Below are 70,151 nucleotides of genomic sequence, written 5' to 3'. Positions count from 1 at the left end.
TCATGTCCGACTCTTAGCAGCCTCATGGACTGTAGCCTGCCAGGCTCCTCTGTCCATGGGGATTCTCCAGGCAAGAATACTGGAGTGGGTTGCCATGCCCTCCTCTGGGGAATCTTCCCAACCCAGGGATCAAACCCAGGACTCCCCCCATTGCAGGCAGATTCTTTACAGTCTGAGCCACCAGAGAGACCCAAAGAAGATGTAGTACATATATATACACGTACTTTATATGTACATGTATCTATTTGTACTTTATATACACGTATATACATATATAGTACATATATATAATGAAATATTGCTCAGCCATTAAAAAAATAACAAAATAATGCCATTTGCATCAACAAATGCTGCAAATGGACAAATGGACGGATCTAGAGGGTATCATACCTAGTGAAGTAAGTCAGAGAAAGACAAATTTCATATGATATCACTCATATCTGGAATCTAAGTTTTAAAAAATGATACATGGGTATCATACCTAGTGAAGTAAGTCAGAGAAAGACAAATTTCATATGATATCACTCATATCTGGAATCTAAGTTTTAAAAAATGATACAAATGGACTTATTTATAAAACAGAAACCAACACAGATTTCGAAAACAGACTTCTGGTTACCAAAGGGGAAACATGAGGGGGAGGGAAAAATTAGCAGTTTGGGATTAACATACACACACTATTATATATAAAATAACCAACAGGGACCTACTGTATAGCGCAGGGAATTCTTCTCAGTATTCTATCATAACCTATATTGGAAAAGAATCTGAAGAAGAATGAATTATGTGTATGTATAACTGAGTCACTTTGCTGTACACCTTAACTAACACAACATTGTAAATCAACTATACTGCAATTTAAAAAAAAAAAAAAAGGGCATGCCAATCACTTTCTTGAGGGCTGACCCCAGGAAGGACTGATAGGAAAATGGAAAAGTGACACAGAGAAGGGGAGGAGCCAATAGAGGGGGGTTAACAAGCCCCTCCCACCAGTGCCCTTCGGGAGACCACAAGGACCATACCTTCCTAAGGGAGAAGAGCTATGGTTTTAATCATCCAGGTCTCATCTGTCACTGCTGAGGATGCTCCTGGGGACACTCCTGGCCTGTCTCTCATACAGGCCAGGCCCGCTTCTGCTGCAGAGAAAGCCATCTGGAAGAGCTACAGGGTTGCAGTGCCAAGGGGATATGGACAGGGCACTGACTGTTTCTGCCAAAATCAACCTGTACCGCTTCCAGAGCATTCTGTGGTCCCTTAACTCATCTGCATTTGACTTAGAGTGATGACCTCAAAATCTCCCCAGTTTTAACTTTTCCTCTGGCCTCCAAACCTTTATATCAACCAACCATTACCCAGATGTCTCCCTTTGGATGTCCTACAAGCCCCTCAAATCATCCGATCCTAAACTTAATTCATGTGACTCTCCATCCCCACCTGGAAACCTGCACCTCCAGTTTCCCTACTAAGATGAATGGAATCCCAGTCACCCAAGCCAGAAACCAACTCCCCCACCACCAACTGCCCACAACCAGCCCCTCAATCCTATCACTTCTTGGTCCTCTCCATCCCTCCCAGCCTGAGGATGCCTCACCCCTTTCACCCAGATCCCCACATTGGCGCCCTGGCTACCTTTCACAACCCATTGGGTCATCCTTAATGCAGCCCAGGCCAACTTTCCAAAACACAGATCTGGCTGGGTCTGTCCCAGATGGAAATCCTTGCTGCCTCCCCCACTGCCCTGAGGATGAAGTCAAACACCTCTGTGAGGTATAAAGGCTTTCACATCCCTCCTAGTCAGTCTCAAGTCCCACACCACCATGACTGCTACCCCAACTCATATGCTCCAACTATTCTAAATTATTCCTAATTCCCTTGACACATATCCATTCCTTTGCACTCACTAAACCAACTCTCTAAACTCAACATCCTTTGCTTTGTCCATCTGGGCTAATAATCCTTTCAGTCTCAGCTCAACTCTGCCTCCTCCAGAAAGCCCACCCTGGTTTCCCCCACAATCCCACTGCAACTTACACATCCTCCTTCAGAGCAAGAACATCATGAAACAGTGAAATCATCATTGTTAACCGCAGACCTGCTTCCCCCGTGAGCTCCTTGAGGGCAGGGAAATAAAATTTCATCTTTGTTTTCTCCAACTCTTAGCACGCAGACTGCTCTCAGAAAATCCCCCGTAACTATTGGTCTGCTGCTGCTGCTAAGTCGCTTCCGTCGTGTCTGACTCTGTGCGACCCCATAGACAGCAGCCCACCAGGCCCCGCCGTCCCTGGGATTCTCCAGGCTGGAACACTGGAGTGGGTTGCCATTTCCTCCTCCAATGCATGAAAGTGAAAAGTGAAAGTGAAGTCGCTCAGTTGTGTCTGACTCTTAGCAACCCCATGGACTGCAGCCTACCAGGCTCCTCCGTCCACGGGATTTTCCAGGCAAGAGTACTGGAGTGGGGTGCCATTGCCTTCTCCCAAATATTGGTCAGCCAATTAAATGACCAAGCTCAGGTGACATTGCTGAACAGAAACTGGACTCTCTCCCGCCCTTGTGTCAATCCAGATGACACAGACCTGTTAAGATGAAACAGCATAAAGTGGCCCTTCATCTCCCTACACAGGGCTGAACCTTGTCAGCAGGACCCAGACTTGGCACAGCAGTGGGGACAGGGTGCACTGAGCCAGCCACACTCTCTCAGTACCAGAGGCAGGATCAGACCAACAGACAGGCTTTGAACCTAGGCAGAGCAAGGAGTTTCTGTCCCACCAGACACTACAAACAGTCTTGGCTTCAGGGCCTCTGAGCTCTACCCACGTGGGCCAAATGGCCACTGAGCATTGGAGGATAGCTCTGCCTTCTGGTGGGTGACTCAGGACAAGTTACCTCCCCTCCCTGGGCCTCAATTTGCCCATCTGTAAAGTGGCAGCTTGAAACAGGTCCGCACATGCCATGTACCAAGCCCCTTCAGTCGTGGCTGACTCTTTGCAACCCCATGGACTGTAGCCCACCAGGCTCCTCTGTCCCCGGTATTCTCCAGGCAGGAATACTGGAGGGAGTTGCCATGCCCTTCTCCAGAGGATCTTCCTGACCCAGGGATCAAATCCATGTCTCCTGCGGCTCCTGCACTGCAGGTGGGTTCTTTACCGCTGAGCCACTGTGGGAGGCCTGAGGCAGGTCCATCCCAACTCAAAAACACTGTGATTTAGGAAATTCCCTGGTGGTCCAGTGGTCAGGATGTTGCACTTTAACTGCCGAGGGTACAAGTTCAATTCTTGGTCAGAGAACTAAGACCTCACACGCTGTCCAGCCAAAAAAAAAAATTCAAAAAATATATATATACTATAATTTGGACTATCATCCCCTCAAGAAACAAGTCTGAGGGCCAAGAAAGGGACCAGTGACATGATGTGGAAAGCACACAGAGTTCAGGGAGGGCTGCCCTCTGCCCAGCCTCTGCCCTTAGTCCCTGTGGCCCTAGGCGAGTCTCTTTGCCTTCCCCAGTTTCCTTATCTGTAAAAGAGAGGAAAGGCAGACACTCCCCGAGGTTGCTGAGAGGAGAAATGTCGTGAAGGATATAAAGTGTCTGCCACACCGCTAGACCCCTAGCTGATGCCATAATAGATGTGGTTCCCTTCCTCTGGTTCTAGAAGGTGCCTGTGGGTGTCGGGTGTCTCCCAGTTCAGCCTGCAGAGCCCAAGACCCGCTCACCTCCTTCCCTCCCTGCCTCGCCCCCAGTCCCATCTGTGGCTTCCCTCACCGCCAAGCTCAGCTCCTTGCCCACAGCTGGCAGAGGCCCTGAGTGGCCAGGTGAGCATGGTCAGCCACAGACATGACCACCCAAGAGCCCAGACCAGAGTGGCAGGGCCTGGATCCACACTGAGGTCCTGGGCCTCCAAGCCCAGTATGCCTGTCACAGAACAGCAGACCCCTGCATGACACAGGCTCACTGGCTCATTGCCCACCCATTATCTAGCCAACTTCCCTCTGTCCCCAGGTGACCCCAGCACATTCCTGTGGTTTGGGGTTTGCTGGCGGTGGCAACCAAAGTCTTGGCCCCCTCCCATCAGCAAATGGGGAGGGGTCTCCAGGGGCCAAATTCTTTTCCAAATGAGATTCTCGTGGTTTCCTCAGCTGAGGCGTCTGTGGAGCAGAGAACAAACAATGTGGAATTAAATTTCTCTGGAAAATAGGCCCCGCAAGTGAAGATCTAAGCGTCTCCTTGGGCACGGGGCCGAATTCGCCTGGTGCCAGTCTGGACTCCCACTGCCTTCCAGGCCCCAGGGTTGAGCAACCCCAGCTCCGAAGGCCATGTGCTCCTGCCCCCACCAGCAGCCGCCCCACCCTGTGTGACTTCAGAACTGTCACCAGAGAAGGGCTCTGGCTTCTGCTGGGTTCAGCTGGGGACCCCTGACCAGAGACAACTGGAAACCCCGAAACAGGAGCATCCTCCCCAGATAGGGCCACACCAGCTGTGTCTGCTGCCGGCACCACCATGGGGCGGAATTTTGGGATCAGGTTGCAAAGACAAGGGGAGGTGGTGAGACTGGCTGTCTCCCTGGGTCCCCAGGCCCCAACAGCATATTCTAGAGTGACAGTCCCCAAGAGTCACAAAGGAGAAATAAACAAAGAGGCAGAACGACCAGCTGACTTGCCCCAACCACCAGCCCATTACCATCTTGGATCCTGGCAGAAAGACCCTTGTACATGTGGTCTATCCAATGCAATGGGATATTATTCGGCCATAGAAAGGCGTGAAGTGCTGACTCCTGCAACCGCATGGATGAACCTTGAAATCATTATGCTAATTGAAAGAAACCAGTCACAAAAGACCATGTAGTGTATGATTCCATTTATAACAAATATCCAAAATAGGTAAATCCATAGAGACAGAGGACAGTTTAGTGGTTGCCAGATCCTGGGGGAGGGAGGAATAGGGAGTAGCTGCTTAATTGGTCTGGAAGTTTCCTTTTGGGGTAATGAGAGTGTTCTGGAAATAGAGGGTGTGACTGCACAACATTGTGAATATATCAAATGTCATTCATGGTGTACTTTATATGTATTTTAACACACTAAAAGGAGACAAGAAAGGCCCTTGCCCTGGGTCCCCAGCTATAGAGCAGGCCTGCTCTGGCCACCCCGGGGGAAGGAGGAGTCAGAAGGTCCCAGTGATGTTCCCACCAGAACCACGGCCTCCCTTCTAGACCACACTTGGCACACCGAGGGCAATCACATTTTCTTCCTAAACTGCTCTGAGATTTCTCCAGGTTCCCTTTCCCAAAGGCAAACCACACCCTGGGCTCCAGGGACAGGCAAGGGACAGCTGTTTGCAAGGGAGTTAATGGAATTTAGCTCATCCAGCCAAGGCTCCCCACCCCTCCTGGTGCTGGATGGAGCCAGGAATGACAAGAGAAGAGGGCTCAGACCACAGACCAGGGGCTGGAACCCAGGGGCCAGCCCTCTAAGGACAGCTACCTGCTGGCACAGAATTCCAAGTCATCAGAGAATTACAAGTTTGACCCTGGCCTTTAAGGTCATTATGAAGGTATATATGTCAAGACAGATGGGTAGACAGTATTTGATTAACAGTCTGTAAGCTTGACTTTTGGCTTTGGAATATTTAGATTGTGGTAATTCATCGTCTGTATTTGTCTTCTGTTGCTGTTTAACAATTGACCGCAGACTGAGTGGCAAAAACACCCATTTATTAACTCACAGCTCAGCGGCCAGAAGTCTGTGTGGATTCGACTGGGTTCTCTGCCTCCACAAAGCCAAAATCATCATGAGCTCTTATCGGGAGATTCTGGGGAAGAATCCACTCCCAGACTTGTTCCGATTGTCGGCAGAATCCAGTCCCATGGTTGTAGGACTGAGGTTCCCATTTCCCTGCTGGCTGTCAGCCAAGAGATGCTCTTGAGTGAAATCCTTCATGTGCTTTGAATCTCCCTAACTTCCTATCTGCTACCAGAAAGGAAAAAGACTCTCTTTATAAACGACTCATCTAATTTGGTCAGACCCATCTAATTAATTCTCTGTATTTTAATTGACTTGGGAATTTATATCTGCACAATTCCTTCATAGGAGACCTAGATTGGTATTTGACTGAGTAACCATGGGATATTAAAAAGCAGAGACATTACTTGGCCAGCAAAGGTCTGTCTAGTCAAAGCTATGGTTTTTCCAGTAGTCATGGATGAATGTGAGAACTGGTCTATAAAGAAAGCTGAGCGCCAAAGAATTGATTCTTTTGAACTGTGGTGTTGGAGAAGACTCTGGAGAGTCCCTTGGACTGCAAGGAGATCAAACAAGTCAATCCTAAAGGAAATCAGTCCTGAATATTCATTGGAAGGACTGATGCTAAAGCTGAAACTACAATACTTTGGCCACCTGACGGGAAGAACTGACTCATTGGAAAAGACTCTGATGCTGGGAAAGAGTGAAGGCAGGAGGAGAAGGGGAAGACAGAGGATGAGATGGTTGGATGTCATCACCGACTCGATAGACATGAGTTTGGGCAAACTCCAGGAGTTGGTGATGAATAGAGAGGCCTGGCATGTGGCAGTCCATGGGGTCACAAAGAGTTGGACATGACTGAGTGACTGAACTGAACAGAACCGAACCAGGGGATGGGGTCTTGGGATAGCGGCATGTTCAGAATTCTGCCTACCACTGCCTCCGTTTGAAATCTTCCCCCAGGCCTTGAAAATGTTAGAGGTGCCGATTCCAGCCACACATGTCCAGCTCTTTCTACCTCAGGATTTAACTCACCAGAACTTTGCTTAACCTAGAGCAAGCATGGCCCACATCTGTGGTCTGAATATGATCCTTTCTCCTTCAAGGGCCTGATGAAATGCTACCTCCCCCATGAAATCTTCAACTAGAGCCTCAGGCAGAATTAATGTCCCCCCAGAGAGCCCTTTAGGGCTTCCCTGATTGCTCAGCGCATAATCCACATGCAATGCAGGAGATACAGGTTCAATCCTGGAGTCAGGAAGATCTCCTGAAGAGGAAGTGGCAACCCCCTCCCATAGACAGAGGACTCTGGTGGGCTACAGTCAAAGGAACACAAAGAGTCGGACGCAACTGAGCGACTAAGTATGTTTGCAGAGAGCACTTTGCTAGTACCTCTCTTCTGTGGCACATCTCAGTCTGCCTAGGGCTCTCAGCTGAGAGCTCTAGTCCTCTGGTCACCCATAAGACCAGGAGCCACCTGGGCAGGGCCCATCAGACATTGCCACTGTGCCAGGCCCAGCAGGGACCCAGAGAGATGAATCAAATGCCAACCCTCACAACACAGCAGGGCCCACAAACCTGGTGTGTCTATCACTGCCCATACCTCCCACATACCCTGCAGTGTGCACACACTCACAGGTGAGGAAACGGGCACAGGGACATCCGTGAATTTTCCCAGAATCTCATGGCCCATCCATGGGAGAAACTGGGGGTCCACCTCCAGAGACTAAACTTGTAACTCCCACGGTAAAAAAATCTTAAAGAATTCAAGGGACCTCCCTGGTGGTCTAGTGGTTAAGATTCCATGCTGCCAATGCAAGGGGTACAGGTTTGATTCCTAATCAGGGAACGAAGTTCCCACATGCCAGATGACACAGTCAAAAGATTTTTTTCTTTTTTTAAGTTAAAAAAAAATCTTAATAAATTTGGGAATTCTTTAAGTGGTTATGACTCTGCATTTTCACTGCCCCGGGCCCATGTGTGCAATGGGCGTAGGTTCTGCTCCTTGTAGTTCTGCAGGGACTCAAGCCTCTTCCAGCCCACTGTAGGGAGGGCCTTGCCATCCTCCCCTGGGTCCTCCACACCTGGCCACGGGACAGGGAAGAAAGTGAGCTCAGACCAGGACGCGGCGTGGTTTACATTTCTTCAGCTACATTCCACTGACCAGAGCTCAGCCCGTGGCTCTGACTGCCTGCAGGGGAGATTGGGAACTGTAGTGTCACTATGTACCCAGGAAGGAAAGGAATTGAATTTGAAGGACACAGGGGTGTTGCCCTGAATGCCACGCCGTTTGGCCGCACATGGCTCCAAAGCTGCTGTATGTCAAAGGCTGCCTGGTGCTGTCAGTGACAGCAGAGCTAAGCTCAAGAAGTAAAGACAGAGGGGGCACGCAGTAGGAACCGGCGGGTTAGGAGAGCACAGAGCGTCCTCTTAGTCACCGCCCCCCCCCCCGCCCCCCCCGCCCCGCCCCCCCCCCCCCCCCCCCCCCGCTAGGCTCAGCAGGAGGCCTTGCTCATCTGATGAGCTCACCTTGGGCCTAGGGCTATGTAGGATCACCAGCTGCAGCCCCCTCCTCCCCGAGCTGGCCAGGGCCCCCTTCTCCAGGCCAGGCCCTGGACAGATGGTCCAGAAGCTTGGTCATTGCTACCCTGGCCAGGAGTGGGACACAGGCACTGATGTCCCCAGGAGTAACCCTGCTCTGCCCCCCTCCCCAGGAAGATGGGCAGGCCTGAGGTTGGCGAGCCCCCGGACTGTCTGGGTTTGGATACTGATGGCACTAGTGGTAAACAATCCACCTGCAGTGTAGGAGACACAGGAGATGCGGGTTCAAACCCTGGTTCGGGAAGATCCCATGGAGGAGAGCATGGCAACCCACTCCCGTATTCTTGCCTGGAGAATCCCATGGACAGAGGAGCCTGGCAGGCTATAGTCCATGGGGTTGCCAAGAGTTGGACACAACTGAGGGACTAAGCATGCACGCCTGCTTTAACCCTAAGGTGTAAGAATCACCAAATTGTGTCCCAAAGTCAAGGACAAAATATTTGGTCTAGAGAAGACGCATGACTTAGCTCTGGTCAGACTGATGCAGACTCTGTCGCAAGAGAGGAAAGGGTAGGAAAGGAAAAGGGTGTTATGATCAGAAGCTTGTTCACACCTACTCTGGGGCCCACCCAGTGTGCTTCCCAGAGAGCAATGTAGAGCAGATGCCAAGGTCCCAGCCCCAGGCCCCAGGAAGACAGGTATTCCTGAGACCGCAGGACCCGGCGCAATGGGGCTGGGGCTGCAGAAACCACTCTGCCTCTGTGGGCATTGGAAGGAGGCCCAGGAAAGCAAGGACCTAAGTGTCTTACTAGCCACTCTGACTCTCTTATTACCCGCTCCCAGCCCAAGCCTCAGCTGATCTGACCACCTACCCCACAGGGTAACAGACTGATCCACGGGTATGTGGGAAGAAAATCTTAGAATTCAACATACATGCTTCCACATGTATTTCTATCTAAAAAGAAATAAAAGAATTCAGCTCAGCTAATATTTAACATAAAAATTGGCCCAGGCACCCCCACTCAGTCTATTTTGGCTGATCATGTCCCCCACATTAGTCAATGTCTGGTAGGAGACATGTCCATCAGGCAGAGAACTTGAGGACGGCACCCTCACTCGATTGCTCAACTTCTGACCTATTGTGACATGTTGCCATTCACATAAGCTCAGTTCAGTGGAATGCACAGATTGTAACGTCTGATTCAAACTAAACTGGGACTTCTCTGGCGGTCCAGTGGAAGGGCTTCTCACTTCCACTGCAGGGGGCACAGGTTCAGTCCTTGGTTAGGGAACTAGATCCCCGAAGCTGCAACTAGAATACTGCATGCAGCAGGCAACAAAGACTGAAGATCCCACGTGCGGCAACTGAGACCTGGTGTAGCCAAATAAAAATTTCAAAACAGAATTTTTTTTAAAAAAAGGACAAGTGGCCTAAAAAGATTTCTGCGAAGAAACAGCAAGAAACCAGGAGCACTTCCCGCTGATCCCAGGACATGATTTCATTTGACATTTCAGGAAGGAGGGACAAGGGTTGTGCGTTGAGTGCTCCAGTGATGATTTCCAAAAGTGAAATCTCTTTTCATGAGGACAAAGGTGAAGTTTAAACAGTTGTTAAGGAAGTAATTTTTTTTTGGAAGGACTATAGTATGAGAGAACATTTAGAAATAAAGTTGGAAAGTGTTCCCATTGTTCCTTGATTTTATTGCCGAAAACCTCATGTGTTCCCAAGATCTTTCACATCCACCCATCAAAGAAAACAAAAAAGGAATTTTTAACTTGCTTTAAAATGAGTTTGAGTGGGTTTAAAATCCATTTGTGAAAGTATTAAAATGCAACATATTCCAATTTCTTTGCACGAAGAACTGATTGACATGAGAGAGAGGATGGAAATTTGAAAGTCAATTTTGAACAAAACCTTTGCATAATTGGTGGATGGCATTGAAAACTGAAAAATGAATGTCACGGTTTAATGAGCACAGCCCACAATGCACCTCGTCCATCTGGATCTAGGTATCTTCATGAAGCCTTCTTTTCAGCTGTGACAGCCTTTAAAACTGAATATTGAAATAAACTGAATTTAGTACCAGACATTCAAGTCACTGTCCTGCAGAGTGTGAAACTAGGATTTTCAAAAATAAAGAAGGATATTCAATGGCGTCGCTCTCATTATGGAGAGCAAAAAGGGATTTTAGGCCATTATGAAATGAAATGCCATAAAAATTATTTTAAAGCTGTTTGTATTTATTACCTCTTTCATTTCTAGTTATGTGGCTTTATAATGTGCATATAATAATATGCATAATGTCTAGCTTATTCATATATGTATAGTGTACATATTTCATAATATATATTTTATAATGTATATGCTAATGTATTTTATGCATATACTTTATGTTTATAATTTATTTAGTTCTATGAAAATAATTTATAAACAGATATAAGGGAGGCCTGCTCAACATTTTTTACTGATGACATACGAATAATAAAGTTTGAGTTCAGGGTGATGGCAGCGCCCAAGGGGCCCATCTAGCTCTGACATCACAGCTAATTGGCCACAGAGACTGAGTGTAAATTCGAGCATCCAGAGTGCCAGGTACGGCCTTTTTCTTGCTCTGCTCTTTCTGGCCCTTCACACAGAGCCTGGTTTAGCTAATTTAGTTACCAAAATCTCACTATTGTCTCTGTTGAGAAGCCCTTCCTGCTATTTCAGTCTTGCCTGCTGCAAATAAAGCTTGGAAAGTTCCGGAGGCTAGGTCACTTTTCTGTCCCCATTGTAGCAAAGAACAGCCCTCTTAAATCTTTGGCACCTGTCTTGACCCCAGAGAAAAGACAGTCCCAGAGAAAAGTAAGGCCTGCTCCTCAGCTACCCTCTCAAGGGGTTCAGCACCTCCCTGAAGCAAGGAGATCTTTCTCGGGCACAAAGATGTTCACGGCTTTTCCTCCCTGTTCCTGTTCTGCTTTAAAGCATTTCCTGTATCTCCAACGTCTGCAACAGAAAAGTCAGATTGCTTAGGGCGACTGCCATGCCCTTGACCCCCTGGACCAACCCACCTGCATCACTCAGCAGCAAGAAACAGAAACCACACTAGCTAAATTAAGCAGAAAGGAATGTCATGCAGGTAATGCCATGCTGATAAACTCATCAGAAGGGCTAAAGGAACAGGCTGCACCTGCAGGAATGACTCCAAAGACAAACTTGGGACCCACCCTAAGAAGCAAGCACCTCCTCTGACACCATCAAAAAGGTAAGGAATCCGGAACCACCCAAGAAGGTCTGTTGGTTTCAAGAACCATCACCTAACTGATTGAGGGGTCAGGAGGCCATTTGAACAACAACTTCTCTGCACCCACAAAGCTGGACACTGGATGCTAGAAGGCAACTGCCCCCTAAATCAGTGCCTCCATAACCATGCTGAGTGACGAGTCATGTTTCCAAGTCTGTTTGATTGACAGACCTGTTTCCTAAATAAAACTCTAGCAGCAACAGAGTCTGAGGAACACAGTGGTCAGTGTCCAGCCTCTCCAGCTAAGCAAGGCTCACTAGGAGAAAAGTGGGCAAAAGTGATGCTGTATACACATCGTCTCTCCAGATTTTTCTCCCAGCGTTCTTCACACCCTCACCCTGAGTTCTAGCTACAGAGAACACCCCAAAAGTCTAGGAGTATCCCAGGCTTTCTCACCTCTCCTACCTCGCCCAGGTTACTCACCATCCCCCTCCACTTTGAATGTCCTTTTGAGTCTGAGATGTTTTCTCTGGCACCAGGAGTCAGGAGTTACTATAGCCTGCAACTGTCAGAAATATAATCAAGTCACATATGTAACTCTAAACTTTCTAGCAGGCACACATAGAGATTGAATAATGGCCACCCTCAAAATATCAAGTCTTAACTCCTGGAACTTTCCAGTGTTACCTTATTTGGAAAAAGGATCTTTGCCAATGTAATTAAGGATTTCACAGACAGATTACCCTGGATTATCTAGGGGGGTCCCTAAATGCTATCGTAAGGGTCTTTATAAAACAGAGGCAAAAGATAACACAGATACAGACTTCCCTCGTGGTCCAGTGGTTAAGAATCCACCTGCCTAGTCAAGGAAGATCCCACATGTCTCAGAGCAACTAAGCCCATGAGCCACATTTACTGCGCGTGCGCTCTAGGGCCCACGAGTCACAACTACTGAAGCCCACACACCCTAGGGCTGGTGCCAGCACAGACAAAAGAAGCCACCACACTGAGAAACCCTGCACCACAACTAGAGAAGAGCCCTTCCTTGCTCTGCAACCAGAGAAAGCCCATGTGCAGCAATGAAGACCCAGTGCAGCCCCCCCAAAAGATAACACAGCCAGAGAAGAAAGCAAAGACAAGACAAGGCAGAGATTGAAGAACATGACCATAGCCCAGGAATTCCAGGGCAGCCACTAGAAGTTGCAAGAGGCAAGGAACCAGTTCTTCCCAACGACCCAAAATCCAGCCTCTAGTCTCCAGACCTTGAATGACTCCATTTTGATGTTTTAAGCCACTCGGTTTGTGGAAATTTGTTACAACAGTCTTTGGAAACTAATAAGTGAAGTGAAGTGAAAGTTGCTCAGTCATGTCCGACTCTTTGCGACCCCGTGGACTATACAATCCATAGAATTCTCTAGGCCAGAATACTGGAGTGGGTAGCCTTTCCCTTTCCCAGGGGATCTTCTCAACCTAGGGATCGAACTCAGGTCTCCCACATTGCAAGCGGATTCTTTACCAGCTGAGCCAAGGAAGCCCTGGAAGCTAATAAAGTACATCTCAAAAAGTGAAAAGAAACAGGTCAAATTAACTTTGCTGGTTTATTTTATTTACCCCAACATCTACAAAATATTATCATGTTATCAAGAGAAAAAGCACCAATGAGATATTTACGTTCTTCAAACTAAGTCTTTGAAATCTAAATTGTATTTCCCATCTACGTATGTGTGTTCAATCATGTCTGACTCTTTGAGACCCCATGGATTGTAGCCCACCAGGGCTCCTCTGTCCATGGAATTTTTTCTAGGCAAGAATACTGGAGTGGGTTGCCATTACCTACTCCAGGGGATCTTCCCAACCCAGGAAAACCACATCTCTTGCATCTCCTGCATTGGCAGGTGAATTCTTTACCACTAGTACCACCTGGGAAGCTCTTCACACTGATGACATGTCTCAGTATAGACCGGGCACGTTCTTCCTCCACACGTGACTAATGGTTACCATAGAGGATGGTGCATTTCCCTCCTTCGTAGGGCTCTAGGCAAGCAGCAGCCTGGAGTTTGGGGCCTTATTTGCCTATGAGTCTCCCTTTCCTTGGACTGCAAGGAGATCCAACCAGTCCATCCTAAAGGAAATCAGTGCTGAATGTTCACTGAAAGGACTGATGCTGAAGCTGAAACTCCAGTACTTTGGCCACCTGATGCGAAGAACTAACTCATTGGAAAAGACCCTGATGCTGGGAAAAATTGAGGGCAGGAGGAGAAGGGGAAGACAGAGGATGAGATGGTTGGATGGAATCACTGATTTGTGGACATGAGTTTGAGCAAGCTCCGGGAGTTGGTGATGGACAGGGAGGCCTGGTGTGCAGCAGTCCATGGGGTCGCAAAGAATCAGACATGACTGAGCAACTGAACAGAACTTCCATGCTTCTACAGAGCATGCATAGACTGTATGCTCCGTGGGGACAGGAATCTTGTCCCATTCATCTTGGTATCCCAGTGCCTAACATCAAAGCAGTCAATAAATGGATTTTGAATGAATGTGTATTTTGAATGGATTCTTGACAAGAAAAAAAAAAAAACACCCTGTAGGAAACTACATTTTTTGTTTGATTGGTTTTCCATCTTCTTTAGTGAGCAGAGTTCAGGATCCATCAAAATACTTGGAATCCCTTGTCTCGGAAGTGCAGATATAGACCAAGTTCCCCCCAGCAGCCAGGAAAATGCTGTATGTTGAGGTTGGAAAGAAATGTTGTAAATAGGCCTGTGTCTACTAATAATCTTCCAAAACTGAAAGCATCAGGCCCAGGTGGGTTTACTGGTGAATTCTACCAAACATTTAAGGAAGAAATTATACCAATTCTCTACAGTCTCCTTCAGAAGCTAGAAGCAAAGAGTATATGAGCTAATTGGGAGGCCAACATCACCCGAATACCAAAACCAGACCGAGACTTTACAAGAAAACCACAAATCAATATCTTTCACAAGCATCGATGCAAACATCCTCAATAAAATACTAGCACATTGAGTCCTACAATGTATAAAGAATTATACAGCACAACCAAGTAGGATGTATCCCAGGTATACAAGGTTTGTTCAGTATTCAAAAATCAGTTACTATACTCCATCACATCAACAAGTTAGAGAGGGGGAAAAAATCACATGGTCATATCCATCGATGCAGAAAGGCTGATGATTTCAGAGGAGCATGGTGGTAGCAGAGTGAGGTGGGGGATTAGGCAGAGGCAGGAAGGTATGGTGCACAAGGTCTGTGAGGATGCTGAGGCTGGAATCAGTGTTCCTGAGACTGGCTTAAGGTAAAGGGAACAGCCAAATGTGAACCAAGAAGGTCAAATCTGCCAAGAAAGATTGTAACGCTCAGGCACAGGGGCACAAGCCTAGGGCTCCCAGGCCTGAAGAACCACTGCTAAAACTGCCCTTGGTTCCAGCTCCCAGGAACACAGCCAGGGCCAATGTCAGGACCACTCCAATCCCGGCCTGATGCTCCATCCCCCACCCCACAACCTGTACCTTCCCCCGAGAATCTCAGCAGCTGACTGCCCGTGAATAAGGCTGCTGTGGGCAGTGCATGTTGGCTTGCACTGCACACACCCCAATGGAGGGGCATCACTTTCTTCATTCAAAGACACAACTGCTCACCAAGCCATGGGCTGCTGGCTGCGCGAACATCCAGAGACACCTTTCAGAGTCTTTCGGTCATCACCTTTCACTGCCATGCTCAGCTGTGCTTCCTGGCCTCCCTCGACACAGGCCACGATGCCTCCATGAAGCCACAGAACATCAAAGACTTTAAGGCCAGAAGCCCTTCTACTGAGCATCACGGGAGCTCTGGGCAGCCCTCCCCCCAACCCACCCCTAAGATAAGCCCCTGCTGGGATCACCCTGAGTCCCTGGGCTGAGAGTATGCCAGCTCCCTAGCTTTCAACCAACCTGCCCAGAGGGGACTCGGCTTTACCACAGTGCCCCTCCCCAACAAAGTCTGGATGCCCACCACATTCTGGGATCCCTGACACAGAACAGGAAGGGAGGTGGAGCCAGGGAGAGGGGATGTCTGGACTTTTGGACTTTCTGCCATCACTCCCACATGGAACTTCCACCAGAATGTGCACAGAGATAGTCTGTGAGTGAATGAATGAAGACCATCGTGGCGCTGAGCCCCTTCTCAAAGCCCTCCAGACACTCAGAGCCTCTTCTCCTTGAGTTAGAAGCCTATTCCCAGACTAAGAAAAAAAGACAAGATCTGTGTCCAGCGTGAGTCCCAGCAGGCCCCTACCTGGTACCTGTAGCAGTATGACCCAGCTCAGAGAGCACAGAAGAGGCCTGTGGGAAGGGTCTCCTGCCCCTTGGCATCCTGCTCCCCACTCTCTGCTAGCTCTGCCAACCAACCCTGTGTCCCTTCCCTGGCTGGCACTCAGGTGAAGGGAACACCTACAGCACACTTGGTTCTAAGAAGCCCCTGTCCAAGCAGAGGTTCCCCTGAGCACTCAGCGCCCAGGGAGGAAATAGGATGCTTAAGAGCCTCTCACACACACTCACACACCGGGCTCCAGTGCCCACCAAGGCCAGGCTTCCCTTCCCTGCCTGTGCCAGCCCCACCTGAGCTGGTCCAGACAGGCGGGTGGGGCCTGTGGGCTGTCAGGCCACGTGTAGGGCTGGCGGGGAGGAGGGCGGGCGGGCTTGGCTGGCTGCTCTTAAGGCGGGGCTGGAGGTGAAGGGCGCCTCCCTTTACTCCTCACCTGGGCTCTGACCAACCGCCTCACTTCGTCTGTCCCAGGAGCCAAGAGTGAAGGCTGAAGCGTCTTGCTCACCCTGGACAACAGGTAGGCGCCTTTATTCTTCAAGGAGAAAAGAGGAGGAGGCTCAGCCCCTTCAGCCAGCCCTTGTCCCCAGTTTTTCTCCTCTCCTGGGGCTCAGAGTGAAGGTGGAGACAGACAAGATGGTCCCAGGACCACAGACTCAAGTTCTGCACTTTGAGGGAACTAAATCTGTAGCCCTCAGTGTACAGATGAGAGAACCAGGGTCTGGGGAGGGGAAGGGGTTTGCCCAGGGTCCTGAGACTTGGGAAGGGAACAGACCCAGAACCGATCCTCCTGCCCACCAGCCCAGAGCCCTCAGGGCCTGGCCATTAGCCCCGCCCCACCCCCCAACCCATGCTGGATCATTCAGAGGCCAGCAGAAATCCTAGAATGGGAGGGAGAGGGTGGGCAGGGCACGGGTAGGGAAAGACCTTCACTGCCCCTGCGGGTCCCTGTCTCCTATCCCAGGTCTGCTTTTCCAGGTCTAAGTGGGGACCAGGGGACGATCAGAAGCCATTCTTCCAGCAGGGGGGTGGGGAGGGGATTGGGCTAGTGAGGTGAGGCACTCTGCGGGACACTTGTCCTCCCCTCTGCCATCCTCTCCCTCCACTGCCCTGGGCTTGTAGGAGGGAAAGAGTGAGTCAGGAGAAGAAGCTGGCAATGAAACTGACAAGGGGATTTGCCCAGGAATCAGGATCTCCCTGCCTCCAGAGCCCTTGGGAACAAAGAAGGAGATTTGAGTCCCATGGGTGGGCAGGACCTATAAATAAGACTGAGTTGGCTGGAGCCCTCCATACCCACTACAGCCCCCCAACATACACACACAGAGTGCTGAGCCCAGGGGTCTTCCCCTCCCCTTTTGATCAGGAAGGAAAGAGCTAGAGACGTGTGCTGGTGGGGACAGAAGAAAGAGTGTCCAGGAATAAAGGGGTGAGGCCAGACCCTGCCCTGGGAGGTCTGGTGGTGCTTTGGGGAGTGTCAAAAGTGAGAAGACTTAAAGAAAATCCCAAGGGGCTGCCTAAACTTTGCTCAATCTCAGGCCTGTCCCACTGGGTTCTAGAATCCCAGAAGGGGCAGAGAAAGGTGAAATGGATCTTAAATCTATGAAACAGTGGCAAGGACTATGGGACCGGGAGCCAAGATCACCTGAGTTCAGATCCCAGTTCCACTCTGGGTGCTGTGAGTTGTATGACTTCAGGCAAGTCCCTTAACCTCTCCAGCCCCACCGTAAGAGTACTTTCTTCAGAGAACCATTGAGAAAACAAGATGAGTACATTTTAAGTGTCTGTTACGATTGCATTCCCATTATACAGGTGGGACAACTGAAGCCCAGAGAGGAAAGGACACTTGCCCAGGGTGGTATAAAAGCAGATTCCAAATCAGTAGGCAGATATCCTGGATCCTAGTCCTGGGGGAGGAACCAGGTACCCAGTGCATTCCCCAGAGACCATAACCCTAGGTCCTCTTTGAGGCACAGCCAGAAAACCTTCAGGGTGTGCAGAGATCCTGCCCCGACAAACCCAGGGCGCTTGGAGCCAAAGCTTGATGTCCTTAGCTGCCCCTAGAAAGGAGTTTGAAGGCCCATTCCTCGTTCCCTTTCACTGCCATTTATAGACACGCTTCCCGAGCCTAACATGTGCCTGCCCCCTCCAGGATCTGGCCAAAGAGAAGTCTGGCAGCAGGTCTAGCAGGAGCCTTGGGCAACTCACAGTCCCTCTCTGGACCTCAGGTGTTTCTCTGCATTTGAACTCCATGTGATATAAACAGTTAAAGGTCGAAAGTCCAGGCCTGGGTTTAAAACCCAGCTCTATCACTTTTCTGGATGTGTGGCCGACACAGATTTCTTAACCTCTCTGAATCTCAGTATCTTCATCTGTAAAATGGACTGGTAATAGGGGTGCAGTACTTCCTAGGGTTATGAGAGGATTAGAAGAGTTACCATGGGGAAAGTCAGTGCCTGACACATGGTAAATTCTCAGTAAATGGGAGCTCTTATTATTTATTATTATGAAGGCGTTATATTCTATATAAGCCCTGATTTCTAAGTAGTATTTAGAATTGTCCGATAGCTTTTACAAGCAGGATCTCACTGGTTCCACACCACCTTCTGGGAGGATATATAGCAGGAATTCTTATTTCCATCTCACAGATGAGGAAACTGAGGGTCAGAGCGAGTCCTTAAGGAACTCTTTGAACTGGGGTTTGAATTCAAATCTCCAGACTCCGAAGTCTGCATTCATTTCGTTTGCCCCAGACTGGTCTCAATGACTTTTCCGAGACTGAGGTCTAACTCTAAAGCAGAATGTAATAGACATATCTTGGAAAAGGAGAAAAGTGGAGTTGGGGAGTGCTAGGGGCAGGGGGAAGGTGAGGCTCAGGGAAGGCAGTTGTAGCACAATCAGCATGTCCCAGCTCCTTACAGTTTTCTTGGCAGCCTCTGTTTTGGAACCTCTTACCTCCTGGAAGAAACTGCTATCATGTAGCATTAAGGCTAAACAACGGGAAGAACTTCCCACAGTCAGGAAGCCTGGGACGTCTCTTTCCCAGATGAGCCCCCAGGGAGTGAATATCATCTGATGATGTCACTCCTAAACTCTAAACTATTCTGTGGCTCTCCATTGCCCTCAGGGTTGAGTCAGCACTACCAAACCCAGCCTGCAAGGCTCTGCAGGGTCTGCCCAGCCTGCCTCCCCAACCCCAACCTCCCCTCCATTCACCCTAGGTTCTCTCTGTTTCCCAGATGCTCAGTAACGTCTTGTGATCTCCTCGGTCCATCCAGCCTCTGAATACACCTGCCTCCTCACCCCTACCTGGTGTGCCCAGCCAGCTCCTGTTTTTCGTCCTTGTCTCCGTTTACATGTCCCTTCCTCCAGGAAGTCCTCCCTGGCCTCCCCCACTCCCTGGCCTCCCCCCTCCCCTTCCCTGTGCCCACTGAGTCCCTTCTGACTCCCCTCCTCCCCGATGACACTGTTGTGATTGCTCACCTGCTTGCCTGTCTGTTTCACCAACTGGCCCAGGCTGAGTAGCAGCTAAATGCAGGGGCCCTGACACCACACAGCTGGGGTCCAATCCTACCCTGATACCCGTTGGCCTGACGACCTTGGGCAAGTTGCTTACCTCTTTGTGTCTCAGTTCTCCCATTGTAAAATGGGATAATAATAGCATCTACTTCATAAGGTTGTTATGAGGATTTTAAAAGGTTTTATACACCAGAGCCTAGGTACATATAATTACTCAATGAATATTAGCTGTGCCGTGCTATGCTAAGTCACTTCAGCTGTGTCTGACTCTTTGCGACCCTATGAACTGTAGCCTGCCAGACTCCTCTGTCCAAGGGATTTCCCAGGCAAGAATACTGGAGTGGGTTGCCACGCCCTCCTCTGGGTGATCTTACCGACACAGGGATCTAACCTGAGTCTCTTACATCTCCAGCATTGGCAAGTGGGTTCTTTACCACTAGCGCCTCCTGGGAATCCGGAATTTTAGCTATTATTTATTTTAAAAGTAAGGCTGGAACATAATAGGTAGCCATCAAACATCTATTGAGATTATTTTATTTATCCATCACTTGCATACTGCTTATTATGTACTAGGCAAGTTCTAAGTATATTATAAATATTAACTCATTCTATAGATGAGGAAACCAAGGCACAGAGAAGTTAATTAACTTCCCCAACGTTGCACAGCTAGTAACTGGGGAAGCCAGGATACAAATCCCAGGCAGTCTGGCTCCAGCAGCCATGCTTTTAAATGAGTGAATATATATGCCTTTCTTTATGGGGAGGGGAGGCAGAGGTTTCATCCACAGAAATTACTCAGTTCCCACCCCCGGCTTCTTTCAGGTCCCAGGAGCTCCCGGTTGGCAAGTGACAACTGTGGGATGTGAGTCTGGCTGGAAGCCAGAGGTAAACTGCCAAGTCAGTGCCCTCAACATGTCACAGGTGATGTCCAGCCCCCTGCTGGCAGGAGGCCCCGCAGTCGGCTTGGCTCCCTGTGAGGAACCCAGGAGGGTCCTGCACCCAGCCCCCAGCCCCAGCCTGCCGCCGCCATGTCCCTACTACACCACGGAAGGCTGGGGAGCGCAGGCGCTGATGGCCCCCATGCCCTGCAAGGGGCCCCCTGGCAGGCTCCAGCCAGCCCCACAGGCTGGAGCCAATGCCAGCTGCCTCCTGAAGGCCCCAGGGGAGCAGGTCTCAGGGGCTCAGGAAAACCTTGACTCCTACATTGACTTCTCACTGGAGAGCCTCAACCAGATGATTCTGGAGTTGGATCCCACCTTCCAGCTGCTCCCTCCTGGGCCTGGTGGCCCTGAGGCCCAGCCCACCCAGAGCACTACCTTGGGAAAGAAGAAAGAAGAGCCTGAAGCCTTGGGTAAGGAACTGGGGCACAGTGCTGGGAAGAGGACTTGGGGACCAGTCCTTATGAGGAAGGAGTTTTCTATCAAATCGGAGGAACACAGAACAATGTCCTGTTGGGGACTGCTGTGCGTCTCTAAACAAGTTTCTTAACCTCTCTGTTTCCTCCGCTCTATACAAGGGATAAATATAAGTAGTCCTCACTGTCCAATTCTATTTGGTTCTTGAGTTTGGAAAGTGATGGATACCTGTTTTATGTAATTTCTCAAAGAATTAAAATAAGCTAATACAGGTAAGAATACTATACAATGCCATGCATATAAATAAGAGCTCGATAAATGTGTGGTCCCTGAATCTTAGTCTTCTGTGGTGTCTCTCTTTAGGTTCTAACTTGGTCCCCTGAAATTTTTATAGGAATAGTATTTTCACCTCACCAGTAACGATAGATGTAAATAACTTCAAGTATAGACATAGTAAAATAATTAGAACATGATGAATTTTTGAGTATTTATTACTTTTGTTTTTAATATGTCACTATATTGTAAATTTATATAGTTTACTCTTTAGTAATGCCTAAAGCATCAAACTATATTAACTTACAATGTGTACATCATTTAGCAACAAGCTGAAAAAAATCTTGAAAATTTAACAATCAGCTTTTTTGAGCTAGTTCAAGCCAACTCCAAGATACCACCACCTCCACAATTGTCCAGAAATTTCTGCATCTGGCTTTAGTTTCCCAAAGAGTTTCAAGTATACATTGAGGATGAGGATCATGGAGCAGCAGCCCCATTAGACAGGCTGGAAGACTGAGGCCTCCAGGGGTTTAAACAATCAGTGTGTGCTAGGGGATACAGAGAAGATTAGAGATGGGATCCAGGAGAATTTCTGCTTATTGAGCATTTATCATCCTATCCAGGCACTTGTGTGTTGAGCAGTTAATAATTGAACCTTTGATGATAATAATTTGATCCCTCCAATCCACCTCCATGGGACGAATATTTTATCCTCATTTTACAAATGAAAAGATTTGGTTGATGGACTTGAGTGAGAAGCCAGTGTAGCCTAATCACTGGAGTCGTGCAAACCTTACACAAGCTGCTTACACTTCTTTGTGTCTCAGATTCTTCTTCTGTAAAACAGAGATGAGTTTTCACCTCAAAGGGTATTGCAAGGATTAAAAGGAATAACATCTGATGGGTGTTTATCACAAATCCTGGGACACTATAGGTCATGATCGGTGGTGGCTGTTTATAGTCAACGTTGGAGTTGCATTTAGGACCAGCTCCAGGACAGTGTCAGACCCTGGGGTGGAGGTGAGCCCAGCACCCAGGTCCTCTGGCACCTGGGTTCCTGGGCTCTAGCCGGCCTTCTGCTCCTGCCCCCGGAGCATTGCCTGCCAGGCCTGTTAAATGAACCACCTCCATCCCTCAACCGTCTTTTGCTTCTTAAGGCCAGTCATGGGCATGTCTCTGCAGAAAAGATAGCTTGGGCCTAATTATCACTGGCAGGAGCAAGCCCGGGACTTTAATGCTCATGCCCCAAGGCAGGGCTTCTATGCAGTCAAGGCCAACTAGGGTGAGAGCAGTTTCTGGGTAGCGTGCACATGTATGGGGTTGGGGTGTTGACAACAAGGCCCTTCCTCCAAGGGACGGATGGGCAGTAGTCAGGCCTTTCAGATGCCCTAGGCACAACCTGCTCTTGTGAGGATGTGATCACCAGACTCTTGGCAGCAGGGGGCGCCAGAGGGCAGCAGTGGTCCCAGGGTCCTGATGAAGCCACCTAGCTCCCCTTGATGGAATTTCTAAAAATCCTCTCCTCTTTCCTCTGCCTGAACACCAGTGATGCCTGGGAGCTCACTACCTCCTAGGGTATCCAGAGGGTCAGCTCCCTGTTGGAAGTTCTCTGCCATAACAAGAATAGTGAGAGCCTGCCTGTCACTGTGGTGACTGCATCTCTCTCCCCAAACCCTCCCCTCAGACCACTGCTCCTGGTGACAAAGCTCTCCCCGGCCCACAGCCCCTCAGTGACTTTTCACCCAGCCAAATGTGTCCAGTGTGCAGGGCCCCTCTGTTTGCACTCTCACTCGTCCTACTTTTGGCGTGTTGAGTGGAAGATGTTCTGTAATTGTGATGCTAGCAGACATTCACAGCTTCTTTTTGTCCCAACTTGGCAGAATCAAAAGTTAACCATTGGCTATTCTATATCGATCCCTCCCTTAAAAATGTATAGAGGGATTTTTGTAAGCATGATCCCAGCGTCTACCCTGGGAAGAAAATAGTGGAAACCTTATTTACAGATGAGAACACTGAGGCTCAGCGGGAGGAAATGATGGCCACAGTCACACAGCTAGTGAGTGGTAGGTCAGCTCAAAGCCCAGGCCTCTGGGCTCCAAAGTCCATATTCTAACTTTTCTTTCTTCCTCGGAGCAAGTTTTCTGCCCTCCAGGGCTTCACTGAGTTTACACCACCACCACCCCCTCCAGTTTCTCTGCCTCTGCGTCTTGCTGACCTTCCTTCAGATTAACCAGAGGCGGGCCAGGGGCGACATGGTAGCGGGGAGCAGGCATGTATCCACCACCCCCAGGGAACACAGCTTCTAGAAGCAAACACCGTATCCCCTCCTCTGCCACCCCTCCCCATCCTTGGAACAGACCTCCATTTTATTTTCCAGAATTTCTGCCAGGCAAGGCAGTTTGCCAATCCTGAGTGAAGGGTGTCTAATAAACGTCTGTCCGCCCCCCACCCACACAGGCCCCCCTCCACCCACCCGGCCTGGTGCTGGCGCCTGCATCCACCCAGCACTGCTCAGACTTGCCCCACGGGCCTGTAAACAGCAAGTGCACACAGGTGATGGGGTGGGGGCCCCGCCACCCCAGCCACATCCACCTCGAGGCCAGGCTACAGCAGCGGGAGTGACTCACAGCTCCAGGACTCCTCCCTCCCTTCCTGCCCGAGTCTGCTTGCTCTTTCTCAGTCCCTCAGCTAGGCCTTTGGTCTCTCTTCACCAGGCCGGGAGACCCTCCCCAAAGCCGCTGAGCTCCTACTTACGGGTAAGGCCTTGGCAAAGGGTCCTGAGGAGCCTGTCTCCGTGGAAGAGCTCCCTGCAGACAGAGTGCAGGAGCAGGGATCAGTTTCCTCAACCCTTTCTGTAACATCATTCATGTATTTGTTTGGCTGCTCTTAGTTGCAGCACGCTGGACCTTCGATCTCCACTGCGGCATATGGGATCTTTAACTGTGGCCTGTGGGATCTAGGGCCCTGCATTGTGAGCGTGGAATCTTAGCTACTGGGCCACCAGGGGAGTCCCTCCTCAACCTTTGTGAGCCTTGACTTCTCATCTGACGTGGAATTAAGAATGTTTCCTACCTCAGTCAAGTTGTCATGCGAGTTAAATGAGCTAACACAGGGAATATGCCTGTGGCAGTGCTAGCCCACAATGCTCAGTAAATACCAGCCTTTGTTTTAAAAGGGGCCGTAAATCTTAGCTCTACCCTTACATTTCTCCGAGCCTCAGTTTCATGCACTGTAAAAGCGGGCCTGCTGGCACTGGGCACAAGGGCAGTCTTGAGGTTTGAAAGGATTATGAGCATAAACACTGTGAAAGTGAAAGTGTTAGTCACTCAGCTGTCTCCAACTCTTTGTGACCCCATGGACTGTAGCCCACCAGGCTCCTCTGTCCATGGAATTCTCCAGGCAAGAGTATTGGAGTGGGTACCCGTTCCCTTCTCCAGGGGATCTTCCTAACCCAGGGATCGAACCCGGGTTTTCTTCATTGCAGGCAGATTCTTTACCATCTGAGCCACCAGGGAAGCCCATAAATACTATAAAGACCTATTTAAAAAAAAAAAAAAAAGTCGTGCTTGCCAACCTTGCCGAAGAATCTACCCCAGTCCAAAACTTCCCTTTCAGAGCCCACAATACACTGTACCAAATATTCTCTTGCCCTCATCAGTGGGACCCTCACCTTAGCCAGAGTATTAGCCAACTGGCCAATACTGTCCCCCAAAAGCAGGCGGGCAGGAGACGCTCTTTGAAGCCCACCATGGACCATAGATCCTCACTTTACAGATGAGGAAACTGAGGCTCAGAGCAGTTAGGAAAATTACCTGATGATTCTTGGCGGGAAAGTGGCAAAGCCTAGACTCACACCTAGGTTTGTTTGTCGACAAAGCCAGGCCTGTTCCTCCACCCCCTGGGACAGCATGCCCAGGTCGACCTGCCAGCCTCCCCTCTCCATCTGATGCAATCCTCCACCCCTACCCAGCCCAAGCAGGCTCAGACAGAGGCAGTAACCATGAGCGGGGCTAGAAGGTCCTGAGCCAGAAGGTCCTACCCCAGAGCGGGCTAGGGCAGGCAGGGACTTCGGGGGTGGTGAGGGGGGATAGTGCATGCACCAGAGCCCAGGGGGGTGGGAGGCTGGCAGATGGGAGTTAAGTGTACAGTTTCCCATGACTCTGCCCTAGTCTTCATCCTGGGAAGCCAGAGGCAGGACTCACGACCCTCTAGAAGGGAGCAGTGATGAACCCCCTTTGTTCATTTCCTTTCCCAGAACAGCACCAAGAACAGCTCCCCTCCCCAAAGTCAGGAGGAGAGGTACCCATCCCCCCATGGGCAGAACCAGAGGGCACCCCACTCCAGGGAGGAACAAGAGTCCTAGGTGCCCCCACTAGGGAATGAAAGAACATCAGAGTGAGTCAGCAGCCTCGGGTGCTAAGAGTCTACAGCTCAGTAAGGCAGGCAAGCCCTGCCCCCAGGGAGTTCTGGCACGCAAGTGAACCCTAACGCTGACTTGTCAAACTCCAAGGTGCACACAGCTCCCCTGGGATTTTGCTAAAATGCAGATTCTGATTCGGTAGGCCTAGGGTGGAGCCGGAGATTCTGCACAATCTCCTAGCTCCCTGGTGAAGGGGTGCTGCTGGGCCGGGGACCACAGTGGTGCAGTCCAGTACACGGTGAAAACACCTAGGGAGCTAAGCGAACACCCTGAGGGCCTGGGCGCACCCCTGGAGGTTCTGATCTAATTGGCACCAGATGGAGCCTGAGTTTTAGGACTTTTCGAAGCTCATCTGATAATTCTAGCATGCAACCAAGCTTGAGAATCCCTGCCTCCGTTGCAGGCACAGACATAGAAACCGCTTTCACCAGCCTGAGTAATAGAGGCATCTCAAGATGTGACCAGTGCAGTCATTCCAGCTGGGGAGTGGAACACACACAAAGGAGAGGATCTCTCAGCTTTAAAAGGCTTACTATGTGCCAGACGCTGTGCTGTGCCACCTACCTTCATCTCAGTTCATCCTTACTGTAACACCAAGAGGCTGGGTATAGCCACCCAATTCTACAGGCCTGGAAACTGAGGCTCTAGGTGGTCAAGTCACTTCGCCAAGCTCTCAGAGAGCAAGGGGCAGAGCCAGATTTGAAACCCAGGTCTGTCTGACTCCAAAGCCCGTGTCCGTGTCACTGTCTCTCCACCCACGGGCAGTTGTTACAGAGAGGGTGACATTGAAACTGGTCCCTGAAGGTGAAGCTGGAGGCTGATCCTGATTCCAACAAACATCTCCCTGGGCCTCAGTTTCCTCATCTGTATAAGAAAGGGTGGTGGTCCAGTGGTTAAGACTCCACACTTCCACTGCAGGTTACATGGGCTTGATCCCTGGTTGGGGCACTAAGATCCTACATGCCTTGGGGCACAGCCAAATTTTTTTAATATATGCGTGCTAAGTCGCTTCAGTCATGTCCCACTCTTTGTGACCCCAAGGACTGTAGCCTGCCAGCCTTCTCTGTCCATTGGATCCCCCAGGCAAGAATACTGGAGTGGGTTGCTGTGCCCTCCTCCAGGGGATCTTCCCAACCCAGGGATTGAACCCACGTCTCTTAATGTCTCCTGCATTGGCAGGAAGGTTCTTCACCACAAGCACCATCTAGGAAGCCCACATATATATGGGCTTACCTGGTACCTCAGACTGTAAAGAATCTGCCTGCAATGCGGGACACCTGGACACAGCAACCCACTCCAGTATTCTTGCCTGGAGAAGTTCCCATGGACTGTAGCCCACTAGGCTCCTCTGGTAGGCTACAGTTCATGGGGTCGCAAAGAGTCAGACACGACTGAATGACTAAGCACAGCACAGCACTCTCTAAGAAAGAAGAGACCAGATGGTCTTGAGGACTCTTCCAGCATCCTTGTTCTGCGAGTCTAAGCTCCCTGGTTTCACCAATGCTCTGCTTCTCTCCCCAAAGATATAAAGTACATCGAGGTGACCTCCACCAGGTCAAGGTGCCACGATGGCCCGCGGAGCTGCTGCAGCCCATCTGTCACCCCACCCTTCGGCTCCCCACGCACTGGCGGCCTCCTCCTTTCCAGAGACCTCCCCCGAGAGACTCGAAGCAGCAGCGAGAGCCTCATCTTCTCTGGGAGCCAGGGCAGGGGGCACCAGCACCCCGCTCCCCCCTCGGCAGTTCCCTCCTCTCACCCCCCAACATCTCCCAGCATCTCCATTCCTGGCATGGGGAGCAAGGCCTCAGGCCCCCACGGCTTGGGCTCCCCACTGGTGGCTTCCCCAAGCTTGGAGAAGGGGCTGGGGGGCCAGGGCCCACAGCTGAGCAGCAGAGTCTCCATGCTGTCAGGCAGCCCAGTGTCTGATATCAGCTATGTATTTGGAAGGTAGGTAACTCCCACTACAGCTTCTGATGTTGCCTTCATCACACACACACACACACACACACACACACACACACACCCTAAATCAGACATCCCGCTCTTTCTGAGCAAAATCTGGGATTGTACCAAAAATAAAAATGAATGTTCTCTTTTATGCCATTTGGCTCTCAAGCTTTCCTCAAGCATTTAGAATATCATTCAATATAGGAAAATCTTGACTTCTATTTACCTCCTGGGAAAAGAACTACTGCATTAATGAGGCTCACCTGTATCCTGTCCAGCCCTCCTACAGCCCATCTGTAGGAAGATTTAAAAAAAAAAAAAAAAAAAAACCTAAAACACAGAATATAAACAGAATCGAGGGTCTGGGAAAAGCTTCCTTCATCTTTGTTCCTGGCAAAACCTAGCAGGAAGGAAGCAAATCTGGCGGGGCATTATTCACAATCGCCCCAGCCCAGTTCTCTGCAGGCTTCTGAGTAGAGTCACACACTCACCCATCTTGCCCTGGAAAACCAAACCACAGGACCTCTGTCCCCCATACCAGCTCCAAAGCCACTGTGCCCAGGCAGTCCCTGGCAAGGAGACTGGGATTCCACAGCCATGCGTTGGCATGGGCCTCTGAGCTCAGGGAGAAGCCCGGCTGGCTGCGGAACTGGCCTCTTTCTCTTCCTCCAGCTGGAGAATTCCCTCTGCATCAGTCATGGGCATAGTCCAGCCCAGGTCCAGCCTGTGTGCCGGACTCTTGGGAATGCTTGGGGATGGGGGGTAGGGAGGATGGCTGGTATGACAACTCAGTTGGATGGCTTGGAAGGCAGAGGGAACAGAGTCCCTTGCAGGGGGCAGCCCATTGGCTACTTTAATTGACCACAGACCCTACATTGCAGGTACACTCCTATATCCATCAGCATCCCTTAGGGCTCAGATGGGCTCTGGGGACGGGGTTGGGGGCGGATGGGCGAAGTATACAGTTCTCTGACCAAAGCCACGGGCACCTACATCACTAAATTCCAGAGCCCAGCTCTGGCCCCAGATAGTCCACTCCCACCTCCTAACACTCTGCCTTCCTGCTGCTCTCTCCCCTCACAGCAGCCAGTCCCTCCTCCACTCCAGCATCTCCAGCCATCAGTCATCTTCTAGATCCTTGGAAAGCCCCAGCAGCTCTTCCTCCAGCCTCCACAACCTTGGTCCAGTGTCCCTGTATACGAGAGCCAGTGACCTCCAGGTCCCCAGCAACGCCACCCCAAGCATGGGCCAGCCCAGAGCAACCCGCTCCCCACCACTGGCCAAGGAACATGCCAGCAGTTGCCCACCATCCATCACTAACTCCATGACGGACATACCCATTGTGCTGATCAACGGTTTCCCAGAGCCAGGATCTCCCCCATCCCAGAGGACCCCAGGACCCCAGGACTTTGTCCGCCCTGGGGCTACTTCTTCCAGCATGCCCTGTCCAGCCACCAGGAGCCACAGCCAGACCCTGCCAGAAGCCCCTCCCACCGCATCCCCGGAGGGTAAGTTGTAAACCAGTCAATACCTCACGCTTTGTAAGGTTTGGCTAATGGAGAACAGGCAAAGCACCAATGCATTTCTTCAAGAGTGGGTCAATACACTGATTAAGTACCTACTGTGTGCCAAGCACTGTGCCACTTAGTAGGAACACAGTCTAGAAAGAGAGGGGGAAAACCCAAAGGGTTACTGCAGAGTAGGATAAACACACAAGTAAAGAGATGTTCTGAGTCTTGTGAGGCTACAGAGGAAGGAGTGAGCCTTTTTACCTGGAGAAGTGGGGAGGCCAAAAAGTGGATCAAAAGTTCATGGCCAGAGCAGCAGAGGAAGGGCTGCCCCAGCAGAGGGAACAGCCAGGTCAGAGGTATGAAGATGTAGAAGCACATGGCATGTTTAGGAAATGACTTGGATGTTGGGCTGTGCAGGGTGAGGTCATTGGGAGTAATCTGGGGCCAGATTGGGAAAGACCATGAACACCAAGCTGAAGAGTAAACTTTACCCTTTAGGGACCAGGAGACCCTCAGTTCAGTTCAGTCACTCAGTCGTGTCCGACCCTTTGCAACCCCATGAATTGCAGCACACCAGGCCTCCCTGTCCATCACCAACTCCTGGGGTTCACTCAAACTCTTGTCCATCGAGTCAGTAATGCCATCCAGCCATCTCATCCTCTGTCATCCCCTTCTCCTCCTGCCCCCAATCCCTCCCAGCATCAGTCTTTTACAATGAGTCAACTCTTCGCATGAGGTGGCCAAAGTATTGGAGTTTCAGCTTTAGCATCAGTCCTTCCAAAGAACACCCAGGACTGATATACCCTCTGAGACTCTCAAACCGGAGAGTGATGGACTCAGAGGCACATGCTCAATCCATCACTCTGGCAGCTGCGCGGCAGATGAATTGCAGGGCCTGGCCTGGCAGGGAGAGCAGTTTTTATTTGGTTCTGTTTGGGTTTTCATCACAAAGTGGTCCAGGGTGAGGCAGAGGGTGGAGGAGAGCAGACAGAGCCAGGAGACCCTCAGGGTATGGAAGCAGCAGGCTGGGTGACTAACCCAGGAGAGGGAGAGTCAGTCCTAACTCTGACGTTGGCGGATGACGAACACAGACGGGGCAGGACAGGGTAACGGAGACAATGCATTCCAACTCAGACAGCTAAAAACCACAAAACAGCAACCACCCTCCTCCCTGTAGTCATGAACTACAGGCATCCAAAAAGAACAAAGCCAACCAGAGCCCAGAGCAGTAAACACAGGCTAATCCTTAGCACCCTGGGGTCTCTCTCTCCCAGGAGCAGAGCCCCCCACTGAGCCCCAAGGACAGGAGGCCTGCTTGCCTATGGCTCAGTCATCTCCTTCCCGGGCTCTCAGCCCTCACATGGCCACAGACATCAAGGTACTCCTGGGGGGTGTGAAATGCTCACTCTAGCCTGCTGCTCGCTCCCACCCACGAAGCCATGTCAATGAGAACAAGAGAAAATGAGGTGACAAGCATGCCTTTGAACATTTTCCTAGGACAAATCGTTTGCAGATATCAGTACATTTTTTAAGATGAGTTACTCTCAACTGGCAGTAACACACCTTTTCAAGATGCTGAAACCGAGAACCACTGCTCTCTGCCTTTGTTGTTGTTCAGTCACTATGTCGAGTCCACCTCTTTGTGACCCCATGAATTGCAGCCAGGCTTCCTTGTCCTTCACCGTCTCCCAGAGTTTGCTCTAACTCATGTCCATTGAGTCGGTGATGTCATCCAACCATTAGGGACCCAGGGAAATGGGGTGGGTGGAATTTTCACATCTCAAAGAGCACATTTATTTGGCCTGGTGATATCCCCATCCAGGGTTGGTGATTCCCAGATAATCACACATTATCCCTGGGATCTTAGCAAATTCCACCAACTATTCTCAAGACAAGATTCAGCTTCATTTCCGAGTTGTTGGAGCATTACAGACCCTCACAGGATTTCTGGTTCACTCAGTTACCTCTGGGTTTCAGGAGGGAAAGAGCCATCTCAGATCAGAATCCGACTCCATCTCCGGACTCCTGGATGCTCTTCTGCCCAGATCTGCTGTCTTCCTTTCCTTTCTCCTTTTCTTCATTTTCTTTTGCAAACTGAATATCCCCACCACCACCAAGAAACTCATAGGATTATTAAAGGGGAAGAAAAATGTAAAGTCAAGCAAATGATGCATCTCAGAGTCTTTTATTTATCCTGTTTCTGTCTCTACTGCGTAATATTCAATTTGAGAAACTGTTTCTCATTGAATTTTTAATCTATTTGTTTGTGATCTGTTACCAAGGATACAAGGGTAGATTCCTAGATGGCACAAAGCCCTGGGATTCTTCTGATGGACTTTGCCCCTTTAGGGAGCTGGAGACACAACGGAGTAGGGATAGGGGAGGATGGGTTGAATGGGACCGCTGGGCAGAGAAAGGGGAGGGTCTCTCAGTTCCCCTCTATCCGGCCTACAGGGTTCTCCTTCCCTGTCTGTCTCCAGGTCCTGCCAGGGACATGCAGCCCACCATGAAGTTTGTGATGGACACATCTAAATACTGGTTTAAGCCAAGCATCTCCCGAGAGCAAGGTAAAATGAAGCCCTGATTCAGGGACTGAGTGACCCAGGAATCAGGTCTGGATCCCGGCACCCCACATCGGGCAGATGGGGCCCTGGGTTCATGTAGAGGAGGGAACAGAATGGCAAATTGCAAGTCCAGGGAAGGGGGTGTGCTGCAAACCCCATGACCCAAGCAAATAAAGACTGTAGCAGGAATGGTGGAGGTTAGACAACAGAAAGGACTTCCTGGGAACCAAAGGCAATTCTGTACCATCTGCTGTATGAGGACCCAATTGGGCTGAAGCAGGGAGGGTATCCCGGTGGGGTGGTGACTCTCTCTGACTCAAGGATTGTTCCAGCCATCGAGCTGCTGAGGAAGGAGGAGCCGGGGGCTTTCATCGTGCGGGACAGTTCTTCATACCGGGGCTCCTTCGGCCTTGCCCTGAAGGTGCAGGAGGCCCCCACACCTGCCCAGAGCCGACCAGGTAGGCTGTCTGTGTATTCCATCAAGGCCTCTTAGAGGCACCTGGGTGTGGTGGGTTCCAGTCCCAGCTCTGCCGCTCACTTGGGGGTAACCTTGGGCCATTCCCATAATGACTCCTGGGAGGATGGACCTTGGTGTCCTGGCACTGAGGCTCCCCAAGTCCCCAGACTCCTTGCTCTACCCTCCGGTGGGAAGAAGAGGAAGGTCCCAGACCCCCTCCAGCCTGCGCTCTTCTGGTATCCACGTCTGTCCAGACCGGCTTTCTCACAAAGGAATGTAATGTAGTAATAACGTATGAAAATGAGACCCTTTTGGTTTGGTCTGGTTTTCTCAAATAAGAAGTAACTAGTAACATTTTATATCAAGTTTATAAAGTTTGACTTTTTTTCCTCCATGAATTCAATTTATTTTTATTAAGTAAATACTGGGCTTTATGAGCTTCCCCAGTGGCTCAGTGGTAAAGAATCCACCTGCAATGCAGGAGACGTGGAGACCTGTGTTCAATCCCTGGGAAGATCCCCTGGAAAAGGAAATGGCAACCCACTCCCAGTATTCTTGCCTGAAAAATTCCACGGACAGAGGAGCCTAGTGGGCTACAGCCCATGGTGTCGCAAAGAGTTGGAAACAACTGAGGGACTACACAACAATGGCGTGTGTGCTAGCTTAGCCCCTGTGGTCTTGCACTCAGCACACGTGGATGGAGCACCCTACCCCAGACACTGTGCAAGGCACCAGTGAAACCTCACTGAGGACAGAGACAGGAACAGACCATTGCATTACAGGGTTCCTGGGCCACAGCCCTTCATTGAAGGCCCAGGATTGTAGCTCTTACACAAGGAATGGATAAGGGAACTGACAACTCCCAGAGGGAGTTAATGACCCCTGAACCAGCAAGTAATAGAGAAAGAGGATAAAAACCCCAAGTCCACATTCTCTACACCACACCTCTCTGTTCAAATAAGAAAGTGACCTCTGGGCAGCGTTAGTTATCAAGGAAGACCTGCCAAGGAGTCCCAAGAAAGCAGGAAGCTGTGGGCTGGTGGAGAAGAGGCCAGGGGCGTGGTGCCCCCTCCCAAGGCCAGCCTGGCGCCAGCAGGGACCATATGATGGAGAATGATAGCACCTGGGAGGGAGTAAGAAGGGGGAGCGGGAAACCCAGCCCAAGAGTTATTGAAACCAAAAGCAAGGTCTCCTGAAAAAAGAATTGCACGTGTGCATACTAAGTCACTCAGTTGTGTCCTACTGGACACAAGGCTTTGAGCAAAAACGTAGTCGGCACCTCCTTCATGGGAGACCTCGAGGATAGGATACCTACCTGCAGTCCCACCCAGAGGCAGGGGGATGGACAAGTTAACCTCTGGATGGACTGGAAGAGGCGGGTCAGGAAACAGGTTGCACTTCCATCCACATGCTTTCTCTGACTAGGCGAGGACAGCAGTGACCTCATTCGCCACTTCCTCATCGAGTCTTCCGCCAAAGGGGTGCATCTCAAGGGAGCAGACGAAGAACCCTACTTCGGTGAGCTGAGCCTCTCCAGCCCTCAGGCCCCTTCCAGGCAGGGTAGGTGGCCTGGGAAAGGCTCCTGATGCACGGCTTCTGTTTCCTCACAGGGAGCCTCTCTGCCTTCGTGTGCCAGCACTCCATCATGGCCCTGGCCCTGCCCTGCAAACTCGTCATCCCGCAGAAAGGTGGGCTGGGGCTCCACACCTGTTCATTCTCAGGGGTCACCTCTCACCTTACTTAGGGATCATGTTAGTGTCCCAGTGAAAAGTGCGTGCTCTGGAGTCTGTCTACATCTCCACCTCCTAGCTATGAGCATCTGAGAAGGTCAACCTCACTGAGCCTCTGTTTCCTCATCTATGAAATGGGCACAGTTAGCATCACACCTACTTCTAGGCTGAGTAGGGGGTGAAATGAAAAAGCTCAGGCAAGGCTTTTGGCACAACGCCTGGTACTGAGTTGATGTTTGAGAAATAGCAGCTCTGTTTTGGAGAGGAGAAAAGAAGCATAAATCTGCCAATTCGGCCAGGTTTGGTTTTTACTTCCAGGTCCAACATTTACTGGTAGGCTACAGTCCATGGGGTCGCAAAAAGTCGGACACGACTGAGTGACTTCACTTTCCAACATTTACTGGGCGTCCCCTCCTCCATTCACATCTCACTCCAACCCTGTGAAGTAGTCACTGCTGTTGCTGTCCCCATTTCACAGATAAGAAAAGGAAGGGTCGAATCTGAACCCAAGTCTCCCTGACTGTCTTGTTCCAAAGTGTTCAGGGAGCTAACAGAGCACAAAGGTACAGACAGCTGTTTCATGAACCCCAAGGAAGAGGATTATGAGAACAAATGATCAATGGGTGAAATTTGGGGAGAAAGAAAGAAAAGGAAGATTCGAGGCATTAAGTAACTTCCTCAAGGGCACAGAGTCAAACCTCCAGCCCAAGTCAGGGAGCCCTCTCCAGAGCTTACAGCCCAGCACAACACCAGGTGCCCCCACATCTCAGGGTGTGCAGGAGAGCTGGGGGGGTTCAGGGAGAGGAGTCAAGGCCAAGGGAGCCGCGGGTGTGGTGATGGCGAGAGCCTCCCTGCTTTCTGCAAAAAAAAAAAAAAAAAGCCTGGCTTTGGGGCAGGGTCCGAAAGAAGCAGGAGGTCAGGGGCCTCTGAGGCCAGGGGCCTCTGAGGCCAGGTCACTGTTGCAGTCCAGGGGCCGGAGGCGGGAGGGGGAAGAAGGGATCAAAAAGCTTGCCAGCTAGGCTTTGGGGGAGCCCAGGGCAGCTCCGATTGCCTAATTACAGGAATCACACCTGGTTTCTCAGCCAAGTCACTTCCTGAAGGTGGGGGCGGAGGTGGGACCCGTTTGAAGGGCTGAATGAGGCCTGTTCCTAGGACGGGGGTCCACTGACTGCACCCCACCCCTGGGGGCCTGTTCCTTTGCTTTGGCTCAGAATTGGGAGGTGGAGACGGGGCCTCCGACCCCTCTGCAGATGGCCAGGCCTCCTGTCTGAAGAAATCTGCCGGTGAGTTGGGGGGCAGGGTGGGGGGAAGGCTTGGCTGTGCCCCGCCCCAGGGCCCCTCCCAGCCCTGTGCAGGCACATGCAGGTCCACACGTGTTTCCCATTGCTGCTTTATTTCTCCATCTTTAACAAGGTGCCACATTCTTCCCTCTGCCTGTAAACCAGGAGATGAGAGGCTGAGGGCAGCAGGCCAGGAGGAAGAGGGGCAGGAGAGGAGGGGCGGGCGTGGTGAGGCTTAGAGCCCATCCTACATACAGGGAGCACACTTGGATAAACTAGGTTCTCTCTGGGTCTGAAGGGCCTGGCCCTGGAGAGGGAGGGCATCCTCCGTGGAGTGTCAGGTCTGAGTCCTGGGGGCGGTCTATATGGGAAGGGTCACTTTTCATCACATCCAAGGGCCAGGCACGGGTCAGCACCTGGGTGACTGACAGCTCCTATTCCGTGCCCCAAGCACAAAGGCCCCTCCCCATTCCCGTCTCCTCCCTCTTCTCTCAGCAAGGAGCCAGGGCCCTGCGGTTGGGGGTCGGGGGTAGGGGTGGGGGCAGCACCAGCCATGGGACAGAAGGAAGGTTTGCCTGGACACCCCTATACACACAGGGCAGCATCCCGTCCTTGCCTCCTGCTGGAGGGCCAGAGGCCAGAGCAATGCAAACAACAGATGACCCCAAAGTCCTCTGGGGTTAGCCCCAAATTTCAGTCACCCACACAGTCCCTACCCACCCGCCTGATGGCTCAAAGAGGAAGCCTGCTAGATTCCCCAAACAGGATGACATTCCTATTCCCCAGTTCTGGGCAGAGGGAGAGCAGGGTGACCTCCACTTACCCAGTGGATTCTGGCAGGGCCCCAAAGCAGTATCTGCACCCGCCCCCCACCCCAGGTTGCCATGCCCTGTACCTGAGCTCTGTGAGCGTGGAGACCCTGAGCGGAGCCCTGGCTGTGGAGAAGGCCATCTCGGCCACCTTGGAGAGGGATGTTCTCCCCACGCCCACCGTGGTCCACTTCAAAGTCACCGAGCAGGGCATCACCCTGACTGACGTCCAGAGGAAGTAAGGGACTTCCCTTGTCCTGGGGCTGCGGAGCTGGGCAGGGTGAGCTGGAGGGGATGGCTGAGGTGGCTGTGGAGCAGTGGTAGAGCTGGGGTTCAGGCTCCTGCACCCAGTGAGGTCAGTGATGTGCTGAGTGACTCCAGGCAAGTTCTCTGCCTTCTCTGGGCCTCAGTGCAATGACTACTTTCTGAAGCCCCACTTCATCGTGACTGATGGATTTGGAATTAACAACAGTCATAGGGCACTGATTAAATTTGTATCCATTGATGGAGCATCTCCTGTAGGCCAGACTCTGGGGGACCAGTGAGATCGCTCCATCCCAGGCTCAGGGATTCAGTCCAGCAAGATCCTGGCCCTGGGCTGGAGGAATAAGAGATGACCAGCAGTAATTGCGTGCTTAGTCGCTTCAGTTATGTCCGACTTTTTGTGACCCCATGGACTGTAGCCCACCAGGCTCTTCTTCCTGTGGGATTCTCCAGACAAGAATACTGGAGTGGGTTGCCATGTCCTCCTCCAGCAGTTTCTACCCTCCAATCATTAAATGACACAGTGGGCGATTGGGTGGGTTGGTAGAAAACCCCAATACATAGGACACAAGGCAGATGACCTTCATGAAAGGAGAGAAATACAAACACGTGTCCAGGGCCAGCAGTGAAAAAGTCACAGCAGGCTGTCAGGGGTCATGGAACTAGGAGGCTCTTGGAGGACAGGAAGCTGGAGACGATGGAGGTGGGCCAGGACACTGGGACGGGCTCTCATCAGCTCCCCTTCCCTCCCTGCCTCCTCCCAGGGTATTTTTCCGGCGCCATTACCCCCTTGCCACCCTCCGATTCTGTGGCATGGATCCCGAGCAACGGAAGTAAGTTCAAGTCTGGGCCAGACTGAAAAGGCCAGCCAGGGTCTAGCTGCCCGCTGACTCTGGGACTGGGGTCCCAGACAGAGCCTCTGAACCTCAAGGGGTGAGGAGCAACAGAATGAAGGGAGGGAGCATGGTGGGGATAGAGGAAACACAGCTGGCCATTATCGGCTCCTCCCACCCCTCGGGGCTCAGCCAGAGTTCTGTGAAATGGAGCGGAGAATCGGTACCCAGGACTATCTTTGTTCCTCTCCCACAGGTGGCAGAAATATTGCAAGCCCTCTCGGTAAGGCCTTCCTGTCCACTCAGTCAGTCACCATGAGGTCTCCCTGGGGCAGGGCCCGGACCCAACACAGGGAGGGAGTCAGGGAAGGAGGGAGGCCCCATGCTGACCTTAAGAGCCCATGGGTTTGCTGAGAGCACAGACCCTGGCCGCCTGGGAGCCCCGTCTTCTCGGGGAGGCACAGGCTTTAGTCTGGAGGGACCCTCCAGTCTGCTGGGGAATACACAGGTCCTGTCCTCAGGGGCCCTCATTCCAAAGGAGAGAAACCCAGATCTTAAACTCAGGGATCTCCCAGTCTGACGGAGGAGGCACGTCCTCCTGCTAGGAGAGCTCCCATCATGACAAGGTGCTGGGTTGGTGAAGGGCAGGAAGGAGGTGCTGGGCTGGGGAAGGGCTGAGTTCCCCAGCTCCCAGTCTCGTGCCTCCCTGGGCTTTCCTCACCCCGGCTCTCCTCTCCCATCAGGATCTTTGGGTTTGTGGCCAAGAGCCAGACTGAGTCCCAGGAGAATGTGTGCCACCTCTTTGCGGAGTATGACACGCTCCAGCCGGCCTCACAGGTCATCCGTCTGGTGGGTGCTCTGCTGCAGGACCCAGAAAGGATGTAGGGGAGGGAGCTTCCTGTGTGCCTTCCCAGTCATCCCAAGGGGCTTGCTCAGGATTCCCCCTCTGCCCTGAGCAAGAAGCCTTTTACCACACTGATGGACCAATCCACTGGACTGGAGGAGAACGGTACCAGGTTGAAACCCTTGAACTCACTATGACCTTCAGCAGCAACCTTCAGCCAGACCTGCTTCCCTCCCGGGGTTCAGTCTCTTCAGCCTTAAAGGAGCAGGACTTCCCTGGTGGTCCAGTGGGGAAGAATCTGCCTGCCAATGCAGGGGACAGGGGTTCGACCCCTGGTCGGAGAAGATTTCACATGCCATGGAGAAACTAAACCAGTGCTCCACCCCTACTGAGCCCACGCTTTAGAGCCTGTCCTCTACAACAAGAGGCCGTCACAGTGAGAAGCCCACACACTGAAACTAGAGAGTAACCCCTGCTTGCCACAACTAGAGAAAGCCCGTGCACAGCAATGAAGACCCAGTGCAGCCAAAGACAAATAAATAAATGTTTTAGAAGGATACTTTAAAAAAACAAAAGGAGGCAACAGACAGGATCAGCTGTCTCGGACATCTGTGGGTATCTTAACAAGCTCCCTATGATTCTGAAGCAGACCCACATCTGAGACCCCCACATGAAAATAACCTCTTAAGACTCCTGACTCTGTCAGTCTGGACACTACCAACACAGCAGCTTGAGCTACAGACCTGTGACCCTCGTTTCACGGCAAACAGTAGGTGCTGGGTAGGGCCCCAGGGGCCATGGCCAGAGGCTGGCCTGAAAGCAGGTGGTTGGCAAGGATTGAGGACCAAAGGGGCCTCCCCAGTGGTTCAACAGGAAAGAATCCACCTACAATGTAGAAGATGCAGGAGACGCAGGTTCGATTCCTGGTTCAGGAAGACCCCCTGAAGGAAGGCATGGCAATCCTCTCCAGTATCCTTGCCTGGAGAATCCCATGGACAGAGGAGCCTGGTGGGCTACAGTCCATAGGGTCGCAAAGAATCAGACACGACTGAAGCGAGTTAGCACACAAGCACGCATGCACAAGGACCAAAGGAGGGATGGACTGACTCTCTTTCCCTCATCTGTTCCTTTCCCCATTTCCTTGACAGCTTCTTGAGCTGCTATTCCCAGGACAGAGCTAGATCCGCCTGTCCTGGATTCTACAGGCCAACGTGGCCATGGTTGTTCGGCAGGTAAGCATGTGGGAACTTGCCTTCATGGTCAAAACAGATGATTCAGCTGTCCTTAAGATCTTGATGTCTAGTCCCCTCCATTGAAAATGAGCATCAGTTCCATCTCTTCTTTCAGCTTCTCATAAGCAAGTGTGTCACAGCTGCCCTAGAGCTACTTGTGTCACCCAGACCCGGAGGTGGGGACAGTGAGCACCCCTGCTCACTAGAATAGACACAAGGGCCAGCTCTCTGGTTCTGCCTCAGCCCCAGCCTTGCTAGTCCTACACACACACACACACACACACACACACACGCACGCACGCACACACTGCCCTGTACACTGCTGGGGCGGCAACTAGCCTCATAGCCACATGAGGGCAGCAAAGAGTCAAGAATGCAAATGGGCAGCTACCTCCAAGAGGCTTGGGGAAGTGGGCGGTCTTTCCTGCCCCACCTCCACCAAGACCCCCAAGAAGTTGGAACTGTTTGTCTGGCAGACCTGGGGACCTAAGGAAACCACACTATGAGAATGCAAGACGAGGCTCAAGGAAGAAGCCCACTTTTGCTCTATGAAAGACCAGTGCCTGACCCCGCCCACCTGGGGGCCCTGCCAGAGAATCATTATCTTTGGCCAAAGTTGGGCCTGAAGGGTTATTATTTCAACCCAGGAAACCAAACCAGACTGAAGCGGTCCTGGGCTGGCAGGACTGGCCGAGACTAGCCCACCCAGCCTGTGGTCAGGCACTGCCCCACCCTGGAGACTACAGAATCTGGACAAGGTTCTCAAGGTCACAGTGCCCAAGTTCTCAAGATCACAGAGAGCCCCTCTCCCCCATATATCTGTGAATGCCTTGTAGCTCCCCTCATGGAAAATAAAGTGTCTGTCTTTGCACAAAAATTGGTCCTGAGACATTCAGGGCTGTCCACTCAGAGATGGAAACCTGAACAAAAAAGGGGACCTGGCTGGGCCGGTGGCAGCTGGTCTGAGAGATAGCCACGTGTGCCACACCCGCCTCGCAGCCCCTGGCCATGGCAGCACAGCCTCCACCAGCTCCCACTTCAAAGGTTTAAACCTTTGCTTAAACTCTTCTGTGTCCCCCATGTGTCCAACACACCCGTTTTCCTTCTTCCCAACCTCTTTCCTGCCACTGTGGCAGGAAGATAGGAGGCCTGGGCTCTCTTGTGCATGCCAGGGCCTGAGGTGAGTACGTGTGACATCCCTGCCAACTTCCAGGGTCTCACTCGGGCTCCCAAAGGGTGGGGAGAGGCAGGTGAAACAGGGACAGCTCAAGTCTGGAAGAGTCCGTGAATCCAGATGAGCCCCAAGCTGACAGCCCAACCCTGGCGACCTGAACAATGGCCCATCATTCATCCTGGTTCTGTCTCCAGTCCTGGGGTAACGCTCCACTCCCAGCCCTCTCCAGGCCTGCTGCAGCTAGGGATTCAAGATGGGCAGGCCATAGCAAGTGGTACAAGAGGGGCTGCAGGGGCACCCCTTTCCTGCAGAGCCTTGGAAAGGGGCGAGCTGCTGGTTCTGCTCAGGCTATGTGACCAGTGGCAAAAGCTGCCTGGAGGAAGTGAAGAGACCTCCCAATGCACTTGAACCACCCACCATTGAGGAGCCCCTGCCGCCCCTTCCACTGCCCAACTGTGGTTCCAGAAGGCCTCCTCTCAGCCCCTTCCCTGGCCACAGACTGAGTCTACGGAAGGTAATGACCTCTACTGCATTTATGTAGCTTATCTTTCCTCCAGGAGGATTTAATAGAGCACTTGACTTTTGCTGATGGGCAGAGCCGCCAGCCCAGCAAGTGCAGAAAGGAGGAGGAACAACCACCAAGGCAGGAATCCGGAAGGGAGGGGTCTTTATACCCAGGCGAGGATATCCAGGAGTTTCCTCTGCAGCAGGTTCCAGGCCTTGCAGTCCTGGGTCTTAAGCCTCCCCCAGTGTCATATCTCTCAATGTTCCATCCCACCCCATCACTTTCTCCTTGTTCTCTACACACATACACTACCCCTCACTGCCCCCTCCCAGTGTCTCTCTCCATCCTCACCTTTCTCCTCTTCATACTGTCAGCAGAGGTTTCTGTGCCAGACGCCCAGTGAGGCCAAACAAATCAAAACATTAAAGTTTGGAGCAAAGAAGGGATTTACTGCAGGGCTGTGCAAGGAGATGGGTGCCTCATGCTCTAAAAAGCCCAGAGTGCCCTGAAGGGTCTCGGCAAAGCATTTTTAAAAGCTGGATGAGCCAAGAAGGTCAGGGTATGTAATCAGTTCATGCAAAAGTCTCTGATTGGCTGATGGTGAGGGAACAGGGTGATGTCACAAAGGTCAACTTTATCAGTCTTTAGGCTCCAGGAGGTCTGGCACTGTGTGCTCATAGTCATCAAGTAGTTAACATCTTCCGTCTGGTGGGGGGCTCCCACATCTGTAAACTTAGGAAGGGTACATCAAATACTGTTATCTAGGTACTTCAGAGAAGAGCTAAAGCAGAGATTAGGGAAGAAGGCCTGTTCTGGGAAGGCCCCAGGGTCCTGCTCCATTTCAATGCCTTCTCCACCCACCCACACCCAAACCTGTCCTCTCCCCCTTTACAGAAAAGCCCTCCCTCTTACTTTTGTCCCATTCAATCCCCACTCCCCTCTGTCTCACATGGCTGGACCCACAGCAAAGCCCAGCTGCTGCTGGAGTTGATGGGAAAGGAGGATGGCAGCCTCACCCCCTGTGCCACTGACCGTTTCTCAAAACCCAGATTCCCAAGTCCCCTGACCCGTGCCTCCACTCTGACTACCGAGCAAGCTCCCCAGAGGGCTGAAACACCCTCAGCCCTATCTCATCTGACCAGCCACCTCCCCCATACTCATCTCCCCCAGGAGGCTCAAGCAGCTCACCTCTGCTCTTTTATCTTCATCCTCAACCACCCTACTCCCACCCCACTATCTGCCACCTTCTACTCCTGTCCTTAACTCTCATGCCATCCAATAGGCTGAGAGCTTAGAACCAGAGCAGGGCTTGGGGTGGGGGTGGGGGTTGCTAAAGGCCCCCAGCCTAGAAGTCAGTACCTTGAACTCATGCAGCAATGTCTCCTGGCTGCATGCTTTGCTCATGTGATCCAGGAAAGCAGATAAATATAATACTGTTATAATGGAGCTTATAAGTGGCACACAAGGCTGGCAGGAAGGGTACAAATAGGAAAGATAAACTTTCCCTCTGGGGAGAATGAGGGCAATGTTACCAAGGTGGTAACAATTGAGTTAGGTCTTCAAGGATAAGTAGCTTAACAGCAAAGAAGAAGGGAACCCAACTTTTGCTGGGGTGGGGGGGTGTTCTATGTGCTAAGTGCAATGTGAAGCACGTGATATATGTTTAATCCCATTTTACAGATTAGAAAACTGAGGCTCAGAAGGTTAACTTGCCCACATACACCTAGGTAGTAAATGGCAGAGAAACAAGATTCCAAACCTGTGCCCATTCCACTTACTGCACACTCTCAGACAAGCAGATGGATGAATTTTGCGTGACGCACATAGGTATAAAAAGTACCATGTTTAATAAAGCACATAGGTATGAAAGTACCATGTTTAATGTGGCTAAAATATACGGTACCCAAGGTAGTAGGTGAGAGAGGAAGCAAAGGAAAAAGGCAGGACCCAGATCATTAAGAGCCTTGGGTGCTAAGATGAAAATACCGAGGAATGAATACTTCTTGAATGAATGGATGAGTTTGAACTCAGGACCACTTACAGCTGTGCAAGTTGCATGATGCACAGCTGCACACAGCAACCTGCTTGGACTCCTCCTGTAGGTAACGGGAAGACAGCAGAGGCTTTTCAGCCAGGGAGTAACTGACCAGATTTGTAGGAAAAGGAAAAAGGATCTGAGGGTTGGGCAGGAATGCGTTGGGAAGAGGAAGCTGTGAAGACTTGGAGTTCAGGCCAGGAAAGGGAATGGGGCTGTCATGCCTGAGACAGGCTGGGACAGGCGCCTACTTGATCTGGGCCTGGGGCCTGGATTCTCTCTGAGCTTGAAAGGACTACGTGGGAAAGAGGACTGAGGTGGGAGGGGAGGGCTTCCCTGCGGTGTTAGTCTGCTCAGACTATCATAAGAAAATACCATAGACTGGGTAGTTTGAGCATAAGACATTTATTCTCGCACAGTTCTGGAGCCTGGAGGTGTGAGATCAGGGTTCCAGCATGGTCGGGTTCTGGTGAGGGCTCTCTTCTTGGCTTGCAGACAGCCACCTTCCTGCTGTGTGCACATTTAGCCTTAGTGCATTTTCCTCTTCTTATAAGACTACCAATCCTGTCAGATTAGGAGCCCACCCTTTGGCCTCAGTTAATTTCCTCAATTACCTCCTAAGAGTCCTGTCTCCAAATACAGTCACATTGGTGTCAGGGCTTCAACTGTGGGGACATAATTTAATCCATAGCACTCGTCCATACAGGTCCCTTCCCCAGCCATGTTCCCCGTTTGCATAATCCTCTAGTCCTGGCCAGACTGGGGCTCTGAGCCCCAGCAAAGCAGACCCTCTTCCTGAGTCTGTGACCCTGGAGCCAGCCAGGGGCTCATTTTCATAACTCCGTTTCCTGGAAGGCGTCTCAGCCTTCACCTCTCCCCAGTCGAGTCTTGCCAGGGAGCAAGTTGAGCTTGGCTTGGAGCAGGCCGAGGATGCAGGGAGACCGCCAGGAGGAGGGAAGCAGAAATAGAGAAAGAGGAGGGGGCAGGAAAGGGAGAATGACACGCACTCATTCATTTACTGGATCACCAGATACTGTGCTGAGTGCCTACAGGAGCCATGCAGAAATAGGGGACCCCAGGTTGACTAGGAGGTGGGGGGAGGCCTGCATATGGCCCAGGAGAGAGGTCCCCTCCTCCACAGCATTCAGATTGGATGATCCATGAATACCGAGATCGGACGTATCCTTTCCCTAGTTCACCCCACTCCTATCTGCGCACAAATGCACACACACCACTTCTCTCTTCTGCATCAAGAAATAGAAGCTTGGTGGTCAGGCAGATCTGGGTGGCAGGTCCCTTCTGCCACTAATTAGCTGCATGATTTAGGGCAAGTCACTTCTCTTGGCATCGATCCTTGGTTTCCTCAATTGTAATATGCCCCTCAAGATTGCCAGGAGAAATATCAACAACCTGAGATATGCAGATGATACCACTCTAACGGCAGAAAGTGAAAAGGAACTAGAGAGTTTCTTGATGGGGGTGAAAGAGGAGAAAGGAAAAGCTGGTTTAAAACTCAACATTCAAAAACCTAAGATCATGACATCCAGTCCTATCACTTCATGGCAAGTAGAAGGGGGGAAAGTGGAAAAAATGATAGATTTTATCTTCTTGGACTCCAAAATCACTGTGGACAGTGACTGCAGCCATGAAATTAAAAGACGCTTGCACCTTGGAAGGAAAGCCATGACAAACTTAGTGTATTAAAAAGCAGAGACATCACTTGCCCACAAAGGCCCATCTGTATAGTCAAAGCTATGGTTTTTCCAGAGAGGTGTAAGGTATTGGACCACAAAGAAGGCTAAGCACCAAAAAATTGTTACTTTCGAACGGTAGTGCTGGAGAAGACTCTTAAAAGACCTTTGGACTGCAAGGAGATTAAACCTGTCAGTCCGAAAGGAAATCAATCCTGAATATTCGTTGGAAGGACTGAGGCTGAAGTTGAAGTTCCAATACTTTGGCCACCTGATGCGAAGAGCTGACTCATTGGAAAAGACCTGGATGCTGGGACAGATTGAGGGCAGGAAGAGAAGAGGGTGACTGAGGATGAGATGATGAGATGGCATCACCGACTCAATGGACATGAATTTGAGCAAACTCCAAGAGATAGTGAAGGACAGGGGAGCCTGGTGTGCCACAGTCCATGGGGTTGCAAAGAGTCAGACACGACTTAGAGACTGAACGACAAAATACCCCACTCACAAAATTAGAGACACACTGGACATGAATATACTTTGTAGCCTGTGAAGTACCAATGTCCTTTATGAGGAGGCTAACACTCCTATCAGCCTCTCGTTGAGTACCTAAAATGTTCTAAGGACCAGGCTGCTGGAACAGGAGGTCCAAGAAGAAAGAAACTCACTTGTTCACCATGATCCCCAGTACCTAAAATAGTGCCTGGCATACATCAGACCTACAATATTTGTTAGAAGCTTTGCCATCCATCACCTCATTTAGTCTTGACAGTAACACTTATGAGTACCATTTTGGACCCTCTTGATGGATACAGAACTGTGGATTAGGAGATAAAGTCCATCCCAGGGTCCAGTGTAATAAATTCGCTCCTACGAGGGCTTCCCTTATAGCTCAGTTGGTAAAGAATCTGCCTGCAATGCAGGAGACCCAGGTTCAATTCCTAAGTCGGGAGGATCCACTGGAGAAGGAAATGGCAACCCACTCCAGGATTCTTGCCTGGAGAATCCCCAGGGACAGAGGAGCCTGGCAGGCCACACCCCATAGGGTCGCAAGAGTCAGACGCGACTGAGTGACTAAACCACCAATATAATAAATGGCAGAATGTGATTTAAGCCCAAGCAGTTTTGACCCAAACCCATAGTGATGATGAGAATGATGACATCTGGAGTTTATTGAACCAGAGGTCATCAAGTCCAATCCCTTGCCTCCACCTACACCAGGTCTCTGCCAAACCCCCTTCTCCTCATTCCACCCTAGTCCCTGTCCCACGCTGCTCAGGATGTTGCAAAAGTCACCTGTCCCTCTTCCGGCCTGAAAGGTGGCATACTTCCCTGTAATCTTCCTCCCAGAATCTTCTACCAGGATCTCCTTCCTTCCTCTGTATTGATAGCCCTTCCCCTTTCTGGAGCCTGAAGTCTTGCCTGCCCTCACTGGAAGATGGTGTGAAAAGAACATTGCCCTGAGTTCTAACCTGTCAGCTACCAGTTCATTCGGGCCTTAGGCGAGCAAGCCATAGACCCGCCTAGGCCTTGGTTTCCCATCTATGTAATGGGTGAACTGGAGAAGAGCTGGAAGGCCGCTCCCAGCTCTGGTCTTCTTGGGAAGGGCCATTCTCAGCCATCAGGCTGGAGCCATCCCCTCTCCTCTCACCCACATCCCCACACACACCCCTCTCCCTTCACCCACATGCCCATATGTACCCCTCACTCACTACCCACACCCCTTCCCAACCCATACCCCTCTCCCCCCACCCACACACATACTCACACCTCTCTACCCCCAGCCACACACCTCACCCCCCTACCCACACCTCCACATGTACCATTCTCCCCCGCCCCCCTCCACCCCGAAAGCCCACCCTTCTTCAGCCAGGAGGTACTGCCCAGCTTTCCATGAGGCTTCCTGTGTGGTCTTCCCCATCCCCTACCTCCCATCCTAGAACTTCCGAATCTACCTCTTGGGAAGCCCTGTTCTCTCCCAGCTCCTAGCAGGCCTTCCCTCTACTTTAGGTTGTGCTGACCTCTCTTCCTCTGCCAGTGCCCAGGGTCCCCTACAAGGCCACCATCAGCAGCGAACACGACTGGAGGCTGGCCCTTCCCTAGCCTGCAAGGCCAGCTCCCCTCATTCCAGCCCCATTAAATTTCCCAAGCAGGGGTTTACAAGGTCTGTTTGCATTTTAAAGGCAACTTCCCCCACCCCACCCCACCCCTCGAAAAGAAAACTTTCCAAAGCTTTTCAGGTCCGTTTACATTTTAATATAAACCCGTCTGGGCCTGTTGCCTGGGATTTAGCACTCAGCCCTAAATTCAAAATCTCTTCGGGAGAAGCTTTTTGCTTTTACCACAGTCCCTCCCTTAGGACTGGGCCCGCCCAGGGCTTTTATAAGTGGGGGTGGTCACAGACCCCGGGAGCAGGAGCTCCAGGCTGGCCTGGCCTGACCCCTCACAAGGCCGGCGATCAGGCCAGGGTCACTGAACAGTCACATGTCACTTTGAATGAGAAGCCTTGAACTGAGGCTGAGAAATGAAGTTGGGAAACAGTTCAGCCAAAAGCAATTGGACTTTTTTTTTTTTCTTATGTTTTTAGGGGGAAAAAACCTCTATTGTCCGACTAACCTTCCATGATGCTGGAAAATTGAATTTGTTTCCTGAGCAGTCTGGTCCAATTTCCCCTGGGTGGGGACGAGGACAGGCTCCCCTCCCTGCTGCTTCAACTTAGAAGCTTCTGGCTCTGCTCAGAGACCAGGACCCAGAAGGAAGACAGGGACCCTGAGCCCTGGACCTTCCAGGACCCGAAACTCGATCTTTCCTCGGGAAGCTTCCACTCCAAGCCCTGCACGTCGGGGAAGCCTTTCCTGGATCTCAAGTTTCCTTGTCCTCACTATCTTAGCACCATGGGTTTGCTGGACTGCTGTCTTGGCCTGTCCCCCACCCACCACAGCTCGGTGTCCCCAGCTCCCTGCCTCTGACTCCAGGCTCTCAGGCAAGTCCATAGAGGTACAGCTGTAAAGCATTTGCGCTGGCCGCCAGGCTGGCAGGGGAGCCATCTGCAGCCGGTAGGGTAGCTGCCAGGCCTGCAATGACGGGAACCCTGAGCCCCAGCCCTTCCCCCTCCCAACCCCCAGAGCAGGAACCTCACCGTCTATCAAGGCCAAGGAGGCCAAAGGTGAGGGCCACTTGGGGCCACTCCAGGAGTCAGGGAACAGACATAGTTGGCCCCTATTTGGCCACCTGCAGCTGAGCCAAGCTTTGGGGGTGGGGATGGAGGAGGGGCTTCATAAGTTCTAGGACTGACCCTACGCCTCAGTGAGAGACTCGTCCTCAGCAGGCCACCACCCCACACCATCCCCTGTGGGTAACAGAAAAGTTCCCAGGCCACTGGCTTGGAGAGGAGAGAGAAGGAAAGGACTGTCTCCCAGCCTCAGAGAGAAGGGCCCTCCTCACCTCCCTGTCCCCTTCGCCCATGCCCCCTCTCCCTCCTGGGGAAGGACGCTGAGTGAGTGGACTGCTGGCACAGGCCTCCGGCCACAGCAGACCCATCTGGTTCCAATCAGGAAAGTTGGTTCCTGGATCGTCGAGGGCACACAGGGGAGGGAGACCACAGCCTCATAACTGTGCACCCCGGCACCCCCCACAAAGTGCAGCCCCACCTCACCTCCCAGGGGACCCTCACATACAGCCACTGGAAGACTAGGTGAGGCAGGGTTTAAGGGGGCTGGGCCTGCCTTTTGTCTTTTTTAAAATACTCCTTTAATCTGACTTAGTTGTGGGGCTCAGGTTCAGTAGTAGCTGCACGCAGCCTATGGGATCTTAGTTCCCCGACCAGGGATCAAAGGTGCGTCCCCCGCATTGGAAGGCAGATTCTTAACCACTGGATCACCAGGAAAGTTCCCGAGCCTGCCTTTTCTTACCCAGTAGTCTAACCATACACCCCAAACCTACCATAATTAGGTGACTAGACCACAGAGGAGAGAAGGAAAACTGCAAGAAGGGGTTTGGAGGGAGGAGAAAGGGCTGCAAACACCAAGCAAGGGAGCCCTGGAAACCACCAGGTCCCAGCTGGATCTTATTACAAATGGAGACCAGAGGTCCTGAGAAGGAAGGCCAATAGAACCACTAACTGGACTTGGCTCTAAGCCCTATTCAGGCATTCTGCCCACTGGTCCTCACAGGAACTCTATAGATAGGAATCACCATCCCCATTTGACAGATGGGAAAACTGAGGCTCACAGCAATGTCTTACCTGCCCAACCTCACCAGGTGGATCAGTGACCAAGTCTGTCTGAGCCAGAGTCTGAGTATCAGGCTACCCTCCACAGAGCCAAGGCTGTCTCAGCAGCCCAAGTCCCAGAATCCCATTTTCCCTTCCCTGCTGTCTCCAGGCTTGGACGAGGTAGGAGCTCAGTTCTGGAGAAATCTGTTCTCCCCACCCAGGGCCTGCTCTGGTTTCTGGACCCTTAACCACCCAGCTCCAACCTTTGTCTCCAGGCCCAGCATGAAAGAATAAAGCAGCCTCCCTGGTCATGGCTTGGTGCCAGAGTTCTCATACTGGCTCTGGATGACCCTGGCACCTGGGCCTCAACTTCCCCATCAACAAAATGGACCGAGTTATCTGAAACTGGGTTGGACAGTGATACTGATTCCCCAGCCTCCATTCCTGTCATCCTGAACAAACCGAGAGGCTTCCCCCTTGGCTTGGGTGGTCTTTAGATGGTTCTGACCCCAATTTCAGAATTTAGAGCCAGCAAGGGGGCCAAGACAATGAGGGGACCCAGCCAGCCATGGAAGCTGCTAATCTCCATCTCTCCCTGAGGGGACTTCACTGCTGCCTCCACTGAAAGCAATTTGTCATGCCCTGAATTAAGTGATTCCAACAAGGGTTTAATTTCAGTTTAATGGCTCTGTTTTTATGTGTAATTAAATACCACTGCATGGCAAAAATATGTTGTTTGCACTTTGGAGACTGTGTAAGGGTCCAGGAAGCCAATCCCACTGGGTTTCCACTCCCCGGCTCCACCGGCCCCTCCCCTCGCCTAGCTGGAACAGTCCAGGTCATGGAGAAGGGGGCTGGGGGCCTGGAGAAGGGAGGGGGATGGTGGGGGAAGAGGTGGTCCTGGTGGCGCCTGCTCACTCTATTAGAGTATGTTTCTAATTATCTACAACACCCCCACTTCTACTCCCTGACCTCAAGCCTCCCCAGCCTCTGAGACCTCAGACAAAAGGGGGACAGGTTACTCCACAGTGAGCATCTAATTAGACACCACGGTGGCTGGTATGATGGCTGCTTCCCCGTGCATGAATGTGTGTGTGTGTGTGTGTGTGTGTGTGTGTGCACGTGTGTGTGTACCCGTGTGCCTCCATTGCCCCTCCTCCACTCATTGTTTCCTCACCCCCTTGAACATGCTTTCTTCCCACTGACCCTCTCCCCCAACTCACAGAGCACCCCCTTTCCTCCGCCCTTCCTTGGAACAACGCAGTATCCCAGCTACCAGCCTGCCTCCCACCTCCATTCAACCACATCATCTTGACTTTCTCTTCGGAGGTCAGAGGTCATACTGCCATAGGGGTCTGGAATGCAGAGGGAGTTTCTCTGGCCAGGAATGTTTCAGGGTCATTTGCCACACAGCCATAACCACCCCCCGCCCCGCCTCCCAGGAAGGGGGGCCCCTGAGCTGGAGCCCCAAGTCCTGCATGCCTCATAACATTCCTGGAGTAACTTGAAGGTGGAATCTGGCCCAGAGAGCAAAGGGGTTGGGACAAGCAGCGTTTTCCTGGAAGGAGTTGAAGGAATGGCCATGTCTGGAACCTCAGAACTCTGATAAGAGAAGGGGCCAGGGGTCTTGGCCAGCTTTCCAGAGATTCCCCCACCTGAATCCAATACTGGAGTCAATCCACTTCTCCATTTTGTTTTTGTTCTCTACTCCCACCTTGCCTTCCTGGCAACGGAAAACCCAGCCCCCAACCTACAGCCAGACGTCGGGTCTTGATTTCCACCAAGGAGCCAGGAGTGAAGTGAAAGTCACTCGGTCATGTCTCTTAGAGACCTCGTGGACTGCCAGGAGCCTGCCAGGCTCCTCGGTACATGGAATTCTCCAGGCAAGAATACTGGAGTGGGTTGCCATGCCCTTCTCCAGGAGATCTTCCCCACCCTGGGATCAAACCCAGGTCTCTGGCATCGTGGGCGGATTCTTTACTGTCTGAGCCACCAGGGAAGCCCAAGGAGGTAGGAAATGGAAACCAAATGCCTGATACCAATCGGCATCAATGGGCTCACAGGTCCTCCACCCCTCTGCTCCAGACCACAGTGCCGGGAATGACATTTCTTAGGGAGGCAGGACAGAGAACTCAAGGACTTTGAAGGTATTCTAGGTATAGTGGCCCCACTGAGGTCCTCAGCACTCCCTCCCTTCCCACCTCTGCCAGGATGCTGATGCTCCTGTGGCAACTAGACTGACTGAGCATTCAAGGGGATTTACAGGTCACAGTGGGAGGGCCTGGGTGCAAACAGACCAGCAGTTCCTCTCTGGAGCCCGGTTCTCCCCACTGTGACACTGCCCAGGGCAGTTCACTTCCTCTGGCCTGGTAGTGGTAGAGGGTGTTCACATTGACACGCAGTTGCTTTTATTTCCTTCTTTTTTGACAACTAGCACCTGGCTCCCAGATGGTGGGGACAGGAACCGGGGGTGGGGGTGGGGAATCTGCTGCGAGCTGTGGGATTCCTGCTCCCAAAGTACACATCCTCTGTTCTCTGGAGCTAGACAGCGGCCCCCGCCCCAACCCCACCACCACAAGCCCTGCATTGATGACAACTAACGAGTTGGGGAGGGAAGTACACGCATACGCTGTGAATTTCACTCTGTCTCTTGGCATCACACACGTCCATACTGAGACTCATAGAGCCCGCATAGACACACCACACAAGTGTGCACCACGTCTATACACACGATGCCTGGATACACGTATCCTGTAAAAGCCTACACTCTCACTCACACTTCGGGTATCACTTTGCCATATGCACACACACACACATTATAAATACACTTATATCACAAAGGTACATCCCAGGCTACATGGGCAGCCACCTCCCAAGCAGACCCAGCACTTTCTTGGGAGGCCCATGAAAGGACAAGGACCTCTTACCTCCCACTCCCAGGACGCAAGGGTAGAGCACCGGGAAGACGGATTGCAGACAAGGGGGAATTTAAAGAGATGCCTTAGGGAAAGAGATACTCTCCCTCCATTTGGCTTAGGGATATAAAACTTCACTGTCAGCCCACTCTTGCCTCCTCCCCCTGTATGCCTTGGCCTCGGCCCCAGAAGTAGGGGGCTCTATGAAGAGCAGCCCCCTGGCTGAAGGAGCGTTGCTTTGTTCTTTATCTCCTGCGGCAGGCAGCAGCTTGCGGTGCCTCGGGAAAACTAGACGGCTGTGGGATGCCGCCACCGAGGCAGAGCCAGAGAGATGAGGATCGCAGCCCCAGCCCCAAGATTCAGACAGCACAGGTGCCAGTGCATCGGGGCCAGGGAAACTGAGAAGCCTGGGAGCACCTCAAGAGATCAAACACATGTACACACACACACTCCACAGAAGTGAGGGGTGATGACCTCTTCTGGGACACGACCAGGAATCCAGCGGTACCTCGTGGACACACATTCTAGGGCTGGCACTGAGCGCCCACAGCCCGGTGAGCCCAGGACAGTGAGATTAAAGATAACCAACCGCACTCCCAAACCCTCAGAATCAAACCTCAGTGCAGCCCCCAGTCAAGAATCCAGGCAGTCAGAGCTGTGGAATGAATTGGAGAGCTTGTCCCCTTTCCCCAGCTTCAGGGCAGTCCCTCCCCCGACTAAATTGATAAATCAAATCCAGACACAAACCCGATCTGCCTGATGCCCTAGAAAATGCCCCCGCTTCACTCACCAACTGATCTCAGAAATAGCTTTGGCCCAGCAAGGCTGTCCCTGCTCGCTTCCTCCCTTCCGAAGCCATTACTGACCCACCAGGAGTCTGTACACAGACAGCACAGACTCTGGGGACACAGCGGCCTCCCAGGAAGAGGCTGCAGGGAAGAGGAGGGTGAACTGGCTGACCCTTTGCAGTCCTTTCACCATCTAAGACAGCTCTCCCATCCCTAGTAATTCCCTGTCTCTTAGTTGTAAATAAATCAACCAAACACCATTGTCTAGGGTTTTTTTGGTTTTGTTCTGTTTTGTTAAAAAAAAAAAAGACAAGACATCATGGCCAACTGGTAGGTACCTAAGTCTCTGTCCATCCAGTTGAGCCAAAAAATGCCCAGGGGTAGGGAAATATAGGGGAGGAAAATCCAGGGAAGGAGACATGGGGAGGAAGGCAGAGCCACAGACAGTGAGCCACTGAAGGATGGCGCCATCCTGTGACTTCCTGTCTGTGACCACAAACGGAGGAGGAAGGAGCACCCCAGATAAGTCCCTCACCTCCCAGCATGCCGATCCCTTTCTCCATCAGGCACATACATTCTTTCCTCCTACTCTGATTGCTCAGAGATGGGCCCCACCTCCCCAGCCCTCTGCAGGGCTTCCTCTGACCTCTTCCCTTCCCCAGAGCAGGGTCTCAGTTGCCAGGCAATCAAGCCAAGGTGGGCTTGCCCTTGCAGGTCCTCCCGCTGGAAGGACCTGGGGAGGAGTAAAGGGGAGCCTGGCAGGTTTCAGTGTTGGGATTGGGTCTCAGTGGGTCTCCTGCTACCCCTCAGCTTCCCTATGGTAGGGACTAGACCTTCTGTCTAGACTGAGGACAATGGTCAAGGTACATGTCTGTTTTCCTCCCCGATTATGGAACTGGGACTTCTCTTCTCCCACAGACTTGGGCTCACCTTGCAGGAGGTGGCCCCACATATCTACATCAGAGGGAGTCAAGATGAGTCCCCAGGGCTGCAAACTAGAGCTGGCATGTAGTATGTGGTCAAGAAGTGTTTATAGATGGCTGAAGGGCTGAAGGGCTGAATGGATGAATGAATCCAGGATCAATTTGGAAACATACCAGGGCTCTCCTGGGCTATCTAAGCCCATAGAGGACACCCCTAGGGTTTGGCTCACCCCAAGCACATACCCAGGCTCATTAACACACACGCACACACACATACACACAGACACACCCCGAGGGAAACTTCTGGGCCAGAGGCAAAGCCAGGACTCAGACCTAGGCTCCAGGTCAGCTCTGCAGCCTCCAGGGAAGGGGGCAGCAGGGGGCACTGAGCCCCCTGCCTGCTGACAGGCTCACTCTCGGAAGCTGTCAGCCAACTGGTGGCAGTCCAGCTCCCCCTTCGGCTCCAGGCCCCCCGGAAGCTTCACTCCCGTCTTCCGGTCCACACACCAGCACTTGCCGCGCTGCCCATCCAGGGCCGGGTGGCACTGCCAAGACAAGGGTATGAGAGGTTAGGTTCCCAGGCAGCCACCCCCAATCCCAGCCCAGCCCCCAGATCAGACAGTGGTTCCCAACTGGTCTCTGAGGGTGGAGGCTCCCTTGGGCATGAGTCCTCTGAGCTCTCTGGAGTGGAGTGAAGGTGGCCAAGAAGGAAAGGCCCAAAGAGTTTGGGAAGACAGAGCCTTGAGGAAGTTCTGTAGACACCCTGAAGGGGAGACGGGATCCACAGAGCTGAAAGGTACAGCTGAATGTGAAAGGCTAGGGCCCAGTTTGAAGTTTTTGGTTTGGGTTCTGATTGTGCTTTCGCTTGAGTTCTGACTGTGTTGAGGCTTCGAGAATAGGATTATGGTTAAGACTGTGATTATCCACATTGAAGTTAGGGTAGCATTAGGATAAGAGTTGCGGTCGAATTGGGAATTATGACTACAGTTTGAGTGGGGTGAGGCTGACAGCCCACGTCAAAAATGGAATTGGGACAGAGACAGAGGTCAAGGTCAGAACAAATAAAGCAGCTGGGCTAAATTTTGGGTCAGGCTTAGACAGGGGAGGGGGGAGGGGAGGGGTAAAGGTGTATTTCAGAATCAGGATTAGAGTTGAAGTGAAGGTTGTCTCAAGGGTCAGAACTGGCCAGATGATAAAGGATCAAGTGTCAGAATTTTCAGCAAATAAAAATGGGAAGGAAACGCATAGAACTGTATAACACACAGGGTGAGCCCTAATGTAAACTCTGGTTAATAACTAATAATCAATTTTAGTTCCCTGGCGATCCAGTGGTTAGGACTCGGCACGTTCACTGCCAGGGGTCCAGATTCAATCCTAGGTCAGCAAACTAAGATCCCAGAAGCCATGTGGCTTGGCCAAAAAAAACAAAAGGAAAAAGAAAAATCGAGACAAGGATAAAATTGGTATTGGAACGAAGGCTGGAGAAAGGTTTGGCGCTGATTTGGGGCGGGGGACCTTTCCGGTTCTCCACCATTGCACCCCACCTCATAACCTCCTCATGCCATCCTGGGGTGTGCAGACTCGGGGGCAGCCTTTCCCCTCCTAGCTAAGCCTCTTCTGGCCCAGTGGCGGTCCACTTTGTGGATTCGCCTGTAGAGCATGAAGTGGGGGAATATGTGTGTCCAAGCCCACGAGGGCTGGAGGAGATCCAGGCTTCATCCAGCACGAGGCCGCCCACTGCCCTGCCCAGATATGCCACCACCCCAGGGGAGCCCAACTCTGACAGGCCAGAGATGGAGCTGGAGCAGGTCCGCCTCACTGACCATCCCAGTTTCCTGGGGGCTTGTCAGAGGAACCCACGTTCCAAGGGTGTGAGGAGGCCTAGAGGTTTCTACATCCCTGTCTCCTCTCCCGCCCTTTCCTTCCTCTGCTCCACCCGAAGTGCTTCCCAGCTGTCAGGTCTGCCTCCCCCCAGCTTGGCTGACCCCTAGGTCCTTCGCTGACTCAGCTTGGGGGAAAAGGCATGTTGAGTTTTCTCTGCAACTCCTCAAGACCTAGCCCCTCCATTCCCAGATGACACCTCAGACATCCAGGGACAAAAGAAAACTACTCACAGGAGTGAAGGTGGAGAGGGGGAGGGGTTGGGAGGCAGAGGCTGACAGGGGTGCCAGGCCTGCCTCACAGATGGTGGCCACAGAGGCCATGGAAAGAGCCCTGGATGGGGAGGCAGGATGACTGGCCTGCCTTTAACTTGCCCTGTGACTCCGGGCTGCCCTCTGCCCCTCCCTGGGCCTCAGTCTACTCATCTGAGGGGGGAATAGGTAAAATGAACTGAGATCCTGAGTCTGAGGGTGGGGGTGGTTTGGCGAGAGCCTAAGGGGTGAGCTTGGGGCCAGGGAGCCTCCCCCTTCCTGAGACTGCCATCCCAGACATCCCAGAGCTGAGGCCGGGCCGAGCCGGCGGAGACGGAGACGCACCTGCTTGGGGTGGAAGTTGCCGTTGCGGTCGCAGTTGGGGATGGGAATGATGTAAAGGTCTTCGTGGGTGCGGCTCTGTGAGGCGGCCAGCCGCTCCAGCGCCCGGTGCAGCTCACTCTGGCAGGAGCCCTGGGGCTGGAGGAGGGGAAGATGAGACTGTTTAGCAGAAGCAGAAGAGGCAGGGGGACCAGGGCTGAGGGTCGGATCAGGACTGCAGGCTCTGAAAGGAGGGTTCAGGCCTGGTGGCCAAGCAGGCCTCCAGGGAGATGAAAGGAGGGGCTCGGGTTCAGGGGACCCTGGCGGGCAGGACAGGGGGACATTTAGGAGAGGATCTCGAGCCAGAAAGCTTCTAAAAAGGAGGGGTGTGACGTGAAGGGACCTAGTGGGGAAAGGAAATCTATGGAGAAGGACAGGAAGGGGATGATGTCTAAACAAGACGGAAGGATGAAATCATATAATTAACAACTTGTAAGACCCAGGCACGGATCCATCAGAACCACCCATCAGAAAAGACATTAGCCAGACCCTGGATCAACGTCCCAAGGCTCCCTACTATGGCCAGCCTGAACTCTCGAGTTACTGAGAAGCTCTGGGGTGAGGAATCCAGGGGAAGAGCCAAGCAACATCAGGGGGTTTGGGGCAACTGCTATTCACCAACCAGCGTGGAAGTGTCTCAGTATTTAACAGTAACTTCAGCTGTCCCCAGTGTCTAGAATTGCTGAGCCAGAAAGGAATTTCAACAGGAGGGAGGACTTTTTTCTGGGTCCTGATGATGCACACAAGGTGCACAGAGCAGACAGCCAAAGAATGCTTGCAGAACGGACACTGTTGGGATCTGGTGGTGGCGGTGGTGATGGTGGTGGTGTGTGCCTATGCATGTGCACATTTGATCAGTGGTCCTCACCACAGGCCGGGCTTCCTCTCGGGGCGCCCCGATGACCTTCATCTTGCCCCCACTGGTGCTCCGGTCTCGAATTTTGGCCAAGTGCTTCTGCAGGCACTTGCGGTCGTGGGCGCTGCAGGGGCTGAAGCTGTTGTTGGGGTGGTCGCCCTCGTCCTTGTCTGCAGTCAGGCAAGATGGGGAGAGGTCAGTGCTTATAAAGGGCAAGACAGCAGAGCAACCCGACTTCCCATCTGCATTCTCCTCCTTGGGAAGTCTCCAGCCTGGTGCTGGAAGAACCAGGGGAGGAGCAGGGGGTCTGGGGTAGGAAGAAATGAAAGCAGCACCTTGGTTTCCTCCCCGCTCCCCTGGATCTTCTCAGGAGAATATTCCTCTTGGAGACCTTGATTTTTCCTTCACTCCACCCAGTCCAGTCCTCAGATGAGTCACCAGCTGCAGCCGCCCAAACAGCAGGAGGGTCCCCTGGGCCTTGCAGGGAGGTCTGAGGCAGGCCAAGGGCCCCACATTCATGTCCCCTTCCATTCAGCTCTCCCTACCATCCCCCTTCTCCGTCTGCTCTTTCTTCCTGTCTCCTTTCCTGCTCCTTTCAGCATCTGGCTGAGCCAGCCAGGGGTTCCCCAGGGCTGTCAGTTCTGCTGACCCTCTTCCAAATGGCCAGAATCAAAGTTTCCATGAGTGATGAGAAACGTGGCCCAAAAGCTCTCTCCATTGGCTGGAGAGGAGAAGTGGGAGTGGGTGTGTGTGCTTGCATGTGAAAAGTGTGTGCGTGTGTGTGTGTGGGAGAGACACTGTGTGGCCCTCAGGACCAAAAGAACACCCTTGCACATTCCTGCAGCTCCCCACCCCACCACTCCAAAGTCTCCCATCCTTAGATTTCAGACCTCATCCAAAGTGCATATCAGCTGCCCAGAGCCAGGGCGCTTGGGATCTGGAGATGGGGGTGGGCTGGACCACCACCCTCTCCCTGGGATCTCTTAAAGGCTCTATCTGAACTCAAGAAAAAAACCCATCCAGAAGTCCCAGAACTGTAACCTCTGCTACTCCATCCTGGCAGCCAAAACCAGAACGCGGAGCTGAGCTGGAGGAAGAGGTCTCAAGATCTCTCTGCACATCAGAGCCACCTCTGAAATGCTCAGGCTTGGCAGCTTGCTGCCGGCTCGAGTGCAAAGCCCCTGCCAGCATTCCAGATGTTGGCAGCCGGACAGAAGGTTACATCTGGTTTGCGTCAGGATTTTTTTTTTTTTCCTGAGGAGTTAGCAGGTTCCTCCATGCATGGCAGCAGTCCCAGAGCTGCCTTGGGGTCAAATTGTATTTTTCTGCTCAGCCAAAGTTAGTTGGGGGGGTGGGGGTTAGTTCTCTTCTTATTCTCCTAGTTCTGGGGGTGTGGGGGGGTGAAGCACATAGATAAAGAGAAGCCAGACATGGAGGAATCTAGACCCCCAAAAAGTCTGTGTCAAGATTCCACACCAAAGGTTATTTATAAAGTTGAGTCACCAAGGATGGGAAAAGGTTTTGTCACGGGTGCAGGGCTGGCTTAGAGAAAAGAACCAGAGGGAAGGAATAAATGGAGCAGAGAGATATAATCCTTCCTTCTACGTATTTAACATCTCAAGAAGGACAGTCTGTTGGGGACTTCTGTCCCAAAAGATGACAACAAGTTTCCAAAGGTCAACCAAGGAGAAACCTTGAAGACAAAGACCAACAAAGACTTCCCAGCTGGTGTGGGCAGCAGCAGAAGGGACTGGTCAATTTCAGAAGACCAGGATTGTGCAAAGGGGCCCATAAGAAGTCAGACTCCAAGCCCTCAGCCAGGAACCAGAGAGAAGATCTGAGATCCAGGCTCCTCCCTGAAGACCCTCCCAAGGAACTTTCTGGCCAAGGAGGCCCAGGCTGGCCAGTGACCCCCCCACACACACCACTCTCATCTTGCACAAAGCCACAAGACTTGTGGGTGGACTCAGCTTCGCGGGGGTTTAGGCTGGAGCTGACGATCAGAAAGAAAGGAAATAGAAGACAGGAAAAAATTGAAACCAAATCTTGGAACCACAGGGGCTAAGCTGAGCTGGGAACAAAGGGGCCACCGCTCTACCTGGAAAGGCTGGAAGAATCCCAGGGGTCATTTGCCACAACCCAAGAGTACCTCGACGGCCCCCTTTGACCTGGAGACATTTCGCTGTCTTTCCTTTGAGTTTGCTCTCTTTTCATGACCATAAAAGAAAGCACAGTTGTGCACAGTGACACTTGTGCCTCTTGATAAGTGGCCAGATGTTCTTTAGGTTCCCTAGGAAGAGTTTTTCTAATGCAGGGGGCTGCCTCAGGAGGTAGAGAGTTCTCTGACCTGGAGGTGGGGCGAGTCAGGGTGGCAGAGGCCTCAAGGACCTGGAAAGATCTGCAGTAGAGGTCTGACTGCTTTCCAACATTGTGTTCCCATGAGTCGAAGTTCACACAGACACTCAGGGGATTATTAAAGGATATTTGGAATGTTTATCCCCTAACTTAAGAAGCACCATTAAGGAGAACAACTGGGTCCGCTCACTGAACCCTGGGGCTGCGTGAGGCATAGGGTGAGCTTGGAACATAGCTCTTGTTTTGTGTTGGCAGGCCCACATCACATGGGAGGGAGGGGGACGTTATCTGGGGAAAGCTGAGCCGGCTGCCTGCCTGGCCTCCCCCTCCTTGGTTCCCCACTGCCCAGCACACTTAGCCGTTTAGAGTAGAACCCAGCAGACGGGGACAGTGGCTCCATACTGCCTCTTGCAGGGACATGGGTACACAGCATGTCCCTATCAGCACAGACAGAGGCAGGGATTCAAGGATCACAAACACACACAAACAATCACGTGTCCAGACACACACTGGTCCACACGTGCACACCCACATGCACCCTGGCACCCTGACCCTGCCCTGGGCAGAACACACTGACTATCCCGGCAGTTGACTTTCCACTTAATCTGTAACTTTACATTGTCCAGCCTTGTTTCACTGGCAGACTGAGTCCCCACCCCAGGATCCACCCCAGGCACTAGGTTTAGGAGGGCAAAGTTCGTAGCCTTGAGTCTCTAAAAAAAAAAAAAAGTTCATCTTCCCACCTCTACAACCTGCTAAATGCTTGCTACTTACTTCTCTGTTCACCCAGGAGGTCAGTCACATCGTGCTGCTCACCTAGGTGGTGCTTCTGGAAAAACCACGATCCTGGTGGGTTTCCCTCTGAGCAGGAGCCAGGGTCAGACCTTCCCCCTCACTTCCCCAACAAAGGTCAGAATCCCTACGTCTGAAAGGTCTGTTTGGGAGGTGGGGCTTCCCAGGTAGGCTGGGTCACCTCATCTGGCCCTGCTGGAGTAGGCCAGTGACGTCCCACCACAGGGTAAACATGGTCTCTGCTCCAGCCACAGAGGAAGGGCAGGCACCCAGAGAAAGAAGAGGCTCCACAGCTTTGGCACCAGTGGCTGCAAAGTTCATGGTCAAAGCTAGAGGATTTCCTCTTTCTTGCTGCCCAATTTCATCCCCATGATTTCTCCTCCACTCCAGCCCACACCCAGCTCAAGATGCCTAGGGTGAGGCTCTGAGGTAGGTGGGCCCAGCCACCTAGACATGAGCTGGAGGGTCACCCACCTGCCCTGCAAGAAAGGCCTGGACTCTCACTGGAGAAGCCAAGATCCCCCGGCCAGGTACCAGGCCTTTCTCTGAGGTCTGGTTAAAGTGGGGGCGCCCCCCTCACCCTCATGCCATGGCTGCTGGCCTCAAAGTGTCAGATAAGGACAGCTGGCCCCTCCACCCTACCCCCTCCCTCCACTCCTCTGCATGTCTCTCAGCTTTGCTCACTTGCCCCATTGCTCCCTAAAGCCCTAGCATCATGGGAGAAGCTAAGCTTCAACTTAAATCTATTTGGTTTTCTGTTCATCACCAAGCTCTCATTGCTCCAACATTGAGCTCTTACTCCATGCCAGATGCCCCAAGCCTACAAGTTGGGTCCTGTTGTCCCCTCTTTTTACACATGAGGAAATGAAGCAGAATGGCTGGAGGAAAGGAGAAGAACATATCTCTGCAGCTCCTATGTCTTTAAATGGAAAGGCTCCTGATACCCAAAGCACCAATAATTCTGACTTTGCCAAAACTGAAGAAAAAATGTTAAGCAGGCATGCTCCTCCTTCCCCCCTCCCCCAAGGCACAGAATTTCTGGGAAGGCCCTGTTCCCATGACGTGACTGGATTCCCAGTATTGAAGTAGAGGGGACAATATTTGCTGTGTCGACTAAAAATTAACCCAGCCTGCATGTTCCCTAACGCTGTCCCAGAGGGACCCAGGGCACAGCTTTGGATCACCCCAGTCCAAACACTGATCTTCCCACCATCCCCCCCCCCCAGATTCCACAAGTCAAGGGTCAGTACTCTGAATCAGGATCGTGAATTTCTGAGGCAGGTGTCCCCACTCCGCCCTCACCACTAGTGGCCTGGCTCAAAAAGCTGGGACAGGGGGTCATGGCACAGGATGGAGGCAGGGGAGCATGGAGAGGGATGTGGGGAGACCTGCCCCCCTGAGCAAAGAGTCAGCCTCTGGACCACAGCAGACCAAGGGGAGGCTGCCCTCCCCCAGTCACCTGCTGAAGCTCAGCCCCAAGAGGAAGAGGCAGGAAGAAAAGTTCAACTGATACCTCTGCCAAAACCCAGGCAAGAAAGTTAAAGCCTTGGGACATAACAGGGACAGTGGCGTATTGACAGTGGAAGGCTCAGGAGGACAGCAGGGAGAGGGACCAAGCTCTGGCCTCCAGATCTCACCAGACACCCTGCAGGGTTGCCACACAACCCTAGGGGGCGCCTTTCACATGGTGTGGTATGGCCTGGGCTGGGGCAGGGGTACTTCTGGGATGACTGGGAGGTAAAAAGTCAAGGACACAGCTTACTGAGTGGGGACCTAGTGCCCCAGGGTCCCCTCACCTCCCCTTTCCCTCTCCCGATTTCTGCCTGCCCTGCAAGGATGGAGGCCAAGGCAAGGAGGGAAGGAGGAGAGGGGTTGAGAGACCCGGGCCCTATAATCTAAAGCGGACCTAAAGCTGCCTGTCGAGGCCGGTGGATATGATGTCCACAGGGCACTCACAATCTGTTCACGCCATGCCTCCCCAAATCTTCTAGGGGAACAGTTTTCTGCACTACGGGATGGGCTGTTCCTACCTAGCCAGGAAAGAAGGGGCTAAGAGCTCTTCTCTTCAGCCTCAGGTTCAAGTTGGTGAGAGAGGAGAAGCTCACCAGCCTAATCTGTGGCCAGATACCCGCTGGCGGGTGGAGGATGAAGATGCAAAGGGAAAGTGGACCTGTTGTACCCAGGGAGCCCAAGAGCTCAGCCCTCACTCCCAGTATGGTCTAGCACCAGAGCCCTCCTCCCCGCTGGCACTGGCATCTGTACCCCAGGATCAGCGACTTACACCCCAAGACTCCCCCCCCACAGCTTCCCAGATGTGCTGGGTGCCAGGCTGGCATTTCTCCTAGAATGTTTTCTGCTGACCTATCTCTCGCTGCCCAGGAGCAGGAAGGGCAGAGAGGCCCGAGGCCCAGACCCCTGGGGTCCACCTCCTTCCTGTTTTCCCTGCATCCTGCTCTCCTCTGGCTAACAAGCTGCAGAGGATTGAGGAAGTGGAGCGGCCTGGGACCCAGGGCAGGAAGCTTGGGGCCGCACTCCCAGCATCCGGACTGCAACAATGGAAGCTTCAAGCACCAGGAAAAGAGACAGACACTGACAGAGGCACCGGGAGAGCAAAACAGAGTCAGAGAGGGAACAAGAAACAGAGGCAGAGGGAGAGAAAGGCAGACAGAGGTTCCAAAAGTAACAGAGAAAGACAGGAACAGAGACAGAGAGAGAAATGGTGACAGAGACGAGAGAAAGGGCAACAGAAAGAGACTGAGATGAAAGTGAGCGAAGCAGAGCAACAAAAACAGGAAAAGGAATAAGATAAGGAGAAAGAAGCTGATAACGGACAGGAGATAGTGATGAAAGGAGAATTTGAGAATGTTGTTAGTGAAACTAGAGGTTGAGAGATGCAGCAGGAAAGAACAAAAGAACAAGAGGAAGAAGGAGAGAGACTGAGAAAGGTTATTAGAAGAAACTGAAAGTCTCACCGAGATATAGGAAAAGAGAAAGTGTAAGAATGAGGGCCTTCTAAATCTCTCTGGAGAGGGCCTTCTAAACTTCTCTCTCTCTCGATCTCTCTCTCCCCACCCCCGCCACCCCAACCGTCCATCCCTGCTCCCTATCCCGTTAGGTTTCTGCAGCTCTGGGCTGAGAACCAAGACTTGCTTCTCTTCTGCCACCTCAGATGGCACCTGCCAGGAGCAAGAAGCAGGGTGCCTGTGTACCAGGGCAGGAGGAGAACCCTGTCTTCCCAATACCTCTAAAAAAGCTAGGTGAGCTGGCCTGGGACTTTGGGGAAGGGCTACTCTGATGCCCCCTCACCATCAAAACCTCTCTAATTTGCATGTCCTGCTCCATCCCACGTCAATGTCAAAAGTCCAAGCCCGGGGTTCTCAGACTCCTGGGGCTTCAAGCTGAGTCCAGAGCGAGGGAAGGTCACTGGATCAGGAACTGAAAGTCTCCAGGCCACCATCCCCATCCCCCAGGTATCTGGCCCCTCACTTGCAGGCTGCGGCTGCTGGCTGGACCAGGTCACTTAACTTTCCACCCTTACAGCAGCATCCAGGACTACCATTGAGACTCTCTTCCCAAATAGGTACCCTTCAGATGGAGCAATGGCACAGAATCCTCCTCCGTGATGGTGGCAACAGGCTGCCCAGGGACTTGATAGCAGTTTCCTTGGCTGACCCTGTCCCATGCCAGTTGGGCCCTGCCACGTACCTGTCTTCTGCTCAACTCACAGAGGATTTTCAAGAGCCTTCCGGGCCAACCCGAATGGGAAAGGGGGCTTCTAAGAGGGCAGGACCCCAGGGAGGGCATGCAAGGGCAGGGGCACCTTACCAGAGGGCTGCAGGCTTTCCTGGATGGCCTCGATCTCTGCCAGCTCCATGCACACGCCTTGTCCGTGCACCAGCGTGTGCAGGGGCTTCTCCACGCCCCGGGGCGGGTAGCAGCGCAGGCCGGAGCCGCAGCGGGGGGTGTACACCCCACAGGGCATCCCTTTGCCCAGGGCGCAAGTGGCGCAACAGCCGCAGCCCGGCTCTCGCACCAGCTCCTCACAGCCCACGGGGGGGCGGCAGCGCGCCAGCTTCTCCTCGGAGCAGGGCGGGCAGTGGATGGCTTCGTCGCCCAGGCTCGGCCCGGGCCCGGCGGCCAGCAGCAGCGCGGCCACGAGGCAGAGGGACAGCATGACCGAACGGGGACGGGGCGCGGGCTGGCAGCGGGAGACACACAGGGGCAGCGCCCGGCGCGCCTGGAGGACCCGACTCGGAGGACGCGGGGACACGCGGTGGCCCCCGCTGGCGGACAAGGACGGAGCCGAGGAAGTTAGCAAGCTGGCCGGAGGGGAGAGAGCCTGGCCGCCGAGGCGCTGCGCCGCATCCTCGGCCCGGCCCAGGCGGCGGGCGGTTGGGGGGCAGGGGGCTGAGCGGCTGCCCGGGACCGGCTCCCCCGGACTTTATACGGGCCCCTGGCCACACCCCCAGCGCCGTCCCAGTGGTGGGGGAGGGGCAGGGGAGAGGGAGACGGAGAGGCGGCTGTTAGGGGGAGGGGGCGCTGTCCTAAGTCGCCGCCGCCGCTGCAACATCTGAAAGTCCTTTTCTGCCGCAGGAGGAAGCGGCGCAGTTTGGAAGCCACGGCAGGGGCCGAGAGCGCTTCCGAACTGGGGCCCCGGGGGGCAGCGAAGGGTGAGGAAAAGCGAAGGCGCTGCTCCTCGGTTCCCCCACCCCCGACCTTGGAGGATTCTCCCCCGGACCCCTGAGATGGCCTGCGGTCCCACACGCTGAGAGCGCGACGACCTCCTGGCCCCAACTCCCGAGTCCGAGATTAAGTCTCCCTGGCCGGAGAGAGTCCTTTCCACCCCACTCAAGGGCTTCTCGTCTCAGCCGCTGGAGAACTGGTCCGGGGAGGAGGGGAAAAGGGGCCCAGAAGGTTCTGACGGCCCTAAGAAGTTAATGGGCTCTCTCCTCACTTGCCTCTTCCAACCTGCTCCGGCCCCCAGCCTCCTCGGCGGCTCATTGGAGGCCCTGTCCCGTCTGGCTTACCCAGGATGAAGTCAACAGAACTCCCACCTGGAGAGGGAGATGCCCAGACGCTTGCTCCTTCCTGGATGTTTGCTTCTACTGCCCCAAATTGGCTGAGGAGATTGCCACTCTCAAAGGCAAAGTGTGCATTGCACAACTCCAGGGGGCACCATTTCTCTTGTAGTCATTGTAGACTTGTATAGCTGTTGTGACTGTCTTCCAGCAGATGGCACTCAATGGTTTTGAGAACAGGGGTGCCTTTTCTAATTCACCCAGCAGTGCTATTTGGGCTAGTGTCAGGGTTGGCTGGGCCTCTGTGAGATCCTGTTGGTGCGTGTATGCGCCTTGCCTCAATCCTGCAGGGTTAGGAGGGGTTCTAGAGTAGTATTTGGAGCAGGGACTCCTTTCCTAGATGGTCTCTCGGGTCCTCCCTCCCCACCCTCCCCCAAAGTTTCTGCTATCCTGGACCTGATTTCAGGGTAAGGGCTCCTGTCCAGGCATAATTGGTGACCTGCTGTGGATTTTTCTGGCTTGGCCTAGAAAGCTGCAGGGTAGCCAAGCTGAAGTGTAGATCAGAGACCCTCTTCCTGATTCCTCCTCCAGGACAGAGGTCCTTCAGTTTCACAGGGATTGGGCCATCTTTTACCTTCTGCAAGTGCAGACTGTCCAGGTGAGAGGAGGGAGGCAGAGGGGCTAGAAGCTGACCCCCACAGGGACAGAACCAAAAGTTGCAAACTGACGGCACCTACTGGCAGAACTGCAGAAGGACTGGAGAGTCACTGCTGGGGACACAATTTCGGGATGCTCCGCGGACATCTCACAGACGACTGGGGTCTCTTCTTCCCCATCTGTCTTGGCCCAAAGGGGGCCAGGCTCCTCCATTCCTGGGGGAAGCCTGGCCTATCCCCGATTCAGAAAACTTCCCCCAGCTCTCCCAACTCCTTCATCATCATGGGACCCAGTTCTGCCACCAACTCACTGTATGAACTTGGACACCACCCCTTAGAGCTCGAACATCCCTAACTAGAGTGGAGGTAGATCATCTCCACCTCGCCTACCTCTTAAAGCTCCTGTGAGAATAAACCGGGACCAGGAAGAATAGTTCTGATTGCAATGCTGGACCTGTCTCCTGGATAGCAAACCTGGGAGGGATAATGGTGCTGGGACAGAAGGAAGGAGGGCAGAAGAGGCTGAGCTGAAGCCAAGAGAAGTGCCAGGGGATGAAGCATGAGTGCCGTGAGTGTCGGAAATCTGGACAGTTTTCCAGGTGAGACATGTCCACACCTCTACCCCAGCAGCTCCCCCCGCCCCAAGTCTATCCTCAGCCTTACCCCCATCGCTATCTGGGATAATTCCTAGGAGGCAGGAAAACAGATATGAGAGCTCTTCCAAGCACCTTCCCATCATACATGCAACCCACCTTTACTGAACACCTACTGTGTGCAGGCTTTGTGCTAATACAGGGTATCCAGACACGGCTGAGACCACTGCCCACCCTCAGGGAGCTCACTGCCTAGTGAGGGGAGACAGACATATGAATAAAATAAGGGCAAGTGCCCTGGGAGTGTCTATATGGGGCATGGTGGGGACCCAGATGCACAAATGGTCAGTTCTACATCCAGGTCAAGGAAAGACTTCATGGAGGAAGTGACTCTTGAACCAACGGTCTTCCATCCATGCTAAAGGGATAAACACAGGTATTAGCATCAGGGGGACTTTCCAGGTGGCGCTAGTGGTAAAGAATCCACCTACCAATGTAGGAGACACAGATTTGATCCCTGGGTCGGTAAGAGCCCCTGGAGGAGAAAATGGCAACCTACGCCATTATTCTTGCCTGGAAAAATCCCATGGACAAAGGAGCCTGGTGGGCTACAGCCCTCGGGGTCTCAGAGTCAGACACAATTGAGCACACACACATTAGCATCAGGCTGACCTGGATTCTATCCCGGTTTTGTCACCAGTAACTGAAACAAGATACTCTCTGCATTTCACAGTTTCACAGAAAGAAGGGTAGGGAGGGAAGAGATTGAAAAGTGGCCCAGCACACATATGCTCCTCACCTCCCCTGCTAGAAACTAACTTCTCCACCTGGCTGGACATTCCCTGGTGGTAGAAACTGGTTCTCCTCCCCTAGATTAGAAGTTCCCAGAGGACTGGCTTGGGTGTCCCCTTCCCCTGTAGCCTGCTGGTATCCGGGAGAGGCTGTATGTAAAAGACATGGGATTTGGAGTTACCAGACCTGGGTTTGAGTTGCAGCACAGCCAACAAAGAGCTTTGTTATACTTGAAACTAACATAACATTGTAAATTAACTATACTTCAGTTTTTACAAAAAGAGTTTTGTGACCTTGGACATACACTTAATGTCTTGAAGGGTTATTTTCATCCTCTGTTTAAAAAAAAAAAAGGAGAGAGATAATAGTTGGGCATCCCCACAGTTTTGTTGTTGTTGTTTAATCACTAAGTCATGTCTGACTCTGCGATCCCATGGACTGTAGCCTGCCAGGCTCCTCTGTCCATGGGATTTCTCAGGCAAAAATACTGGAACGGGTTACCATTTCCTTCTCTAGGAAATCTTACTGACCCAGGGATGGAAACTGCATCTCCTGCATGGGCAGGAGGATTCTTTACCGCTGAGCCACCCCAAAGCAAGGTTGCAAGAAAAAGTGAGATCATGGACAAGAAAGGGCTTTGAGGAATGAAAAGCAGATGCTGTGTGTGGGTTTCCTCCACCTCACTGCTGCCTCTGAGGACTGGGAGACCCCAGAGACAGAAACCCAGTTCTCCTTCCCTGCAGTCTTTCCCAGCCCAGAGCTCTACCAGAAAAAAGAAAACTCCTCTTCCCCTCAGCATCCTTGTCCGTCCCTCACCTCCTGGGAGCTGGGGGGTGGGGGTCAGGAAGAGACTCCTAGTGGACAGGTGGAAAGCCTCACTCTCTTCAGCCTCTTCCATCCCACCCCCTCACCAGCTTGTTGCTTAGAAAGAATCTCACTGTGTAGCTCATTGGTCTAGGGGTGTGATTCTCACTTAGGGTACAAGAGGTCCCGGGGTCAAATCCAGGATGATCCCCCCGCTTCTTGGGCTTCCCTGGTGGCTCAAATGGTAAAGAATCTGCCTGCAATACGGGAGACCCAAGTTCTATCCCTGGGTCAGGAAGATCCCCTGGAGAAGGGAATAGCAACCCACTCCAGTATTCTTGCCTGAAGAATTCCATAGACGGAGGAGCCTGGTGGGCTACAGTCTATGGGGTCAAAAAGAGTCGGATGTGGCTGAGCAACTAACACTTTCACAACTCCCTTGTTAGCTCAGTTTCAAATTTCTATTGTACGGCTCCAGCTAGGCTTCTTAGAGAATCAGTAAGAAAGAGAGCTCTGTTCCCAGGGGAAAGAAACAGTCCTGCCCTCAGGGAACACCCACTCTGCTGGCTTGCCCTTGGGAGCAGCTCATAGGAGTAGGGTAGAATATACATCCATATATATATATATATATATATATATACATATACATATATATATACACACACACACATACACATCCTATATATAGGATGGAATATACATAAAAATGAACGTTAACATTTAATGAGCATAGACCATATGCTAGACATGTTCTAAGTGCTTTACTATGTCCCTTTCACGACAACCTCATGAAGTAGTCCCTATCATGATTCCTTTTTAAAATGGTGAAAGTGAAGTACAGAGAGGCATGTGACTTACTCAAGGTCACACAGCAAGTAAGTGGAAGATCTGGCTCCAGAGTCTATATGATTAATCCCTATGTTTTACAGCCTTCCAAAACAGCTGTCAGAAGCATTCTAAGCAAATTTCAAGAGCAAAAAGCTATGGTACAGAGTCCAAGCTAGGTGCATGGGATCAGAGCAGAGGTGGCATTGCCATGAGAAGGAGACTGACCCATAACTCTGGCTTCCTAGCCCCTCCCTGGCTGCCCCAGACTGTCCACTGTGCACACACCGAATAGGGAGCTCAGTCTCCCTCCATATTGGCTGATGTCTGGGTCCCAGATATGACATCCTCTGTGGTCACCCCAGGCATGGGCTGAGCAACGGTGCCCGAGTGCAGCTGCCTCCTTGACTACCAGGGCCCCACACTTGGACAGACCAGATCAGGAGAGCGAGGATCTCCAAAAAGACATTACAGTGAAGAGGGAGGTCTGGTCCAGAGGACAGAGCCTGGGTTCTTCCCACAGGACATGCGGCTCCAGAAGTGAACACCCAGGCAGGGAGCGGAAGGGGAAAGGAGAACCCATGTGGCCCTGGGCTGCCCAGAATCTGGTTTCATGTCTCCAGTTCATCCAGCTCTACCACCTGCCAGTTCTGTGGCACTTCCCCTTCCTCAGCTTCAGCTTTACCATCTGTAAAATAGGGGAGGGGAACTCATGGAATTGTGAAGCCCCTTCCAAACTGGAGTCATCTAGGAATCTAGAACCTCTGGAGTGCTTTTACGTGGTCCTAGGCCCAAAGCTGGCGTGGCCTCCAACCCTCCAAACAGAGTGCACACTGTTTCCAGGCCAACTGGCACCAGCAGAGTCTCTCTCTCATGGCTCAAGAAGCCTGCCCGGCAGAGGAGCCAAGTGAGTGATGTTGGGCTTTAAGAGAGCACTGTCACTACCCTGAAAGGTGAGGAGGCTCACCCAAGGGCACACAGCTAGGAAGTAATCCAGCCAAGACTTAAGCCAGATATCATGACTGTCTGCTGCAGACTTACCCCCCTGCACCATGTTGCTTCTGCTGTCAGAGCATCTCTGGTAAGCCATGGGCTCAGGACTCAAGGGAGGCAGAGATGGGGGAGCAAAAGCAGGTGCTACCCAGGAGAATCTAGCAGAGGACACTTGCAGAAGTAGAGACACAGAAGAGACTCTGGGCAGAGAGAGACAGCTGCTAGGTGGGGAAATCATTTCTCCCTGCCTGTCCTGACACCTATTATGTCAAAGAGCAAGGTGTCTGCTTGCCAGGTGCCTTTTGTCCTGATGGCTTAGAAGCCCAGAATTGGAGCAGACCCCAAGTTCTTCCCCCACACTCCCTGGAAGACCTCCAAGCCCTGCCTCCTACCCTCCTGGCCTCAGAGAACAGAGTGCTACCTACCCCTTAGAAAATCCCAAAGAGATATACCAAAGCACCACGGAACCCAGACAGATGACCCCAAAAGGGCTCTAGGGTTAGAAACCTCAGATAAGAGTCCTCAGATTCAGTAAAATCCTGGAGAGAGGGTTCCAGAAAGATGCCCCAGCACGCCCATTCCTGCCAGCACAGAGAATTCACAAATACCCTAGTCGTGCCTTCTGCTGAGTCCCATACCTCTCGTCTGGCCCCATCGCCCCATGCCCTGAGTCAGGATCTGTGGTCCCTCACATCAGGCTTGATGTGTCACTCTTTCTCTCCTCCCCACCCCGGCCCTCTTCATCCCAGTCTTCCTCTTCTCCCCGCCCAGTAAAGCATCCTGGCCCGAGGAGCTTCCCAAGCTGACATCCCAACACCACTGGGGAACAGTAGGGAAGACCCCCCCAGGGAAAATGAGTG

The 70,151-nt window shown here is 52.2% G+C and overlaps 2 protein-coding genes across 2 annotated transcripts; one reads left to right on the top strand and one right to left on the bottom strand.

The window, feature by feature from the left end:
- The first annotated feature begins 16,227 nt into the window (after nt 1–16,227).
- Nucleotides 16,228–39,727, top strand: TNS4 (tensin 4). The gene is made up of 13 exons (XM_027518483.1): nt 16,228–16,332; nt 20,151–20,679; nt 26,903–27,326; nt 28,410–28,834; nt 31,318–31,404; nt 31,734–31,859; nt 33,284–33,376; nt 33,469–33,546; nt 34,800–34,871; nt 35,747–35,915; nt 36,706–36,774; nt 37,031–37,057; nt 37,518–39,727. The coding sequence occupies exons 2-13, from the start codon at nt 20,241–20,243 to the stop codon at nt 37,657–37,659; spliced, it is 2,151 nt and encodes a 716-aa protein (XP_027374284.1). The 5' UTR covers nt 16,228–16,332; nt 20,151–20,240; the 3' UTR covers nt 37,660–39,727.
- A 12,704-nt stretch (nt 39,728–52,431) lies between these two features.
- IGFBP4 (insulin like growth factor binding protein 4) lies at nt 52,432–64,086 on the bottom strand. Its single transcript, XM_027516872.1, has 4 exons — nt 63,436–64,086; nt 56,476–56,633; nt 55,572–55,706; nt 52,432–53,639 (listed from the first exon to the last, which is right to left on the bottom strand). Exons 1-4 carry the CDS (start codon nt 63,782–63,784, stop codon nt 53,505–53,507), a joined length of 777 nt encoding a protein of 258 aa, XP_027372673.1. The 5' UTR covers nt 63,785–64,086; the 3' UTR covers nt 52,432–53,504.
- Nucleotides 64,087–70,151: the final 6,065 nt, after the last annotated feature.

Source organism: Bos indicus x Bos taurus, chromosome 19 (genome assembly GCF_003369695.1).
Source record: "Bos indicus x Bos taurus breed Angus x Brahman F1 hybrid chromosome 19, Bos_hybrid_MaternalHap_v2.0, whole genome shotgun sequence".
NCBI lineage: Eukaryota > Metazoa > Chordata > Mammalia > Artiodactyla > Bovidae > Bos > Bos indicus x Bos taurus.
Note: the sequence above shows the minus strand (reverse complement) of the source record. Positions and strands in the feature narration are given on the sequence as shown.

Coding starts and splice junctions, on each gene's coding strand:
- TNS4 (XM_027518483.1), top strand. CDS start 20,241: ATGTCACAGGTGATGTCCAGCCCCCTGCTGGCAGGAGGCCCCGCAGTC. Junction 20,680..26,902: donor AGAAGAGCCTGAAGCCTTGG/GTAAGGAACTGG, acceptor CTCTCCCCAAAG/ATATAAAGTACATCGAGGTG. Junction 36,775..37,030: donor ATGGATCCCGAGCAACGGAA/GTAAGTTCAAGT, acceptor CCTCTCCCACAG/GTGGCAGAAATATTGCAAGC.
- IGFBP4 (XM_027516872.1), bottom strand. CDS start 63,784: ATGCTGTCCCTCTGCCTCGTGGCCGCGCTGCTGCTGGCCGCCGGGCCC. Junction 56,634..63,435: donor GGAAAGCCTGCAGCCCTCTG/GTAAGGTGCCCC, acceptor GCCTGACTGCAG/ACAAGGACGAGGGCGACCAC. Junction 53,640..55,571: donor GCAACTTCCACCCCAAGCAG/GTGCGTCTCCGT, acceptor TTGTCTTGGCAG/TGCCACCCGGCCCTGGATGG.